This window comes from Salvia splendens, chromosome 3, assembly GCF_004379255.2.
Source record: "Salvia splendens isolate huo1 chromosome 3, SspV2, whole genome shotgun sequence".
In the NCBI taxonomy this organism is placed as follows: domain Eukaryota; kingdom Viridiplantae; phylum Streptophyta; class Magnoliopsida; order Lamiales; family Lamiaceae; genus Salvia; species Salvia splendens.
The window spans coordinates 12147969-12212304 of record NC_056034.1 but is presented as its reverse complement, the minus strand read 5'-3'; the positions used below and the strand labels follow the sequence as shown (position 1 = coordinate 12212304).

Here is a 64336-nt window from a genome sequence, read left to right as displayed (position 1 = left end):
TCGTTTCGAACAACCAGAGGATCGTCAACTTGTGGGGCAAGATAGCAGCAGTCTACCAGAGGTTTTGCCCGGAGGGGAGGCCACGCAATGGGGAGGATTGCCGGAAGGGGTGGGACCGAATCAGGGTTGCGGTCTCCCGATTTTCGGGCTTGTACACCAACGCCCTCTGCATGATGAGCAGTGGGCAAACGGAGGACGACTGCAGGAGGATAGCGGAGAAAGCCTTCCCCCTGAAGGGGGTGTACAAGAACTTCACCTACTGGAACTGCTATCTTGTGCTGAACGACTTCGAGAAGTTCCGAGTAGGTGTCGACTCTGGCTGGTCGAAGAAGCAACGGTTGAACTATTCCGGTGATTTCAGCGGCAGTAGCGGTGGTTCCCACGACCTCCCTGAGACGGCCCAGGAGGTCCCGACCCCTCGTTTGTTTGCTCGCCGTACTCGCCCGGTTGGGCACAGGCGGCCTCAACGGGAGGCGAGGGGGGTCGCCGGGGGTTCACAGGAGGTCCAGTCGGCATCCCCCCTTGGCCAATCCACAGCGGATCTCAAATTCTTCGCGCGTTAACAAACGCGCGCTCAGATGGTCAATACGATGGCCGAATGGCGGGCGGCGGTGGACCCCGTGGAGAAGAGTTTGCTTCAAACATTACTCCTGAGCATGCAGGAGGATTTGGAGGCGGCACGGAGGGAAGCCGACAGGAGTAGAGGCGGCGGCGATGGTGGCGACAGCGACGGAGGAGACGACGACGGTGACGAGGAGTGAATTATTGTACTTTTTTAAATATTATTGTAATTTTTTTAATTATTGTACTTTTTTAAAATTATTGTACTTTTTAAAATTTTAATAGTATTATTAATGTTTCCCGTATATGTCTCGTAAATTAAATTTCGTATATTGTGTGATTGTTAATTATTTCATTTTGTATATATTTGTTAATAGTGATGTGGATATTATGTGGATAGGCTATGGCTGAGCTATTTGCTTGTTTTGATGATGTGGCAGGAGGATTTTTAGTGCTGATGATGTGGCAGTGACTAGGCTATGGCTGGGCTATTGCTGGGCTATTCCTATTGTGGATGGCCTAAAAAACTCCAAACCAGACCCCTTACAAATAAACTTGGATTCCAGTCCAGAAAGCACAAATGATGTAAATATCCCTATAAATGCGTATTGCGTGACTGTACTTTTCCTCCCAAACTCAGCCCAAGATAATCCAAATTAGGGCCGGGGAAAAATATCGAAAAAATGATATATCGCTCGTAACGTATTGAAAAACATCGAAAAATTATCGGATTTTCGATATATCGTAATTTTTGATACGAAACGATATCGTATCGTAAGTTTTCGATACGATAACGATATGAATTTCCTTATATCGCGATATATCGTTTTATATCGAATATACGATATATATCGATATTTTTGATATATCGTTTTATATCGAAAATATCGATATATATCGTATACATCGAATATACGATATATATCGAATATACGATATATATCGATATTTTCGATATATCGTTTTATATCGAATATTCGAATATATCGTATATATCGAAACATATTTAAAATTATAATTTTCGATATACAGGTATTCGATACGATATCGATATTTCGATATATCGTACTGAGATTCGATATATCATTACGATATATCGAAATATCGAATTTCAGTACGATATATCGAAATATCGATACGATAACGATATTGATATTATCCCTATCGAAAGTTCGATATATCGAAACTTTCGATACGATAACGATATGAAATTCTTTCATATCGATATTTTCGATACGATATACGATACAACGTATTCGATACGATATCTCGTATCGACCCACCCCTAATCCAAATAAGTAACGTCAAAGGGCAAAACCGTTATTCCGGCCCAAACAACAGCACCGCCATCAACCAATCTCACTCCATAAAAAACCTCAACGTTAAGAAACACGTAAGCTGACCGACCACCTTAAACTATAAAACCATCGGCTCCTCCAAACTTACTGCTCAAATCCAATAAAAATTACTCACGCACTAAACCAGAGGCTGTGTTTTCCGTTGGCCCTCTTCTCTATATAGTATTTCTTTCTACAGTATATTTGTTTCCACCGTATTCCTTACCTCTCCTCCACCAAACAAACCTTTCTCACTTTTGATTTCTGTTTTAATCTCGTATAGTTTGAGTCTTGCGAAATGGGTTTCTCAGTTCTTGAATCTTTCTTGAGGTATTGATTCATTTTAGATATCGTTTTGGTTTTTTACTCCCTCTATTCTGCACCGTTTCTTCTTCAAATTTTGCTTCTGTAGATTTTTTTTAGGTGTCGCTTTCAGAATCTAGCTATGGCCGCCCTAATTCCTCCAGCTAGTCTTAATTTATTAGGTTGCTGACTTTTTGAAAAATTAGACTTTTTCTAATCGATTAGCAAATTCTAGTTTTCCTTCCTTCTTGGAATTGTCGATCAAGCAAAACTCTTGTCGCGATGTGCAGCGAAAAATTCGACGACAATTTGATCTCTGGATCAAATCACGTTTCAATCGAGAAGAAGAGCCAAAAACTGACGCTGTTTGAAGATCTCGTAGAAGGTTCAGAAGCCTTGGATTCGAATTCTTGCCCCTCCGACTGCGAGAGCGGCGTTTCCGGCGGCGAAAACGACCGAAATTCCGGCGGTGGCGGACAAGGGATTCATGGGATAATCGCGAAGAAGTTGGTGTCGAGCTTGAGCTCGAGCGGATTCGATGTCAGAGTTGAGGGGATTCGTCGGATTGATTTCTCGAGCTTTACGAGCAGAGCAAAGCTTCAATCTTTCTGCATATATTCGAAGGCGGTTGAGATGAAGTGCAACGGCGATGCCAATGTGAAATACGCTTGGTTTGGAGCTTCCAAGCCTGAGATTACTGCGATTCTCTCTCACGGTTTCAGCCTTCCAACCAGTAAAGGAACTCATGGATATGGAGTTCATCTCTCCCCCGTTGATCATCCTATTCATAGGTAACCATCATTTTACTATCATTGTTACTATTTGGCTTATCTTTGTTTGGATTAGTTGATGTTAATGTTAGTATACGTGTTGTTTGTGTGTGTTCAGTTTGGCATTGGATGGTGCTGATGAGAATGGCCTAATGCACATGTTGCTTTGCCGAGTTATAATGGGGAAAATGGAGGCTGTTTTGGGTGGCTCCGATCAATACAATCCGAGCTGCGAAGAGTTTGATTCCGGCTGCAATGATTTAGCCTCTCCCCGGAGATACATTGTCTGGAGTTCGCGTATGAATACTCACATCTTACCCGAATACGTTATCAGTTTTAAAGCATCGAATAACCGAGGTGAGGACTACTTTAGTGTTCCACATTGGTTGGTTAGGACAACTTGTGTGAAGTTTATAGACGAATTGGATCTTTTCATATTTTCTTGTAAGTAACAACTAATCTGATTGCAGAGAAACGGAGGAAGTTGCAGCCTCCGAGGGTTCCAAGGTCGGATTGGATGCCATTTCCTAGTCTCATTGCAGCGATGTCCAAGTTCTTGCCTCGTGATCCCATTGAATCGATTTCGACGCTTCATAGTGCCTACAGGGTATGGATTTTTCTTGATTTATGACTAGGGAAGTGTCTGAATTCTTCCTGGTTTTGAACTTGGTTTGATCTTTGATTTGCAGAAGCAGAAGGTGACACGCCACGAAATGATTCGACGTGTGAGGGATATAGCAGGGGACAAGTTGCTGATGGGCATCATAAAATCTTATAGGAGCAAGGTATGCAGATGAATTTAGCCTTACAAGAACTTAGTTTAATGTTGATGTCTGAGTTTGGTGATGTTTAGTTCTAGATTTTATTTCACTAAACTGGTGTTTGTTTATCAATGTTGCAGACAAAATCACATCTTTGAGCTAGTGAGCAGAGCAAGTTTGAGTGAAGTTGATGCTGATTAGAAGTATTATGTGTGAAGCTGACAGCATAACATATGATTGTACATACAATGAAGAAATTGAAGCGGTTGAAATTTTTACTTTGCATATTGCTACACTTTTAAGTGAGTTGTATATCACCAATTAAGCAATTTTCGCAATTATCTTATCCGTCTCATTTTCGGTGAAATACACATGCGTTGATGCGACAAATCGACAATTAATTTTACCTACTTCATTCATCATATGAATATGTAACGCCTTAAAGAAAGAAGAAAGTAACAAACATGGTTATAATTTAATAACTATATGTTTAAAATCAGTTGTCACATACATAAGTGATAATTGCAAAACTTATAAAATTCAAAATTTATAATTTTATTACCTTTCGTTATTTATTTACTAATTTAGAAGAGATGATTAAGTGATTTACAACTATATTTCAGTTTTTAAAAAGAAATGTGAAACAGACCCTAATTTATTGATCTTTTATTATTTAATTTAGTTTGTTTTAAAACCCCAATCATGCACTAAAAATCCAATTGGTTTTTTTTTTCAATTATAAATATAAATATGTGTATTTTGTTTCACTACAAACTTATATTTTTAATGATTTCGTCATACTATAAATTAGTACAAGTCTCTAGAGAAGAATGTGAGATAGTATAATAAGGTACAATTATTATTTAAAAAACAAATAAACTTAAAATTCACATAGCTCATACATTGAATTTATGGGCGCATGAAAGAGATTATGATTCCATGAGCATCAGTTGACCTTTGTCTAAACCATCATTTCTCAATCATTAAATTGATCAAAACCAGCAGACAACCCTTTTATGATCATTTAGGAAAGCATGAATTGTTCATAATTAGCGTTCATTTAATTAGGGTATAATTTACTACATTAATTTGTAGATGCAACGTTTAATCTTCTATTAACAACAAATTGAGTGATTGAGGATATTTCTTCTCCATTGTATCAAAAGTTAAGCTCTCCCCTATAAATTAGATTGATATGGTTCATGATTTCATAATTTTTGGATGAATATCTTGAATAGGAATAAATTAAAATAAATTCATAATAAATTATAATATATTAGTTAGATATATTATAGATTTTCTTCAAATTTGCAAAACTAATAAAAGGATTTGACTTACCTTCTAAAATAGAGAACATGATGGAGTATATGTATATATACTTTATTTCTTAAGTATTATCATTCAACGAAATAATAACAGTCGTTCCCATCTAATTATTTTATTATTAAATAGTGTTTAAACTTCTAATTAGTTATAAATATATGTATAAGCCTTTTTATTTTTAACATATGATGAAATAATAATAGTCATTGTCTAAAAATAAAACAAAGTCTTATACCCTTTGATTTAGAAAGAACCTCGTGTACATATAACTAGATGGTTATTTCAAATGGAGAACGGAAAAACCATAATAATTTTAGATTTTAAGTACTTGTTATCGAAAGGACAAAAACTATATGCAAAGTCACAGGAGAGGCGAAGCAAAAGAAATAGATAAGAACTATAACAGAAATTTCAATAACATAAAAAGACCGACTGGTCTACAAGGAAATTTTAACTGAAGCCCAACAACTGGAAATGAGAAATGAAACAAACCCTAAACATCGAAATAATTGAGACATGCATATGAATAATGTGTTTGTGTGACAAAATAAATATCAAGGTTTCATTTATATAATATTTTTCAAATAATGATTATGGTATGATTCGTGGTTGATACAATAATTTACTGTATTTGACAATTTTCAATTAGAATCAATCTCAAATTGATTGATAAATTATACCTTAATCTTCATCATCGTGATTGATACAATATATTAGTATAGTTGAAGAATTTCAATTAGTATCGATCTCAAATTGATTGATAAATTATAAATTAATCATCATCGTGATTATACAATATTTTTATCAATCTCAAATTATAATAAGCATTATCCCAAAATCATTATATAATGATGACGCCTCTATAAACGCTTGTATAAAGTTATAATTTGAGATTGATATTAATTGATATTTTCTCAACTACACTAAAATATTGTAAAGACGATAAGTACTAAGTTGTTGGATAGTAATAAGTCATGATTTCCAGGATACTAATTAAAGACGTACTCCACCAAATTATGGCGATTTTATTTCAAAGCATTCATATGAATCATGATCACATACTGTTTGGATGAATCATCGATGAGAATAATTAAAAACAAATTTTATTATAAAATTACAATATTTCCATAAGATATCATAGAATAACTTTTTTAAAAACTTAATAAAAGCATTCAAATTGACAAAATACTGAACTTTTTAAAGTCATCAGTGTCCAATTATTTTATACGGAGTATTTAAAAATTCTAAAATTTTGAAGTTATAACAATGGCTACATGTATATATACTTAGTGTTTTAGTGTTATCATAAAAAAAGTATAATTATAGGCATCCAACAATTTTGAATACTTTTAAAATTTCAAATTTTAAAAACGACTGCATGTATATATACTTAATATCATAGTGTTATCATTAAATGAAATAATCAAAGTCATTCACATCTAATTATTTAATTAATCATACTTTATAAAATTTAAATTTATGAAAACGACAACATGCATGTATAAGGTTTAGGGTTTAGGGTTTAGGGTTTAGTGTTATCATCAAATGAAATAATTAGAGTCATTCATATCTAATTATTTTATTATTATATTTTTTAAAGTTTCAATTTATGAAAACGACTACATGCATATATACTTGATTTCTTAATGTTATGTTCCAAAGAAATACCATTCACATCTAATTATTTTACTTTCAAATGGAGTAGTAATTTTTAAATTTGTAATTATAAAAAATGACTATATGCATATATACTTAACTTCTTCATGTTATCATCAAATCGTATTAGTTTCACATCTAATTATTTTATTATTAAAAACTTTTAAATTTGTCAATTAAAAAATAACTACATGCATATTAGTTAGTTCGTTTATTTAAAATTATTGTTTATACACACCACATGCAGGAATGAAAGGCAACAGATATCTCTTTTTATTTTATATTAAAATATTTTTTAAAAATATTCATAAATATTGTAAAATATAGTAAAACTGATGAATTAAAATAGATAGCAATTCTATTTACCATATCATCTATTATAGGATTTAGTTTTATATATATATATATTTATATATATATATATATATATATATATATATATATATATATATATTTTAAATAACATAGATATCTAACTAAAATGAAAACAAAAAAAGCAGATACTTAGAATTGATAAGTATTTTTAATTTATCAATCTAACTAAATTTTTATGAATATTTAATTTATCAATCTAACTAAATCGTACAATATTTAAATGAAAACAATATTTCAATATATGTGGAATGAAAACATGCGATCCAAACACATCTTCAACCATGATGCAGAAATTAAATAATACTCCAGAAGCAATAAAAGTTCAATTCCAAGATTCCAAATCCATAAACAAAAATAAACCTTTCACTCAAACAAAAAAAATCCCAAAAACAGTATAGTTATAAAAATTGCAGACGCGAAATAGATACTCCATTATGATGCACTATTTACGACGAGACCGATTCTTTTCGACATCACTTTTGAATCGCTTTTGCTCTGGTCTGCCTCTTGGTCGGTTAACCTTCGGATCACCAACAACAATTTCAAGGCTTATTCCTTCTTCAGCCAGAACAGAAGCAGATGCTGCAGGAGAAGGTGTTTTCCAATTTATAAGCGCTTTCTTTGTCTCCTTATTCCTCTTCTTCAAAAATTTCCTTTTTTCTTCAAAAGAACCACCCAATTCTACACATTCTTGATAATCTTGCTCCATTTCTTGAGTTTCTTTGTACTCGGCTGTCATGTGAGGATATCCACTTGTAAATACAATACTAGAATGCGGTTTATACACATCCTATCGCCATCTTCATAATATTTATCTTTCATTCACATGTTGAACATCTTTATAAACTAAAACCTTCAACACATGAACACATAAAATACCCTTAAATTCAAACTTGCGGCAATTGCAAGAGATGTACTCCCCAGACGGCCTATAATCCACAATGTAAGTATATTGCCTATGATATTCAATACACCCAATGAGCATTTCCAATACCTCAAACCTCTCAACACCACCTACATCATCTTCTCCAACACAAGCAACTTCTTTGACATTGCAATTGCATATCTTGTTAATTTCTTCTTGGAATATCTTGTATAAGTTTAACGTGTAGGCCCTTGAAAATTGGCCTTCCCATACGTACTTCGAAGTCAGTCTCGGTCTCCAACTCTTTGACTGAAAATCAGCTTCCAACTCCTTCCTAATTTTATCATTTATAGCAACTTCATATTGTTCCACAAACGTCTTCAAAGTGCTTTGAGAATTTACGTAATAATCAAAAAATGCATGCATTGACTCGCTTCGTTGAGTTGACACCATGCCTGCCCAAAAATAATGGTTCAAGTAAATAGGGGCCCAATTCTCCCGTTCCGCATAGAGATCCGTAAGCCACCTACTAGTCTGTAGACCATGCTGAGATAGGAATTCAGCCCACCTTTCTTCAAACTGCACAATGCTAAGGTTGTTATAGATCATGGAGTAAAATTCTGTTGAGCATCTTTTATACTCAGCAACACCTTTAAATTTTTGGGGAATTTTCTGGCATATGTGCCATAAGCATAAACGGTGGATGGTATTGGGCAAAACTTCTCTAACAGCAATCTTGATACTCTCGCATTGATCTGACAATATCGCAGTAGAATGAACCCCCCGCATTGCCTCTACCCAATTACTAAAAAACCACTTAAAGGAATCTGCATGCTCGTGTGACAACAACGCACATCCTAGTAGAATAGATTGGTTATGGTGATTTACACCGACAACCGTTGCTAGAGGCATCTGATATTGGTTGATCAAGTAGGTTGTATCAAAGCTCACAACATCATGAAAATCTTGATACGCAGCTATGCTACACGGATGGATCCACATCACATTGCGGAGCCTCAAATCTTCATCAAGATCCATCAAATGGAAAAATGTCGGATCCTTTTTTTGCAACGAGCTAAAGAGCTTATGGATGGCGTTTGCATCTCCATCTCCAAGCCTCAACCTTCTCCTCTCATTAATAAAGTTTCTACAATCTCTTGGAGTTGCTCCTAATTTGTCAGGACCTCCAGATTGAACTTCTACCAATCTAATATTTTCGCAAACCCGTATTCCCGCGATGTCATTTTCTTCCAATTGCCTCTTCATCCTCATAGACAAACTTCTATGACTTGCCATTAAAGCTGTCATATTTGGATCTAAATCATGATTGTGGCCCAATTCAACAGTAGTCACCTTCCATTCACCAGAATAACGCTTAATGGCATTGATATGTGCCCGACAACCTGTTTTTTTGGTATGTTTCTTACAATCCAATTTTCCAGCCCGATCACATGACATCACAATATACGTACTACTATTACTTCTACACATCACGACAAAACCTTGTTTTTTGGCAAATGAATTATACGCCTCATAGAGTCTCGTATCAGAATCGAACATCATTCCATATCTAGGACCGTCTCTAAGTAACTCATCAAATGTATCTTCATGTGAATCGTGCATGTTATCTAAATGCCACACAAATGATATACGAAAAAAAATGAATGAAGTTGTGGGGGATTAATAGGTGCACTCAATAATCAATAAAATGAGAATGAGTTTTTAAGAACAAACAAATACCTTCTCGTATAGTCTCGTCTTGCGAACCTTCTTCATCGTCGGATCCAAACATGTCGTACAAAATATCATTGATGTTGGAATTAGCCATGGATATTGCTCAATTTTTTTAAAGGATTTCAAGCACTTCAAAAAATAAGTGTAAAAGTTATAACTAATGTTATATTTTGAATATAACGGTACTATGTTAAATAATGGAAAGTTTTCAAAGAGAAATTTTACATATCATGCAACGTATCAATTCCATTATAGTTATTAGACATTTAATTAGTTGAAAATTCATAAATCAATTTACAAAATTTGCCTAAATCAATGGGGATTGAAATGTAAAGGTATCCCTTCCATTTATAAATAATAATTTTTGTTAGATAGAAATTTTATTAGTCTTCAATGTATGAAATATTCCAGTTTTAAATGATAAGTTTAGTTTAATAGAAATTTTTTTAGTCACGAAATTCTGTTTATGAAATTTGCCTAGATAAATGGAAATTCAAATTTGATGATATCACAATAGAACTAGTTATGATATTTAACTATATAATGCAACACTATCACAATAGTATTAGTCACGAAATTATGATATTTACCTAGTTTTGATATCACAATAGTATTAGTCACGTAAATATCACAATAGTGTTAGTCATCAAATTAGTCACGAATTCAAATTTGCCTAGTTATGAAATTAACTATATATTGCAACACTATCAAAATTGGCTATCAAATTTTGGATTACCTCAATTTATGATATTTACCAAAGTAAATTGGAGTACATTTATTTTGTAGTGATCATCCATGTTACTATAAATGCTCCATGTAATTTGATAGTAATTTGAATTTACATATATAACAAAAGGGTAGTTTAGTGAAGATATAATATCTAATATAAAAACCGGTTAAAAATTATAGGGGTATATTGTATATATAATCATTGTTAATATATCTTTATTCATAATTTAATAACTATATGTTTAAAATCAGTTGTCACATACATAAGTGATAATTGCAAAACTTATAAAATTCAAAATTTATAATTTTATTATCTTTCGTTATTTATTTACTAATTTAGAAGAGATGATTAAGTGAATTACGACTATATTTCAATTTTTAAAAAGAAATGTGAAACAGACCCTAATTTGTTGATCTTTTATTATTTAATTTAGTTTGTTTTAAAAACCCAATCATGCACTAAAAACCCAATTTGTTTTTTTTTTCAATTATAAATATAAATGTATGTATTTTGTTTCACTACAAACTTATATTTTTAATGATTTCGTCATACTATAAAATAGTACAAGTCTCTAGAGAAGAATGTGAGATAGTATAATAAGGCACAATTATTATTTAAAAAACAAATAAACTTAAAATTCACATAGCTCATACATTGAATTTATGTGCGCATGAAAGAGATTATGATTCCATGAGCATCAGTTGACCTTTGTCTAAACCATCATTTCTTCTTTTTTTGGTCTAAACCATCATTTCGCAATCATTAAATTGATCAAAACCAGCAGACAACCATGCTAAAAACACAATCGATTTAATGACACTCAATTTACTTCTGGATCAAGCTCACTTTAAATAAATCTTTTTTAATTATGTCATCAATATTATTTAAACGACTTTAGCGTGATATTTAACTGTTGCGTGAATTTAGGTTGACTATTATAACGGTATAAATTTGTGATAAAACTGAAAGTGAATATATATTAAAAGTTAATTAATGCAAGCTGCCTAGGGCCGGCTAAATATACCGAAATACCGCACTTATCGTACCGAAAATACCGAATTTGCGGTATATTGCAAGTTGCGGTATGGTATGATACCTTATCGATATATTTCGGTATGGTCAAGGTATAGATTTTCGTATATCGTGGTATGCCGTTGTATACCGCATATATAGTATTTACCAAAATTTTGGTATATATTGTTTTTATAAATTATATAAAAATTGTTAAAAAGTTAAAATCCCTAACCCTACTTTCACATTTTTGTTCCTATGCACCCAACCCCAAACACACTCACGCAACCTATGGCGGATACAGGAATTAAAAATTGTGGGGTCGAACCAGATAATAATATTATAATATATATATATATATATATATATATATATATATATATATATTAATAAAAATACATTACAAATGAAAGGGGGTGTTATATTGCTAACTCAATACTTAATTGTTAACTATAACTAAATAATAGCCATTAGATATTCAAATTAAGGGCCTAGATCATTAGCCCCGGAATGTTAATACGATCAACAAAAAACGTCAATAAGGGTATTAAGGTCAATTTACAACAAATTAGTTGTAACTAACTTTTGAAAAATATCTCATAACTTTAAAACGCATATAACTTTCTTGATTTAAATTATTTTTTCGCACAACATATATCAAATTTTAGATAATTTCATAAGGATTCTAACGAGATCTCACTTGCATATGTTCCGATATCAAAATTTTCGAAAAGTTTCAATTTTTTCGTACAACAACAAATGTCAACGTGATATATAAAATATGTCAATATAATACATGTAGAATGTCAATATAAGCAATGTGTTAACATTCTCAAAGGATTGTGTTGACATTCTCAAAGCATTGTGTTCATATTTTCTAAACACTATATTGACATTTTCATTCAAAACCCTAATTTGATAGTTTTTTATCTTTTTCGATTTAATTAATAAAAATGAAAATTACACGTGATAAATTATAGACCACAAGTGTTCTAGAATCCTATGGCCTTAAATTAGTTGCAGTTAGCAATTAAATGAAGAGTTAGCAATTGATCACTCCCCACAAATGAAATATATATATCTTATGTTCAACACAATAGTTAGCTCTTATGAATATACGATACAAAATATTCACATCAAAACTATCAATAGATTTTCGTAATCCGAGATCAACATTAATTAATTTTTCATCAGTTTCAATCTTGTGTGAATCATTATCAACTATCTCACAATCTTTTAGTCGTTGGGATTTTGTTCAACATTAGCTAGAACAACTAACAGAAACTCGAGGTCTTTTCAAGAAAATTTAGTTCATTAATCTAAAATGGAAGGTCATTAAAATCAATAATAAAAATTGAGATACTAATTATATTTATTAAAATTAGAAAAAATAATATAAATTTTATTACCAAATAAAAGTAAAAAATAATAAAATATGATTAAAGAAGTGGAAAAAAATAATTTGGTTTATTTTGTTATGTTTGATTTTTTAAAATAAAATCATACCAAAAAAAATTGGAACCAAATTTCAAATAATACTAATATTTTATTTGAAATCCGAAAAAATGTTATGACCAAATTATTATAAATGATGCTAAAAAAATCTATAGTCTCATAAGAATTTTTTTTTCTAATTTTATTAACTTTTAATAATATAAATATAAAATTGATATTCTCCTTTTTAGTGCACCGAATATATCTGATCTGTTTTTCATAAATAGTAGTAGTAATATTTAAATACTCTAATTTACTCTTTTTAACTTATCTCCCCTATTTTTTGGGGAAAACATTTTATACGGAAATTATTAGGGATAACTATTCACTAGTCCAGTAATTAATTGTACAGCCCAAGCCCAACTGATGTCTTCTTCTCCAATTATCCGTCTCTCATTCTCACAGATTCACAAGCAGTCGCAACCATGAGCCATGGCGGGGTGAATGGTTCCACCACCGAATCAAGGGCAGAATTCCAGAGGCGTGGGGTCGGGGACTGTTGGGAGGATTTTTCTGGCTGTTCTCGGCGGACGGCGGTGGAGTCGGCCGACCCCACTCGACCCCACCTCCCTCCGCCGCTACACGCAAAGATGCAAATCCAGTCCACTGTAATTTGATTGTTGAAGTTTGGTTGATTTGAATGTTTTGAATAAGATTTTATTGTGGTTTAGTTTTAATGTTTTGGACATTATTTAAATAGGTGATATTTTATTTTATATATTTGGTCATAATTAAAATATGATTTTTTGGTTATGAAACACAGGTATAAGTATAACGGTATGTCAAACCTTATTTTGGTATACCATACTCGGTATGTCATGCATCATTTCGGTATACCGTAAAAGTGCGATATACCGAAATACGATATGATATACTGCATAAACGGTATGGTGACTGTATCAGAAATTATAATACCGAATTTTCGGTATACTGAAAAATTCGGTAAGATATAGGTATGACATTGTCTCATACTGCAATTTGTGGTGCGGTATGCGGTATGACATTCTTGATGCGGTATACCATACCGCACCAACCCTAGAGCTACCCAACATCTCAAGGTTAATTAAAAGGGTATAGGTAAGATGAATTCGTTATGAAAATTGATAAAATCTTTTGGCCTATACATTATAAAGAAATTGCAAATGACACAAAATTCAAGTTTTTCTTTTTCTTTGAGTTCAAGATATGAAACATTGATTTTCGTTTTTTTTAAAAAACTATTTTTTAGTACTATTAAAAACCATTATAATAAAAAAATTGTTGATGTTACTAGATAATGATACTCATAATACGTGTTAGCCAATAGTTATCAAAATATAGTAGTAGATCTTATTGCCTATATATATATCAGATGGAAAAAATTAATTATTGCAAATTACCATAATACCTACAATAGAAATTAAACATCATCAAGAATTGCAGAAAATAGACCAAACAGCTTTCATCGACCAACTAGAAAATTAGAATAAGTAGAAATAAATATGAAATATGTCAGCGTGTTGATTTGATAGTCAAAGCATGCGTTACGTATAAACCAAGCAAATAAATCAATCTTCACAACTCTTTTTAAATTTAAAATCATGTTTAAAAGGTCAAAGGTCAACTGTATTGCTGAAACTTACCGATTTTTCCTACCATCACCGGACACGTGTAACACCAATGAATGAGCGCACTACACCTTAACACACTGAATCACACCTTTTATTTTCTTATTTAATTTTCCTTCCTTTTAATTTATCTCTATCCTTAATCAGCGATTATTCCAATTTCACCGCCAATTTAAAATTTTCACCCTCCTTTACTTTTTAAATGAGAAACACACACCCACACACACTCAACGTTTTCCGCCATTTTTTGTTGTGAAATTTTCTCCGAATCGGTGAAATGCAGGTGGCTATGGATAAATCGCTCTCCCCAAGCTTCAGCATCCATAGCGAAGTCGCCGAAATCGCAGCTCGGACTGTCGATGAATTCGATTCTGATGAATTTTCCGACGAGATGAAAAATTACGATTCTCAGCGAGGTGATGAGAGTGAGGATGAATTCGAGTTCTCGACGCCGTAGCGGGAATAGGAATTGCCGTCGCAGACCTCTGTCGACGACGTTTCCGAAAACGGTAAGGTTGATTGTTATGCTACAGAAGTAATAGAAATTGGTTGTCGCGCCACCGGTCTAAGGTTGATTGTTATGCTACAGAAGTGGTAATAGAATCTCTAGGACAAGATCGAGTGATATTCTACGGCAATCGATAAATTGTTCCAACTTGTCTTATTTCAGCTACATCGGCTTTTCGATTAACACGAGGTGGATGTGAGGCATACCTTGCTCATGTTATAGAGTGTGCTATTGTTCTTGATAATGTGAAAGATATTCCTGTTGTTAAAGATTTTCCTGATGTTTTTCCGGAAGATTTACCTGAATTGCCACCTGATTGAGAGACAGAGTTTACTATTGAGTTGCTACTTGGTACTGCATCTATTTCGATTCCTCCTTATCGGATGTCTCTATTGGAGTTGCAAGAGTTGAAGAAACAATTACAAGAATTATTAGATAAGGGATTTATACGACTCAGTGCTTCACCTTGGGGTGCACCAGTATTATTTGTGAAGAAGAAAGATGGTACATTGCGACTTTGTATAGACTATCGAAAGTTTAATCAAGTGACGGTGAAGAATAAATATCCATTGCCCAGAATAGAAGATTTGTTTGATCAACTTCTGGGTGCACAATTGTTTTCAAAGATAGATCTTCGATCAGGATACCATCAATTGAAGATAGCTGAAGCGGATATTTCAAAGACAGCTTTTCGGACACGATATGGCCATTATGAATTTTTGGTAATGCCTTTTGGACGGACAAATGCACTTGCAGCTTTCATGGCACTGATGAACAAAGTGTTTCAACCATTTCTGGATCAGTTTGTGATTGTTTTTATCGACGATATATTGGTTTACTCGCGAAGTAAGGAGGATCATGTTAATCACTTGCAATTAGTATTACAAGTTCTGCGAGATAAACAACTTTATGCAAAGTTGAGTAAATGCGAGTTTTGGCTAGATCATGTGTTATTCTTGGGACACGTGGTGTTAGGACGAGGAATAGAAGTGGATCCTCGAAAGATCGAAGCAGTCGTGAACTGGAAAGTGCCAACTACTGTCACAGAGGTTTGAAGTTTCCTAGGTATGGCTGGATATTACAGACGTTTTGTGGAAGGATTCTCGATTATTGCAGGACCAATGACAAAGTTGTTACGTAAGAATGCTCCTTTCACATGGAATACAGAAAGTCAGAAGAGTTTTGATGAGTTGAAGCATCGATTGACTACATCACCTATATTAACTATTCCCACAGGTACACGAGGATTTGTTGTTTATAGTGACGCTTCTCAACAAGGACTCGGTTGTGTTTTAATGCAAAATGGAAAGGTAATCGCTTATGCCTCACGACAACTACGAGTACATGAAATTTCTTATCCAGTTCATGATTTGGAGTTGGATGCGGTTGTCTTTGCTTTAAAGATTTGGCGTCATTATCTATATGGAGAAACGTTTCAAATTCTGACCAATCATAAGAGTCTGAAATATTTGATGAGCCAGAAGGAGTTGAATATGAGACAAAGATGGTTGATGGAGTTGCTTAAAGATTATGAGTGTACCATTGAATACCATCCTGGGAAGGCGAATGGTGTTGCAGATGCGTTGAGTCGAAAGTCGGGTAGTGTGATAGCATATATGCAGGTAATACCATTATCAGAGTTGGTTGCTCTTCGAAAATTGAATGCAAGATTACAGCTAGACACAAGTGAAGGTTTGATAGCTACTTTGGAAATTCGTCCAGTATTGAGACAACGAATTCAAGATGTTCAACCAAAGGATGAAAAATTTGTGAAGATCATTGATGGAGTACGACAAGGTAACGATACACCGTTTACTCTACAAGATGATACTTTGATGTTTGGTAGTAGACTATGCGTTCCAGATGTTGATAATCTTCGACGAGAGATTCTAGATGAGGCACATAATGCACCTTATGCAATTCACCCCGGAACGACAAAAATGTATCATACTATGAGGCAACATTATTGGTGGCCAAGGATGAAAAAGGAAGTGGCAGGGTTTGTTTCAAAGTGTTTGACGTGCCAACAGGTTAAAGCAGAACATCAAGCACCAGCAGGTTTGTTGAAACTTTTAACAATTCCAGTTTGGAAATGGGAACACATTACGATGGATTTCGTTACAGGGTTACCAAGAACACAAAAGGGAAATGATGCTATTTGGATTATTGTAGATAGGCTGACTAAATCAGCACACTTCTTGCCCATACGATGGGGTTGTTCGTTAGATTAGCTAGTTGAAATGTACATGAAGGAAGTGGTATGCTTACATGGTATTCCAGTATCTATTGTGTCTGATAGAGATCCACGATTTACTTCTCGATTTTGGGAAAGTTTTCAGACAGCTATGGGAACTCGCCTACATTTTAGTACTGCTTTTCATCCTCAAACAGATGGTCAATCAGAGAGCACTATACAGACATTGGAAGAAATGCTTCGTGTGTGTGTTATTGAATTTCAGGGCTCATGGGATAAATATATCCCGTTGATGGAGTTTGCGTATAATAATCAATTTCATAGCAGTATTGGAATGGCACCATATGAAGCATTATATGGCAGAAAATGCAGAACTCCAGTATATTGGGACAAAGAAGGTTTGGAGATTCTAGAAGGGCCAGAGATTATTCAAGAAACTATTTCCAAGATTGACATCATTAAAAGTAGGTTGAAGGCAACACAAGACAGACAGAAGAGTTATTATGACAAGCATCGAAAAGAGATGGAATATGAAGTGGAGGATAAAGTGTTTATGTGAGTTTCACCATGGAAAGGAATCATGCGATTCGGACAAAAAGGTAAGTTGAGTCCTCGTTACATTGGGCCTTATGATATTATCGAAAGAGTTGGACCATTGGCGTACATGTTAGCACTACCTCCAGAATTAGCACAAATTCATAATGTTTTCCATGTTAGTATGCTTCGACATTATCAATCTAATCCTTCACATGTTCTCAAAGATGCTGATATACAAATTTCTGAGAATTTGAGTTATATAGAAGAACCTGTCAATATAGTAGACTGCCATATCAAAGAACTGCGAAGAAACATTATCCCAATGGTTAAAGTTATTTGGAAAAATCATGGAGTCGAAGAGGCGACTTGGGAAACAGAGGAAAAGATGAGAAAGAATTATCCACATCTGTTTACCGGTTAGCAATTTTCATGAGTACGTAAACTTAGAAAGAAATGAATTTTGCAAACAAAATTCTTAAAGAGGGGAAGAATTGTGACATTCCTAACCCGAAACCTGCATTATTTTGCATATTATCATATTATATTATCATTGCATATTATATTTGTTGGGATTTACTCACACACAAGGCTTTCACACACTCAATAATATCACACACACACTCACTGTTGTATGAGATCACACAATGCAGAAACACACACACTCACACTTTGAGTATTGAAGATGATAATCTTGGAGAGAAAACTGGAAAACTCTTTATTGATTAAACTCTACTCTAAACTACATACACGGTGAGCTATTTAAAGCTCTACAATCAAGTAGCAACTGCTACTAACTAACTACAAGAAGAATCAAGAAAGCAAGAAGAATAACCGCTACATCTCAGCTAACTAACTGCTGCTCCAACGGCTAGTTCGGCTAGGTTGCTTCTTCCTTCTCGGTTCAAGACCGAACTCCTTCCTCGGTTCAAGACCGAACTCCTTCTCGGCTTACAACCGAACTCTTCCTTCTCGGCTCATTCCAGCTCAACGCCGAGCTTCCTTACCGAGCTTCCTTACCGCGCTCCCTTCTAGCTGAGCTTACCGACTTCTGCCTTCTTCTTCTCTTCTAGTTCCAGGCTAGTTCCAGCTCGGTAAGCCGAGCTTACCGAACTCCTTTCTAGCCGAGCTTCTTCCAACTGAAATGAGCACTCCATTATTACAATTCTCCACCTGAGGGCTCATCTCAGTTCTTGCACAGACATTGATCAATTTCTTGCAATGATCAAACTTGTCTCTACCTAGAGACTTTGTTAGCATGTCAGCCGGATTGTGCAAGGTGTTAATCTTAATCACCTTCACTCTCCCCTTTTCATCTGTATTCAGCTTGGATTTGTCCACCAAAATCCATGTTTTGTTCTTGAGTAAAGACTCTATTTCCTCATTCATGGCTTCAATCCATCTTTCTCTATCTTTGCTCTGCATAGCTTCTTTATATGTGAGTGGATCTGCACCATCAATACTTTCAGCTGCACACAGAGCATAATACACAACATCAGAGAACTTTGTTGGTGGCCTTGTTTCTCTTCTAACTCTGTCCCTTGCAAGCTGATAGTCTCTGATAGAGTCTGATATAGACTCACCAGCCTGGTTGCCCTGAGTTGGAGCCTCTTCTTTATCTGAATCAGACTCACTCCCTGAGTCAATAACTCCACCTGCTCCTAGGCCAACCCCCACAGGCTCCACCTTGAAGAAATCACCCTCATCTTCATTGGAGTCCAGCTTATCTTTCAGGAATGGCATCTGATCCTCCAAGAACACCACATCCCTACTCACCAAGACCTTCTGCTTACCGGGCTCAATACACCAGAGCCTATACCCCTTAACACCCCTCTGATACCCCAGCAAGATACATTTCAGAGCCCTAGCTTCAAGCTTACTTTGCCTAGCATGAGCATAGGCTGCACACCCAAACACCTTGTATTTTGAGTAGTCACTATGAGCTCCATACCACATGTAATCAGGAGTTTCAGATTTCAGGGCAGTAGATGGGCATTTATTGATGAGATAGGCTGTTGTATACACAGCCTCACCCCAGAATCTGCTGCTCAAACCAGAACCAAGAAGTAGGCACCTCACCCTCTCTAGGATTGTCCTATTCATCCTCTCCACAACACCATTTTTCTGAGGATTACCAGGAACAGTCCGGTGCCTCTTCATACCCTTCTCTTTACAAAACAGATCAAACTCAGCAGACAAGAACTCTAGGCCATTGTCTGTCCTTAAGCATTTAACACTTCTACCCTTCTCTAGCTCAACCTCCTTACACCATATCTTGAACTTTGTGAGTGTTTCAGATTTTTCTTTAAGAATATATACCCACAACTTCCTTGTATAGTCATCAATGATAGCTAGATAATACTTTCCTCCACCAATTGAACACACCGGTGAAGGCCCCCAAAGATCACTATGTATGTAGTCTAAAGGGGCTGTAGAAGAGTGAATACCTGTAGGATAGGGTGCCTTCTTAGCCTTTCCAAGTATACACTGCTCACAGGGGTCCATCTTGTTGAAATCTCCAGAGATCAGACCCTTCTTGATGAGTTCTTTCAAGCTTCCTTCAGCTGGGTGGCCCAATCTCTTGTGCCATAGCATTATGGAATCATCTGACACTGCATTGCTTTCTCCATCAACAGCCTTAGCCTTCAGATAATAGAGAATATGCTCTCTGTCAGCCTCCATCATCACTGCATCTCCAGATTTCACAAACAATTTTCCTTGACTCATCAATATGGTGAACCCTTTCTGCTCCAGCATTCCCAATGAGATGAGGTTCCTCTTCACTTCTGGAATATACCTCACCCCAGTTAGGATCTTTATAGAGCCATCTTGTAGGCTTAGCTTTACCTTCCCTATTCCTTTGATCTGACAAATGTGATTATTACCAAGAACAACCGTACCCGATGCTTCTTGAAGATCATGAAACCAGCTTCTATTGGGGCACATATGGAAGCTGCACCTCGAGTCCATTATCCACCTATGACTGACCCCACTATCACTGATATTCATGAGTTGAGCCGGGGGATCAGCACTCTCCACACAATCAGATTGATTGTGTCCCTCAGAGGCCATCTTTCTCTTCCATGCATGACAATCTTTCTTCAAATGTCCAGGTTTCTTGCACCAATAGCAAGCTCTAGTTTCCTTCTGAGCATCAGAACTTGAGGGTTTAGGGCCCTCAAACTTCTTCTTGAAGTTCTGCTTCTTGAACTTCTTCACATTCAAGGCCTCTGCAGCTTGAACATTGGAGCTTGCAGAGCCTCTGTTGGCTGTCTTCTGGAGTTCTTTGGCCATCAAGGCTGAATAGACTTCTGCATAGGTGATAGGTTTATCTCTTCCATAGATAATTGCATCACTTAGCTGGTCATACGAGCTAGGCAAGGCATTCAATGTGAGAATGGCCTTATCCTCATCTGAAATCTTGACATCAACAGATCCCAGGTCATCAATGATCTTGTTGAACTCCTCTAGCTGCTCAATGATGGACCTATCTCCAGAAAAACTATAGGCATACAGCCTCTTCTTGAGATACAGCCGGTTAGCCAAGGATTTGGCCAAGTAAACTTCATCTAACTTGTCCAAGATCTCCACCGCAGTCTTGGCTTCTTGAACTTCCCTCAAGACCTTATCTCCAAGGCACAGAATCACTGCAGAATGTGCCTTGAGCTGCATCTCCTCCATCTTTGCCTGAGCTTTTTCATCAAGCACTGGAGCCTTTCCTTTCTCCTCTGGTTTTGCAAGAACTGCCGCCAAGCCTTGTTGAATTAAAACCGCCTTCATCTTCATCTTCCACAGGCCATAATCATTCTTGCCTGTGAATTTTTCTGCATCAAGCCTTGCTGCCATCTCTGAAACCGTTTGATCCTCTGCAAATCAGCTTCAATATCCCTTTCCCACAGACGGCGCCACTTGTTGGGATTTACTCACACAAAAGCTTTCACACACTCAATAATATCACACACACACTCACTGTTGTATGAGATCACACAATGCAGAAACACACACACTCACACTTTGAGTATTGAAGATGATAATCTTGGAGAGAAAACTGGAAAACTCTTTATTGATTAAACTCTACTCTAAACTACATACACGGTGAGCTATTTAAAGCTCTACAATCAAGTAGCAACTGCTACTAACTAACTACAAGAAGAATCAAGAAAGCAAGAAGAATAACCGCTACATCTCAGCTAACTAACTGCTGCTCCAACGGCTAGTTCGGCTAGGTTGCTTCTTCCTTCTCGGTTCAAGACCGAACTCCTTCCTCGGTTCAAGACCGAACTCCTTCTCGGCTTACAACCGAACTCTTCCTTCTCGGCTCATTCCAGCTCAACGCCGAGCTTCCTTACCGAGCTTCCTTACCGAGCTTCCTTACCGCGCTCCCTTCTAGCTGAGCTTACCGACTTCTGCCTTCTTCTTCTCTTCTAGTTCCAGGCTAGTTTCAGCTCGGTAAGCCGAGCTTACCGAACTCCTTTCTAGCCGAGCTTCTTCCAACTGAAATGAGCACTCCATTATTACAATATTGTCATTTATATTACAGAGATATTAAGTGTGTCATAGATAATATATTTATTTTTATGATCGACTCGGTATAGTCGAATATATAGATAGTTTTGATTCACGAGAATTTTAAATATGAATGTGTACATACTATATAATTAAATTAGTGTATATATGCCATAATTATTTAAATTTGTGTGCATATGTACTAATGTCGATGAGTGCATGGTATTATGGAGTATTTTGTGCATTAATATATATATATATATATATATATATATATAGAGTCGTGATCATATGATAACCCCTAAATATCGTAATAACCCTATAACCAAATCTGGACCACACATATTTCTAATCATGCGGTTGAGATTCAAACTTAGATTTACTTCATAAAAAAAAAGCGCTGGGTAAAACTGTCATTTCTCTCATTTAATTTCTGAATTTTGCCAAATATCACGTAAAATGATAAAGTGATAAAATGATAGGTTTATTGCATAGAATGATAGTTTTGAGATTCAAATTTAGATTTACTTCATAAAAAAAGCGCGGGGGTAAAACTGTCATTTCCCTCATTTAATTTCTGAATTTTGCCAAATATCACGTAAAATGATAAAATGATAGGTTTATTGCATAGAATGATAGTTTTGTCGGATAGAATGATACTCTGAGTTGATAAAATGATACTTTTGACTGACTGATAAAATGATAAAATGATAGGTTTATTGCATAGAATGATAGTTTTGCCGGATAGAATGATACTCTGAGTTGATAAAATGATACTTTTGACTGACTGATAAAATGATAAAATGATAGGTTTATTGCATAGAATGATAGTTTTGCCGGATAGAATGATACTCTGAGTTGATAAAATTATACTTTTAGCTTATAAATGTAAGGGTACTGCATAAAATGATAGTTTTGCCGGATAGAATGATACTTTCAGCCGATAGAATGATAGTTTTGCCGGGTAGAATGATACTTTCAGCCGATAGAATGATAGGTATTTTTGGTGTATAAAATGACATTTTTGTTTAATAAAATGATACTTTTACCTGATAAAATGATAATCTAAGCGGATAAAATTACAGAAACCTTATAAAAATGATAGTTTTTCTGGATAGAATGATATTCTGAGTTGATAAAATGATACTTTTAGCTTATAAATGTTAGGTTTACTGCATAAAATGATAGTTTTGCCGGATAGAATGATACTTTCAGCCGATAGAATGATAGTTTTGCCGGGTAGAATGATACTTTCAGCCGATAGAATGATAGGTATTTTGGTGTATAAAATGACATTTTTGTTTAATAAAATGATACTTTTACCTGATAAAATGATAATCTAAGCGGATAAAATGACAGTAACCTTATAAAAATGATACTCTGAGTTGATAAAATGATACGTTTACTGCTTTGTAGGTTTGTGTATTATGTATTGTGCCGATTATATTAGATTTATTGCATAGAATGATAGTTTTGGTGGATAGAATGATACTCTGAGTTGATAAAATGATACTTTTGACTGACTGATAAAATGATAAAATGATATATGTTAGGTTTATTGCATAGAATGATAGTTTTGCCGGATAGAATGATACTCTGAGTTGATAAAATGATACTTTTGACTGACCGATAAAATGATAAAATGATAGGTTTATTGCATAGAATGATAGTTTTGCCGGATAGAATGATACTCTGAGTTGATAAAATGATACTTTTGACTGACTGATAAAATGATATATGTTAGGTTTATTGCATAGAATGATAGTTTTGGCGGATAGAATGATACTCTGAGTTGATAAAATGATACTTTTGACTGACTGATAAAATGATAAAATGAGCGAAATTCAGAAATTAAATGAGCGAAATTTGGATACGTAAATTTTATCATGAGCTAAATGACATATTTACCCCCGCATTTTTTTTATGAAGTAAATCTAAGTTTGAATCTAGACCACGTGATTTTAAAAATGTGTGGTCCAGATTTAGTTATAGGGTTATTACGGAAATTGGGGTTATTATTATAATGCACCCCTATATATATATATATATATATATATATATATATATATATATATATATAGATAGATAGATACGTTCTTATATATAGGAACAAAATTGAGTATGACTAATCTCCTAAGTACTAACTCTATTTATATATTTGTATTTTGACTATTGAATGATTTTTGTAAACTTATCTTCATTTCACAATTAGATATGTTGTAGGTGACACGTAGCACCTTGAGTACTTAGGACTGTCACTTGGAGTAATAACATTCCAATTTGTTTGTTTAAGTCGGCTAGTGCAACGTGAATATTTATATACAATTATACATCTTTATACACAAAATTTTTTAGAAAAAGAGATATTAGAAGAGGTTAGTAGAGGTCAGCGGAAGATTTCATCTATATATTTGATGTATATTTTTGGTTATATGTAGATGTTAGTTACATAAATTATTTTCTCTAATTAAATCTTGCGTTTTATAATTTATAGGATCGAGGGTTATAAATCATAACTTGGATTCAGGGTTCAATAAGCTTTCCTATTATAACTAGGTGTGTATAAATCACACTTTTAATTTTACATGTGCTATATAATTGATTTCTATGTCTTAAATTGGAGTGAATATTTGGATTAGATGGTGGAATATGATATGGATATATGATTTGTGCAAATGAAATATTTATATACCGTCTTGAAATTATTCAACTGAATATAATATGGATATGTAGTTGATAGAACTGATATGTTTTTATTTATGGTGTTTAAAGTATGTGAATCATATGATTAAAGAGGATCTGTGACTGTCTTGCCCTGGATCTGAAATTTTAGAGGGACCTACGGGTCAAATATAGAGGACCTACGGGTCAAATTACAGAGGGACCTTCGAGTCATAGAGGGACCTATGAGTCCAATTACAGAGAGACCTTCGGGTCATAGAGGAATCTCGGGCAGATACCAGACTTGATTTGTCACAGAATAATAAACTGACAGAGTGACATGCATATGTATATAGAGAAGTTTTACCGATATTGGTTGATTATTACTGTGTGTATTTATTAAAGAATATGTTTGATAATTATGATGTGAAATTAAAAGTATGGTTTATATATACTCAGTTGTGGCTCATTTAAACCACTAATATTTTTCAAGATTAAGATATCAGTAGCGTTTTGGCTGACGTGGGTCATAAGAACTCCACGTGTTATCAGGTTCGGCGGCTGATGCATTTTGGCAACCTTCTCCTCCTCCTCCTCCTCCTCATCATCATTTTTGCATGTAGATAAATGTATAGTATATAGAGTGGTGAGAGGGTCCCACTACTGTTCAAAATGTTTTGAAGTATGTACCTGATAAATGTTGGTTTGTGAACTTATATGGAGTATGTGTGTTTCATTTAGTTGCCATGTGAATTATTTGTTTTAATTTTTAAAAATTTTTAGTTTGTGTTATTATAAATATTTTTGTCAGAAGGGTTGGGGTGTGACAGTGATAGAATGTTGCTTCGCTATCCGAAATATGATGTCGTTTATCCAAGAGTCTAACGCAAATAAATAATTAATTTTTGTTCGTATCAAAAATTTAATTGGCTGCAAAATAAATTAACAGTTTGATTACAAGATCATAACATAACAAACAATAGTTTGATTCAAAAGAAGAACATAATAAATCAATACTCTCTCCGTCGTCGAAATATAGAAATTTTTAAAACGAGTTTTAATGCACAATTTAAACCAAGAGAGAGTGAAAGAAAAATAAATAAAGTAAAAAAGAGAGAGAGTAAGAGCATCCACAACCGTGCTCTTTCCAGCGGCACGGTTGTGGGCCCGGTCCCACTTTTTCTGTCTGCTCTCTGGCAAGAGCACAACACCCACAGATGTGCTCTTCCGTAAGGACGAGCACAATTCAATTTAAAATTCAATTAAACAAAAATATTTCCATAATATGAAAATTCATTAAAAAACCGAAATAACATTACAAATTACAAATAAATTTAAAAAGACATAATTAAAAGCCTAAAAATTTAAAATTACATAATTAAAATCCTAAAAATTAAAAATTACATGATTAAAATCCTAAAATTAAAAAAACCACTACGCGTTGCCGAATTTCGCCCACATGTGTTTGATTAGGTCTTCTTGTAGCTCAATGTGGGTTCGGGTATCTGCATTGTGTGCCTTGTCTCGATCCTATCGTATGCACACCTCGGCGTGGGGGAGACATCGCGGTTGAGCTTCCGGCTTCATCCTCGTCGTAAAAGCTAGCCGCCCTCGGTCCTTCGTCGGCTATAATCATGTTGTGTAAGATAATACACGTGAACATGATGTCGGCGATATTATTGACGTACCACAGCCGAGCCGGGGCCTTCACAATGTTGAATCGGGCTTGAAGGACCCCGAAGGCTCTTTCGACGTCTTTCCACTATGACTCTTGACTCTGCGCAAAAAGAACCCGTCTCGGGTCGTGCGGGTTGCTGAGCGTCTTCACGAAAGTCGACCACCTTGGGTAGATACCATCGGCGAGATAGTAACCCATGTGGTATGCATTTCTGTTGACGGTGACGTCGATCGCCGGTGCTACACCATTCATCACATCATTGAAGAGTGGTGAAGAATAGAGCACGTTCAAGTCGTTGTTGGATCCGGCAACGCCGAAATATGCATGCCAAATCCATAGGCGGTAGTCGGCGACCGCCTCAAGGATAAGTGTTGGGCCGCCGCCTTTGTGACCGCTTAAGTGTTGCCCCCTCCAAGCAGTCGGGCAATTTTTCCACCTCCAATGCATGCAGTCAATGCTGCCAAGCATGCCGGGAAAGCCATGGATTGCTTCGTCAAGATGAAGCAACCTTTGGCAATCATCGGTGGTGGGTACCCGAAGGAATTCATCACCGAAGGCTGAACGAACGCCATCGCAAAAAAATTTTAGACAAAAGATTCCAGTGGACTCACCGATATGCAAATACTCGTCGAAGAGGTCGGCCGTTTGCCCAGTAGCGAGTTATCGGATGGCACACGTACACTTCTGCAACGGCGTGATACTTTGCTGGCCGGTTGCATCTGGACCTGTTTGGAAGAATTCAACACGTGCGGACAATGTGTTGACAATTCGCATGAACAAGCGCTTTGACATGCGAAAACGGCGCCTGAAGTAATCTGCCGGAAACCGCGGCTGGTCGGCAAAATAGTCGGCAACGAGCCTTTCGTGGGCTCCCTCCCGGTCACGATGGATGTAGCGGCGAATTGATCTAGTTCGTTGAGGAGGAGGAGCGGGGGTATTCGCCGCGACATATGCGTCGTAAGCGGCACGATGTTGTTCGTAGTATTCTTGTTCTTCGCGCTCCGCTTCCGCCATAAGATGGGTGAAATCCATTTGAGGTTTTGAGTGAGAGATGAAGGTGTTGATAGTTTGTAAGAGAATTATAAATGAGGGATGAATGAGAGATGATTTGAAGTGATAAATGGATGATGAATGTGTGTATTTATAGATGATTTTGGGAGAAAAAAATAAAAAATAAATAAATAAAATTCAGAAAAACGGGCAAAAAAACGGCCATATTTTTGGGATTTGGAAAAAATATTTTTTTTTATCATTTTTAAAAATTAAATACCGAATTTTTAATAAAAAAAATTCAAAGGCAACGGCTATGCCGTTGCCCAATCGCGTGCCGCCACGTCGCCTGCTCGCTGGCACGGACGTGCTCTTCGCAGCGAGCAGGCACGGACGGACGGACGCCGTCCGTCCACTGCTGCGCATGCTCTAAAAGAAATATGGGTAAAATAGTGTTAGTGGATTGTGCGGTCCATATCCTTAAATAGGGGTGGGAATACGGGTATCCGTGGATACCCGAACCTAAAAAACCAGGTACCCAAACTCGAAAATCATCTAAAATGTCTACCCAAAATCCGACCTGATATATTTTCGAGTACTCCAATACCCGCTCCGGGTATCCATACCCGACGTATCGGGTACCCAAATACCCGACTCTTTAAATGTGTTAATAACTAATACAAAATTTTAATTTTATATATTAATATAAATATAGAAATATTTAAACTGACTAATATATTTAATGTTGCATTTATTTTGTAGTATAAAACTACAAAAAAATAGATCACTTTTATTTTAAATTATATGATTATATTTATGGGGATTGGTTATGCAATATGTAAGTAAAATAATAAGAGTTGCGCATTTTATTAAATAAATTAGCCATGTTCTTGAAGCCCAAAATGGCTAAACCTAATTTTTAAAAAATGCTTTAAATAATAATTGGATATTTGGGTAATACCCGATACCCATTCAGGTTACCCAATAACCGATTTATCTTAAATTTCAATACCCAATCTCATATCCAATCCCATAAAATTGGATATTGGGTATCCATTAACTGGTGGATATCGGGGCGGGTACGGGTAAACCCAATACCCAATATCCGTATTCCCACCCCTATCCTTAAATAGAAATATTCAAAAGTTTTGTATTTTTAAGGGAAGACCCTAGTAATTCATTAATGTGTAAACATATTATAAAGTTGTCAGTTTTAGTGAAAGTTAAGGAATTTTAAAATAAACTTTGAGCAAAAACAATTTTCTTAAATCAAATTTAATTAGAATGGATATACTTTATAATCAAATGTACAAATTTGGGACGATTAAATGCGCTACACCATTATAAATTTATATGCACATTGCACCATAAAAGAAAACACTGCAGTTTTTGTCTATAATTATGTCTTCCTTTGACAGTATATGATGTATAACGGTAACATGTTATAAAGGGCATGTAATTACTTTACAAGCGAGTATTTATTTTTATCGAAATCATAGCATGGGTAACTTCTAGATAGGTCGATATTCTATTTTCTAAATTTTCTTTTTTCATATAAATCCATTGTATAAGACTACTTTGTTCTTGGGGCATCCGATTTTGAAATAGATGTAAGCTGTAAATTAAATTTCTCGACGAGGGAAGAAAGCAAAAGGGATATTTATATCATAGCATATCCATATCATTTAGAATTTAAAATTTAAAATTCTGAAAAATCACAAAGTGCATACACTACTTCACATAAAAAAAAAGCAAAATAAGAAAGTTGGAAAGAAGCCTCAAATTGGATTTATTAAATCCTCCTTACATCGCTTAAGGAAATAAAGTTGGCAAGAAATTAAACTTGTGCCAAAGCTCAAAACGCCTTTAATCCATGATTATTATTGCTTGTTAAACCCTCTTCTTACACCATTTTCTAGAATCTCACTAATCCTGATTCCCAATCCAAACTTAAACATTTCACTCCTTCTGCAAATTCCTCACAAACCCAATATCCATCAAAGAAATGAACAGTTTGGGGCAGGGAAAGAGATTAGGCCCACTAAGAAATTGAATTGTGAAGATAATATTGGGTCCCAAAATCTTCAACAGAGAAAGGGAATGTCAGATTTTAGCTGGAATTCATGTGGACTGAATAAGTGATCACTTCATACACACACTGCCAAGTTAAGCAATGGACAAAGTAAGAACAACATGAAACAACCAGATGCAGTTGTATTGTACCAACCAAATTCATCATCACATAATGATTGAATTATTGATGTGGGCTCCTATCCACTTCACCATTTATTGCTCTCTAAATCTTTGATAATTGAATTTCAATTGGCTCTATTTATAGTTAAACTTTGCCTTTAAATCACTTCCAAGTTTCAACAAAAAGGACTACTAGTACTAAAGGTGAAAAGCAAATTAGGCATGTTATATGATAAACATGAACAAAACCATCCCATACATTAACAATATACAAATGAACAATTGTACACCCAAAAACATGATAAAACAAATAAATAGGTACAGTAGACAACAACCACTTTTCTCACAACTACTACAGCATGATTCAATAAAATAATCAAATTCCCAACCTGTAAAATGCCATTACCAGTGCAGAATAAGAATCTAGGCCACCAAACTCAATCAAGTATACCTTTTTTTTTGGTTTTCTTTGATGTTGTATGAAAAGAAGAAAAAAATGTGTTTGTACAGCTATCTTACTCACACCTTGATGCCACCATTGCTGTTCACAGCCTTCGTGTTTTGGCTCGTATCAAGGAGTGTTTCGAGTGACCGGTTTTTCCTGTTTCGGACCCTGCCTGCCTCCTTTAGTAGCTCAGCCAGCCTCTTCTTCTCATCTTCGACATCTGGATTTGCCGTCCCGAGCTTTTCCTCCCTCATTCCCACAATAAATTCAAGAATCTCTATTGCATCATCCAATCTGTGTGAAACCAGCAAGTTTTTAGACATATTTAAGATGAAAACTAAGCATAAGAAACTTATTTCCCCATAAAACTGTGTCATAATCAATTCAACCACAGACAATCACTATTGCTTGAAAAAGATAAACGCTTTAACAAAAAGAATAAAAAATATGCTTTAATAAAATTTAGATTCTTGAAAATATATGATTAGCAGTGAGCAGAGTATATTACCTTCCAACTGCATCATAGGTTCCAGCAAGGTTACTGTAAACTCCAAGTGTATCTGGATGGTATGGTCCATATTCTTGCTCTAGAATGCTCCTTGCTTCTTCAAACAATTGAACAGCTTCGTTTATTGCATAACGCTGCACACAAGCTAAGCCCATCTGGTTCAGTGCAATGCCAAAGAAAGCTGATTTCTTCTCTCCACTAGCACGAAGCTTTGTTGTTGCGCTTTTAAAGGAGGAGTAAGATTCAGAGTAGTTTCCCAACATATAGTACAAAACTCCCATCTGAGCTTCAATGCCAGCAATCGTGTTCTGCTGACCGGGAGCATCGTTATACATCTTCAGAGCCTTCTTTAGCAGTTTCAGCGCCTGCTCAGGCTCCTCCATTGACTCATAAATGGCGGAGATATCAGTCAGGCCACTAGCAATTTCCTCAGGAGCAATCCCAGGGACGGGCTTTTCATAGATCCGGAGGGCATTCTCACAGTAGGATCTCGAGTCCCTAAACTTCCCCGTCTTGTTATATAAGTCAGCTAGACGAACAAAAACAGACGCAACAGCTGGATGGTTCTCCCCTTTGGAAGTCTTGAGAGACGTAAGTGCTTTCTGATAAGCAAAAATTGCCTCGTCATATCTGTTTAGAGAGAGATAGGTATCCCCGATGCTACTATCAACAGAAGCCACTTCTGATTCCTGCCCATTAGCCACCATAGCCATGCTTGCCAAAACAAGATGCTCGAGAGCAGCTTCATGGTCTCCCTTTGATTCACAGATCATCCCCATCAGTCTCCTATCTGCTGCCTCCTCAACAGAAGCAGGCGCTCCGTTCTCTCTATGTATGTCTAGAGCCATTTGACAAAGCTTTTGAGCTTCGTCAAATTGCATTGCTTGGATGTGAGCTTCAGCTAAATACCTACAAGTCTCACCAACTCTAGGATCATTCTCTCCAAGCACTTCTTTCTGAACATCCAAACCAGTCGTGTAGCATGAAATTGAATTCTCGCGCTGGCCCAACATAGCATAAGTATCTCCCAACTGCATATAACCAGCAAATTTAGCAAGGGCATGATCTTGCCCTTCCTCAACCACGGGAATCTCAATCGAATGCTCCAATGCTGGAATAGCATCTCCATACTGGCCCAAGCTACACTGTATGGCAGCAGTTACGTGTAAACACATGACCACATCCAAACTTGGCTTCCCATCAGCACATTTCTCAAATGACTTAGCAGCCCGCTGAGCTAGATCAAGAGCCCTCCGAGCATTATCCCCAGACGACATCAAATCCCTAGCTTGCTTTAAAAGAAAAGGCCCAAGATCAGGATTTTCCAATCCTGCCTCAGATTGATCCTCGTTTCCATTTTGCAGCTTCACACTCCCAGCAGCTGAGTTCCTCTGTTTCTTCAACAAACCACCCGGAGACGTTTTCTTAGAACTCTTCTCACTACGCCTATCAATAGGCGGTTTTGCAGGACTTTGGCTCTTTGGACTTGAACTTGATATTCCAGAAATTCCAGATTCTAACTGCAAGTGAGAAGCTTTCTTTGCATCCACAGATTGAGAATTCTCCACTGAACTATCTTTCTTCGAACCAGAATCACCATTATCCGGCCTCTGCAACTCTTCATCCTCTTCAATTATCTCCACCTCCCTCATCTCTCCTCCCACAAGATGCCTCAACTCAGAATCAATCCGTGACTCATCGCCATCAGATCCAAAACTATGCCTTGATGGTGATTGATCAGAACTCTGCATCTCACACACATTCTCATAGAGCTGGTCGATTGAGGTCTCGGCCCCCTCTTCAGCCTTTTCCCCTCCATCACCATTTCGTGGAGCTTCTGGGGCCTGCCCAGCAGCTGGAGAGTTATTCACCGCTGAATTTTCCTTACAAGAATTAGAATCTCCATCCTCATTCACCATCCCATGATTCACATCTTCATGAATCCCATCCATCACAATTCCAGGCATTATAAGGACAAATTAATATATAAATAAATAAATAGAGAATGATCTCCTCAAACACAATCAGTCACCTCCTGCAAAATTCAAACAGTCTAAGAACCTAGTTCCGATGCAAGAATTCAAGATTCTCAATAGTCACAGAACACAATCATCATCAAATTGAAAAAAAAATAGATCGAAAAACATGAATTCACAACACGTGTAGAATAAACAAGTTAAGCAGCACACTTCCAACAGATCTTAGCAGATCAGCTCAAGCTCCAAAATCAGAAATGAAGAACCTATTATTGAGAAAAGCTGTAACAAGTTGCGAACAACCATATGTAGCACTCATTTAATGTAGAACTATAAAGCACATGGTAACAGATTATTGCTAAAAATAAAAATATAAACATATCCTATAAACTGAAATGAAAATATCAAGAAAAAGAGCAAAATGTTTCACCCAAAGCATGAAAGACGATAAAGGCCATACCTTTATCAAAAACCCATGTGAGAGGTGTCTAGAGAGAGAGGAGACGAAGAAGTGGAAAAAAATCTTGTCTTTTTGGTGGGTTTTTCAAGAGTGGGACTCAACTGTGTATATAGAAAATTTCGGCGATGAGAGAGGATGGACTGAGGCGGCATTAGGTGAAGAGAGGAAGGGTATAAATGGGAATTGGTGGAGAGAAAGTGGCAGAGGTGAAAGGTCAGACGAAAGTGGAAGGCGACTTCTCCCCGACCCATCGCAACTGCCGCTTTGTTGGATAACTAGTATTCACACCCATGCTATGCACGGGGCATATAATTTTTAAATAATGAATATAAATTTGGATGAAGGAGTAGAAAATAAGAATTACAAACAATATAAACACTGATAAAACATAAATGTGATTATAAATAAAATATTCATTATAACTGATGAATTTACTCATCAACTATAGATGAAATATTTCATATTCGGCAATCAATTTTATACAGATTTAATTTATGATATAAGTAAAGTAAAAAATCTAAAACAAACTATCTCGTTTGATAATAAAAAAGGACAAAGAGTTAATAAAATAGGAGGCCGAAAAAAAACTTAATTAAACAACGTGAACTTTTGTTTAACACGACAATGAAACTAATATTTGCACAATCAAGCAAATTAATACATAAAAGAATTCAACATCAATATTTTAAAATATTATAATTTACAAATAAATACATAAGTTCAATTTAATTTCCAACACACTAAAATAATACTATAATCCACAATACATGAATTAGGTTGATCAAGAACAACCTAACTCGTAGCTATTGAACTTTGAACGAACATACCAACATTTGATAGAAAAAAATAATAGTAAGATCAAACAAAAAAAATGATTCAAGACATAATTAAATTTACCATACAACAATTTCATTAAAATGAATATAACACTTAAAATGTATTTTTGTTTTTCTCAAGCTATTATTATCTAATATAAATACATTGTATATAAAAAGGGCCAAAAAATGGTTCTTCATTCCATAAGATATCAGTCCAAATAGAGTAAAAGAATGGCCCAGCTGTAAACTTAATACCAGCCCAAATAAGAAATTGCAGCCCACACTTGGCCCTATATTTAATCCAATATAATCAAGCTAAAAGATTGTGACAAATAAATTAACTAATCTTATCTTAACAATTTTAACAATTTTATAATATAACAGAATTAAAATATGTAATGAACTAATCTTAGTTTAGTTATGCATAATTATTATTCATGATCCAGCCTAATTTATTTTTCCTTCTCTGTAAACGCCGACCCCTCCTTCCAGAAACCCTAGCGGCGCATTCATACCACCGCTTAGATCATCCTCCACCGCCACCCGTGCAAAGCTCCTCCACCGCCACCAATGAGTCCCTCATCCGCCGATTATATCCTCCTACATTCGGCTGAGTTCTTATTATCCTCAACATCAATTTCAAACCCTTCCGAAATCGCAAACATTCCGCCGCTTAGATCCTCCTCCACCGCCACCAATGAATCGCTACTTTCCTGCCACCAATGACTGCCTCATCCGCCGATTACATCCTCCTACATTCGGCTGCGTTCTGCTACCTCTCGAAAACCCTAAACGGATTTGAGCCTACACATCGACATCTTTCTCCACAAATCTACACACCAACTTCGATTTTAAAAAAAATAAAGGTAAAATTTCTGTCTTGTTTCATTCATTTTAAAGGATTCGTAATTGATTTAGATTTCCAAACTGTTCTCATAGAACACTCAATTAATTTTCTAGGCGATAGCAGATCTGTTGTCATATGGGTTTGTAACCTAACAGAGGACGTCAACTGCGAAAGGCAACTAAATTCCTGTTCCCAACTTTAGAAAAATGATTTTTGTACATGCTTTTCACATATTGGTGAAAACCTACACAGAGCTGAGAACAAAATTCGCAAGGATTCATATTTCTAGTCAAAATAGAGAACTTATATTATTGCTAAAGAAGTACCTGAACTTGAATAAGTACACTTCTCAGATGGCAAACTCTTTAAGTACTACGGATTTTTTTAATTTCTTCATTGATTCAAAGCAGATAATTGAATCCAGAACAGATTATAGTATAATATGAAGCTAATCAGAAATAAACTTTAAGAAAACAGTGAGGGATAATGGATACTGGAAATGCTGCTATTTTATAGGTGTAGAACTCCACATAAACCAAGATGACCTTTCAGTTCATCCTTGCTTAATTCCAGAACCCTAAATCTTGCAAAATGGGCTTTAAAATGGAAATTAGGTATTAATATTGGGCTTGTAACAAAAAACCAAAGTGAACAATATCTATGTCATTCTTGAAATCTTACTCATAAGTGTTTTCAACAGGATTTGCGATGCATAACTGCCTCAAATCAAAACCTGTCTCCATTGGGTTGAGAATAAGAAAAACCAAACATCGCACTCCGTCTCGCCTCCTCCACCAACGGAAATTATATCCATAACAGAGTAAGGTAACAGCTATTACCCAAAAAACTAATTTTTTTTCCACAATGCATGTTTAGATTTAAATCTGATTAGCTCATTTGTAATTCTACTATTAGGGAACACATCTACAAAAATTGCTTTGAATTTGGCGACTACTAAGAACATGCATCCAAATAAGTGTTTACCTTAATATATTTGGGAAAATCTCACTATCCATTACTAACAACAAAATGGATACACACATTTTTCATAGAGATAAAGGCAAAAAAAAAAATTGTCTAGGAGGCAACAATGTAGATAATGACAACATAGCTGTTATAAAGGAATATGAATTCATTGTGTTTATTTTAGTAATTAGCCTTGTTTATTAAAACTGATCTTTGGTTTATAAATTTACTTTTAGGTGAGAAGAAATCAGGAATCATACCACACAATCATAGAATACAGGTTCCATATCATTCTTGTCTTTAGATTTTGTTTTATAAATCATTCAAACCAGACCTTGATGATAGAGTTGGAAACTTTGTGAAGAAGATGCATTAATAATATTGGCCTTATAAAGCTTGTAAAATATGTCATGCCAAAATAGGCTTTTCAAAAAATTGTTAAGAACTTAAAAGGGAATTCCATTAATTGTTGTAGTAAGTGTGTGTGATTAGTAAGTGTGTGTGATTGGCAGATTTGATTCACTCCCTTTTTTAAAGTTGGCTTCAAGAATTAAATCTGAAATTCTGCATGTAATATTGCAATTTTTTATTGTGTAGGATTAAGGTGAATCTGATTATAAAGATACAATGATAGGCCTATACTTAGATTGCTTGAGAACTCTTCCTGGATTAGTGATAACACCAATAACATTTGTCCAATAAGAAATCAGAAATCAACCTATGTAATGAGTATTAAAAACAAACATATTACAACATAGAATTTAAAATCTTACCAAAAAAGGCTGTTTGTGAAATTTCAGGGAATGGCTTGAAAGAAAACATCATTCTAGGAAAAGCCAAATCTTTGACCTCAAAAATCTCAGTGTAGCTATTCATTACCAGCCTAAATTGGTGGTTTGTTGCTTTATTTTTTAGAGTGTTACTCTGCACACAGAAATTCTTAATATAAAAGACACCACCTTCCCTAAGTGGAGAGGCCATCTTTTTCATAATGTTATTAGTGAAAGATGCTTGGATTCTTGTCCCCTGTAATAACAAAAAGCCATTAATAATTAGTTCCATTTCTGGTAGACAATAAAAGCCTAGTTGTTTGGTAGACAAAAGATCATACCTCATTATCATGCAAAACACACTCTAGGCTGTTATCATTTTTATCCTCTGGAACTCCTTCATATCTACGGACACATCTTACTTTAATGGTGGAAGTAGTGGTTGCCTTGGAAAGATTGGTTAAGCATGTTACAAAAGGAGACATTACTTCACAATCTGCTCAAATAGATGAAAATGAAATAATGTCAGAATCTGCAATGTCCTAACAGATTAAACACTTAGTCCACTTAACATTCACATCAGCCAATAACAATATAATCTTCATTTTTGCAGAAATAGTAAAACAAAAGGTTGGTAATCTGTGGAAGCAAGCAGATGCCAAGAAGATCTATCACCAAATGGTAAAACCCTAACTGATTTGTAAACACTAATTCCACTGATTGCTTAGCCATATCATTCACAACAAAGTAACTGATTTGTAAACTGAGTGCTTATCCATATCATTCACAACAAAGTAACTGATTTGTAAACTGAGTGCTTATCCATATCATTCACAAAAACCTATAACAATGAATCCCTTTCCTTGTGCAGAAATAATGCAAGAAAGGGAGAAATAGCAGTGAGAGCAAATGGATGCCAAGAGGATCTTTCAGCAAAATGGTAAGATACTTAGATATCTAACTTAATTCCTACTGATTTTAAATGAATGAAAGAAAGAGAGCAGTACCAAAAATCGAGCTTATGGAGCCTTATAATTGTGAGAAGAAGTTGATGTAAGTTTTTAAAAGAGAGTTGCTAACTGAGCTGTAAAAAGAGTGATTAGCCATATTTATAGAGGAAGAAGACCACCCTGCACTTGTCACATGTACACCAATACATATTCCAAAAAAACAGAATGATTATGAGAACCATTCACATTTCTCAGTTAAAATATATACCAGATAATATTTTAATAAGTATTAAATATGTATAAAAACTATAAAACAGTGTTATAGATGAATTAGCAATATTAGTTAATGCATTACTCGAAATAATTATATCTCCATAAATGAGTGGCAGTTGTGACTTGGAAAACGAATTACGCAGTAAAAGAAATTAATTGAATGGTCCATTTGCCTTGCCCAATAAATGACTGTGCTGATTGGTATTTCCTCTATTTAAACTAATCTATCTTTACAGGAGTGACAATGGGATTGATTACAACCCTAAAAAGCAGCCGCCTAACACTCTCTCCAAAAGAAAAAGAAAGAGACAAAAAAGCTTCAAACAGCCTGCTACCTACACAGAGGCTGCTAAAGTTCTGAAAATGGATCCTTCCATAAGAACCTCTTCAAGTCTATAAAGGTTAGGAGAAGGCCAAAACGATGCATATCAAAAGGTAACACATTTCATAAATAATATTAGTTGCACATCAATTCGAATAAGTGTCTTAATATCATTTCTATACCAGATTACCAATCATTAAGTCCACTTCTAACAACACTACAACATTACTTTCCAGAATATTTATATCACTACTCTTCTAACATCACTACAACATTATATTAGTTCATTTCTGCCATTTTGTTAATTATACTGTCTTCCATTATATTAGTTCATTTCTGCCATTTTGTTAATTATACTGTCTTCCATTATATTAGTTCATTTCTGCCATTTACAGACACCAATATTTACATCCCCATTTGTACAAATTACATATACATAAATAATGACCTATTATTTATCTTTTTCAGGGAAAAAATGCATTGGAAACAGGTTTAATACTCTAAAAATTGCTTAGCAAGGAATATATATGAAGAGATTAAGCTCTCTCTCTCTCTCTCTCTCTTTCTCTCTCTAGTTCTATCAATCTCAAGCTCTCTCTCAATCTCTCTCTCGTCTCTCCATCTCCTGTCCTATTTTCATAATCTAATTTGTGAGTTGATGCTCTTCCCTCTTAGTTAAATTATACTAAATATCATATTTTATAAATACAAATACTACATTGGTGAACAGATGGTGTACATGCACACACTAAATAAATGGATTTATGTGTGTTTAATAATCATAGATGTATTCAAAATGTGTCACACAACCATATGAAATTTGATTAGCTACTTACAAAGTGATACTCCTAAAATGAGTAAATAACTTTGGAAACATTGGATATTTCTTGGTTGCAGTGCACCATGCCCAATCAGCATTCCTTTAACAGGCTGTTGTAAACAAATGAGTAAATAGCTTTTTATTTGTATTAAACCTTAAGCAATGTTTTTAAAAATATAAACAAAAATATCAATTAGAATTGAAAACGGCCAACCTGCTCTCCAATGAGTGTTCTTATTGAGAAATGACAAAAAGGGTAACCACAATAGCTGTAAAAATTCCCGCCAAAAAGGGTAATTATGACTTTTCAACAAACTGTCCCTTTAGATATTGATAGATTAATCACACTGTAATTCTACTTTTAGCCATTTTTGTAGTAAGATTTAATTGCAAGATTTAATCTTAGACATAATAGCTACAAATTTACACGCAAAATTTAATCTTAGATATAATAGCTAGAAATTTACACTATGTTACACTCCAAAATGCACGCAAATTGACTAATCATTAGAGTTTTACTATATTGTTTATATTCTCTCTTAGTTTTGGGTAATAATAGTTGTGATTAATATAATGATTCAACAATTCTTGAATTATAAAGTGTGATATTAGCAAAAGTGAGGCATCATTTGTCTTTATGTGATCTCAATAACTTGGTATTAGTCTATTAGAGGTATCATACAATTGTTATAACTTTTATATCAACTACTATTATCGGTATATGTATTCTTTGTTTTTTCCAATAAAAGGATATTTAATATCAAATGTTATTACTAGTAAATAAGGATAGTATTGGTTAGCTATTAGCAAATTGACAATATTATACGTCGTTGTTGCATTAATTTAAAGTATGTCGTTTGGTGAAATTCATAAAGAATGTAAAACAAGTGATAATTGTGAAGGAAATTGAAAGATACTGAGATATTGTGATAAATAAGTGTAGTGTAAACTCTGATTTTACATATAACCAAAAACTAAGTTAACTATGGCTAGACCACTTACTAAATTGGGGTAACTACTAATAAAACATGGAGATGACATGCCATTTATCAAAAGGTTGGAATGATAAGATATGATCATTGTTGGGTTTTAAATTAATTAAATTTGTACTTTAGGTTGAACTGGTTTGGAATCCAATGATAATTATGATACTCTAGAGTATAATTAAATAATAGAGTTAAGAGATCATTTTAGATTTCGGCAATGTAGGGTCACGATACACTGTCTAGACAGTGATGCATCACGTAACATGCCTTCCAAAGAGGGCAAAGCAAGTTTTCAAAAAAAAAAAGGGAGGCCAAAGCACAAAAAAGCAAATAGTTATTACATAAATTAAATAAGTCCTATAGGATAAACCTCCTATTGGGTTGATCGGCGTCCGTAGATCGGCGATCGATAAATGTCTGTCGCGGGCAAGTGCCCGACTCGCCCGCCGAGCACGACGATTGTCTCACTTTAGAGAAGATTATGAACGTTAATATTGATTTTCTTGATTAATTTATCAAATGATTACAATAACTCCTATTTATAATGCTAATAACTAACTTAATGAATAAGAAAATAAATATATAGAAAAGATATGCAAATCCTAATTTATCTAACTAATAATGCTAGTATCAAAGTCACTCAATGGCTTCAATGGAATCCCAACAAAAATATCAACGTGTATTCACTTGGACAGAAGAATACATATATAAGCATGGAACTATTCTTCTGGTAATGAAAATGATTCTCTCTTTGATTTGTATTTGCAATAAAAAATTTTGTCAATTCTCCTCATTCCCATTAAAGTGCATATTTAGTTTGCCACATCCAAGATGTCCTATTACTAAAAATAGTAACATTTTTATCTCTACTTTATTCACTCCATCTTACTATATTCTCTTCACCTAACACACAAAATAAAAGTGCATAAAATCCCGTGCCGCCCAAGGAAGGGGTCATCTTTCTTAGGAATGGGACGGAGGGAGTACTCATTTGCTTGCTGCATAAGATATTAAGTACGTAATTTTCCAAATTTCATGATCTTTACATAGTCCCCTTTGGTGATCTGTGTTAACAATATCCAGAGCAGGCGAAATTGATGAAGGCAGACATAAAACATTCACAAGACGACGCTCCCATTCAGAAAGAAAAAAAATGTGATCCGAAACTTCAGTATTCCACAAATCTTTTTAAACGTCTACAAAACAACTTCTTGTATAAATGGTCATCTAATTTGCACAACAGTTGTGCTTCTACTGATTTCCACTTTGCAATAGAGAAGTTGTGAAAGTAAATCTCCCACATCATATTCTTGAAACATGGTAGTCAAAATGGTGTATAATAAGAGGATCTTCATAAACATTTATGGGTTATAGTAAAATCGTTACTACTACTTAGTAATCTTGCCAATGCCTCCATACTTACAATCAAGATACTTACATAAATATTTAGAAAAAAGATATAAAAACAAAACACGCCGTTGCCGGGGATCGAACCCGGGTCACCCGCGTGACAGGCGGGAATACTTACCACTATACTACAACGACTTTGATGTCATGGGATTCAAGCGACTAGAATAAATATACTAATCATTGGCTAATGGAACCAAATTCTAGTGGTGTAGTTCACGCGACCAAAATCATCTCAAAAAGTCAAAATACAAATTTCTAACACCGACTATCCTTGGGCCGAAGACCCATTAAAAATCTACCTAACAAACCAAAAATATAAGGAGTATTTCTCCTAATAAAGAAGATCAACGGCCCAAATTATCTACGGAGTATTTTTCATCATAAGATCCAAATCCTCCATCTTTCAAAGCAACCAAACTTACAAGCTATTATGTGAAATCCCATTCACCATCTGTTTATGGATTTGCTGCAACTTTAAATAAGTAATACTCCACTTCTTTGTTATGAGAAGGGGAAGAAGATTTAGAATATGTAGTTTATGAATTTGTTGCAACTTCAGTATAACTTTTTGGGTTAATTGCCTATAAGTTGTTATAGAATAATTGAAAGATTTGTTATTCAAATACTAAAAGATTGGGATAATCCATAAATTTGATCAAACTCCCTAATTTTATAGACAACAAACTATATACTAGTATATTTTTTCAAAAAGAAAACGTCGATGCCCGGGGATCGAACCCACCCGCGTGACATACGGGAATACAATGACTTCAAATGATGAACTTTATTGTTTCTATTAATTATTAGTACTACTATATGATACTGACTGAAATTTAAATTACTTTTTCCCATAGTGCCAAGGTTGACTATACTTGGGCACGAAATTATTCTAATTAATTCTTACTCTACTGCATAATATCCGGAAATCAATCATGTTTACTAAGTAAAATGTCTATCAACCAATCGTAGTAGGCTAGTAGCCATTATTTAATTAAGAGTGAACTACGTAAAATGTCTCTGACGTTTCCATTTGTTGCATTCTAGACCCTTGACAAAAAAAAATATCGCACAAGATTCTGACCTTTAACATAATCACATATCATATTTTTTGGGACAATTACTAAATGCACGTATGTAATCTTCAATCCGTTGATTAACCCATATACACAATACCTCTAATAATGCATAATATACTGAGATAATGACAATTAACAGCTACATAATGCACTACCTAAACCAAATAATGCACATACGTATATTCCAATAACAACAATTTGTTAGTAATGTCTACGTACTATACCCTAGCCCCTAATCTTATTAAACCCTTAGGGAAACAAGAAACGTGTGTCAAACATCATAACATGGTACATCTTATTCGTATGCATTGCAGTTCACATATTGTGCATTATATAGTTAATAACATCCATTACTCGTGACAATTTGGTGAATTATTCGTATCGTTTTATAATTTGTTATTAATGCGTACGTACTATACCCTAGCCCCTAAGCTTATTAAACCCTTAGGGGAAACAAGAAACGTGTGTCAAACATCATAACACAGCACATCTTGTTCGTATGCATTGCAGTTCACAAATTGTGCATTATATAGTCAATTATATGCATTACTCGTTACCATGTGAAGATTACATACATGTCTACGTACTATACCCTAGCCCCTAAGCTTATTAAACCCTTAGGGGAAACAAGAAACGTGTGTCAAACATCATAACACAGCACATCTTGTTCGTATGCATTGCAGTTCACATATTGTGCATTATATAGGCAATTATATGCATTACTCGTGACCATGTGGTGCATTATTCGCAGATACCAAAATGTGGCAGTTACTTTTCCGTCAAATGTCAATAATAACCCTGTAATGCATACAACCACCTTCTATAATGCAACACGGAACCAGTTTTATAGAATTAATCTGATCCGTTGATGCCTTAGATCTAACGCGTAATATTAAGAAGGAAAAATGATCTAAGATGTGAAAAGGAGAATAACGCTCCCCTTAGATTGGATATTAAAATAAAATTAAAGGATAAAAGGTGATGTCTACAAAAGTGAAGAGCTTTATTATTAAAATGAAACTTTGATTAGACAAAAGTGCAGAGCTAATGTCTGCAAAAGTACAGGTGTGTGCAGAGTATGCCTGCACACAGCGGTAATATGACTGAAATGCCCTTCAAGGCATTTGGGTATTTTGGTCCGAAAAATGACTACAAATATACGATATGTGATTATGTTTAAGGTCAAAGTCTTGTGGCGATATTTTTTTTATTAGAGGTCTGGAATGCAACAAATAGAAACGTCAGAAACATTTTACATAGTTCCCTCTTTAATTAAAACAACACCTTTTTTAGAAGCAATATTTTAAAAACCCAACTTTAAAAATCACACCAGTTTTATTTCCTAGGCATTAATAATTTATGTTTTGAAAGTTCATACTGTTTTATTTATATCTCCTAAAATTGAAAATAAATGGTAGCAAAAACAAAGAATATAAAATGATTTATAATGTCCCCCATCGTCATTCGTCTATTTATCTACTAAGGTCATCCACAACGTTGTTCCTATACCGTTCCTACACCGTTGCTTAAACCACTATTTGAGGGCCCCATTGTACTTTTTTACTCAATTCCTTAACTAAGGAACGGAACCTGCAACCCTCTGTTCCTTAACCGTTCCTTAACCGTTCCTTAAATTACTATTCATTCAATTTCATTTTTTTTATTTCCAACTAAATTCAATTAAAAAAACACACTTTATTAAAAAACAAACACACTTTATTAAAAAACAAACACACTTTATTAAAAAACACACAACATTAAAAAAATTACAACTTAAACTTAAAAAAATAAAAAGCACACAATTAAAATCCTAAAAAAATAAAAAGCACACAATTAAAATCCTAAAAAAATAAAAGTACACAATTTTAATAATTTCATCGGCCAAAATTTGCCCAAATGTGCTCAATTAGATCCTGTTGGAGTTGGGTGTGGGCACTAGAGTCGCGTGTCCTTGCACGAATAGATAACCGTTCTTGTATAGACGGATGCGCTCCACTTCGAGGCGGACTACTTGCGGTTGAGCTTCCGGGGGATTCGTCGTCGAACCAATTTCCCGCCCCGGGTCCTTCGTCTTGGACAATCATGTTGTGCAAGATTATGCACGTATACATGATGTCGACCATGTTTTCCATGAACCACGTACGAGCCGGGGCTTTGATGATGTTGAAGCGCGCTTGGAGAACCCCGAACGCCCTCTCCACATCCTTGCGAGCAGCCTCCTGCTTCTGCGCAAAAAGAGTCTGCTTTGGGTTCGCAGACCCACTGCACGTCTTCACGAAGGTAGGCCACTTCGGGTAGATGCCATCGGCGAGATAGTACCCTATTTTATAAAGCCGGTTGTTGGCGACGAAGTTGATGGCCGGCGCTTTACCATCCAAAACTTCGGTCAAGAGGTCGGACTGGTGGAGCACGTTTACGTCGTTGTTCGACCCGGGGACCCCGAAGTACGCGTGCCAGATCCAAAGGCGGTAGTCGGCAACGGCCTCAAGTATAACAGTTGGGTGGGTGCCTTTGTGGCCGCTCGTGTACGACCTCTTCCACGCCACCGGGCAATTCTTCCATTGCCAGTGCATGCAATCGACGCTGCCGAGCATCCCAGGAAATCCGTGCACTGTTTCGTGAAGGTCGAGCAGGAACTGACAATCGGTCGTGCTTGGCCTTCGGAGAAATTCATCGGTGAAGGCTGCCCGGACGCCTTTGCAGAATTTGAGCAAGCACATTCGCCCAGTGCTGTCTCCGATGTGGAGGTATTCGTCGAACATGTCGGTCGTTTGTCCAGTCGCAAGCTGGCGGATTGCTGCAGTACATTTCTGCAGCGTCGTGTGGCTGGGACGGCCGACCGCGTACCCTTCCTGGAAGAACTCTTCCCGGGCTGCCAAAGTATTCGCGATGTGGAGAAATAAAGGTTTCCCCTTGCGGAAACGGCGACGGAAGTACGTATCTCCCCAAACCGGGTTATCGCAGAAGTAGTCGCGTACTAACCTTGCAGCGGCTTCCTCCCGGTTACGACGGATGTACGTACGGGAGCGTCGTTGGGGCGGCGCGGCTTCTTCGGCCTCCCGTCGTCGATCTTCTTCAAGTGATTGTTGCAATATTTGACGCATTTGTTCAAAAGGATCCATTAGTTTGATTAAATTTGGGAGAAGGAAAGCAGAGTTGATTTGAGATGAAAATTGGGGTGGAAATAGAGAGGAATAGATGTGTTTTTGTGATTGAAATGAGTATGAAATATGAGTATTTATAGAGTAAATAAATAAATAAAAAAAAATACAAAACGGATATAAAAAAACGGTCACATTACCGTTGCAAAAAAAAAATTATTAAATTCGATTTTTTTTAAAAAAATTGAATTATTGCGTCACCGGGACGAAGCCCACTCGCGGGGCAGCGAGTGGGCTTCACGCGTCGAATGGGAGGCCGCCACGTCGCCTCGGCGCGTGGCGGAACGTTTCGTTCCGCGTTCCTCCGGAACGGAACGCGACACGGCATAGGAACGGCATGGGCACGGAATGGCGACGGAACGGAGCCTGCCGCCGCGGAACCGTTCCGCCGGAATGGCATAGGAACCGCAACGGCACAGCGTTGCGGGTGCCCTTAATTCGGCTCAGTCCTCAAACAGTGGGGTCACATCTCCATTACTCCATTCTCCTAATTCATTACAAGCCTAGTGGTCGGCGGCAATGGAGAAAATAGTGGTGGTGGTGGAGGAGGCGGAGGCGGCGATAACGGCCCTGAAATGGGCGCTCCACAACATCCTCCGCTGCGGCGATGTGGTCACGCTCCTCCACGTGTATCCGACGCAGAGATCAAAGAGCAAGAGAAAGCTTCCAATTAGCTCTCTCCTTCAGAGAAATCTGCAACGCCTTCCCCAACGTAATTAATTAATTAATTACCTTCTCTCTCTCCCTCCCTCTCTCTCGATTAATTGATTGTGCGAATCAATTGCAGACGAAGACGGAGATCGTTGTCACGGAGGGAGACGAGGAAGGGAGGAGAGTCGCCGCCGTGGTGAGGGAAATCGGCGCCTCCACGCTCGTGGTGGGGCTTCATTGATCGGAGCTTTCTATGCAGTTTTTTTTAGATGTCAAACAATTGATCATAAAATAACTTGGGCCTATTGTATGGTCAAAAAAAGAAAGGTGGGAAAAAGTTTGGTTAAATTAAATATAAGTGGTGGGAAATTAGCGTTACGTCATGTAAAGTTGGTCATTATACTATGGCACAAGTTTATTCAAAAGGGTGGGGCCCGCTGCTCTCGCATGTCGTTTACCGGTCAATAGTCTTTCCGTTCGTACATATGGTATCTTGTCTTTTACTCTGCCGTGTTAGTTTTGAAAATTATGTAGAAAATATTAATACTAATAAAATATGAATCTTAAATTTATATAGCTAGTAATAAAATGTGATAATATAATGGGTAAAGATTGGTCGTATATATATAATGTAGTGTGCAAGGACATGAAATTTAAAGTGAGGTGGACGTGTGAATGTCGATTTCAAGTAGTGTGATTGTTAATAATGATGATTGTGAAATATTTTAGCGTAGGACGGTTTAAGGTGTGGGATTTGCCACTTGGATGCTTCTTTTTCCTTGTAATATTTCGCTCAATTTTATTTAATCAACTTTTTATAGTAGTAGAGTATGAGTTTAGTTGCAATTAGAGTATTAGATTAACCAATCACTTTTCTTGTTTGTTCATTTACTTAAAAAAACAGAACATGAACCCACCAGTGTCGTGTTTCCTGCATTTGATTACTTATGTTAATAGTTAATCTTTTTTTTTTCGCTAAAAGCTAAGTAGTATACTACATAAGAAGGACAAAAAAACATTCGTCCACTAATTTGAGTGGGAGAGTGGAAGTTGACATAATCGGATACTCTTGAATCACACTTATTTTTGCTAAAAGTTGAAAACACCTTCTTTAAAAATCCTGTAACCACTCTCTTACGCTATTAAAATAAAACTATTTGTAATTTATCTAAAATATTTTATTAAAATATCAAAATATTCTATTATCTGTTATTATAAATATACTAGTATTATTTTTATACAGAGGATATAGAGTAGCATATACTTTTATTTTACTAAACAATGTAAGGTTTAGTTACAGTAAATATTACTCATATTCAACTATCATAACTTACATTATTCTTTCTATATTGAAATTTGAATCTTGTACGTGGTAATTAGTCATTTTAGAATATGCTTTGATGCTAATCCAATTTGGTTTCTATATGATCAAGCTATATATATATATATATATATATATATATATATATATATATAGTAGTCATCTATGGCAAATACCCCATAACCAAATAACTAGAGAACAAATAATAGTCACAAGATCAAAAAAATCAAGGGCTAGTATTAATTTTCGAATTTAATGAGATATTAGATCCCTCAATCACAAATTTACTCCATAATAACAAATCAGGGGTATTATGGTCATTAACTCCAAAAACAGGTTAGGTGCAAAAATTGAATTCATTTCAAACCGCGTCTTCTTCTCTCTTCTCCTTCTCTGTTCACCATCGTAAAATCGCCGATTAAACCGCATTCAAGCCGTCGCCGTCGCCCTCGCTATCCAGTCGTCAACATCATCTCCTTTGTCGAACAAATGGCTACAAATCAAAGGGATTTTTCGAAAAGTAAATTTCCTACTGATTAACAATCATTTTTAGGTTTGATTTTAGATCTGATTTAGGTTTGTATTTTTGTAACTTTTGAACGAACGAAGAAAAATACAACCGGAAGTTCCGGTTCTATTCACCAACGTTCGAACCATGAGTCATTCCTACTATTTCTTAATTTTAATATACAATATTTTCATGTATTGTGATTATGAAAACCGTAGTTTCTGTGGTTAGATTTATAGTTGTTTCACTGATGTTAAGTGATTATGAAAACCGTAGTTTCTGTGGTTAGATTTATAGTTGTTTCACTGATGTTAAGTGATTATGAAAATCAGAGTAAGAGTGATGTGTTTTGTGAACAAGAGTGAAGTAAAATCAGAATAAGAGTGGCGTGTTTTGTGAACAAGAGTGAAGTAAAATCAGAGTAAGAGTGATGTGTTTTGTAAACAAGAGTGAAGTAAAATCAAAGTAAGAGTGATGTGTTTTGTGAACAAGAGTGAAGTAAAATCAGAATAAGAGTGATGTGTTTTGTGAACAAGACTGAAATAAAATCAGAGTAAGAGTGATGTGTTTTGTAAACAAGAGTGAATTAAAATCAAAATAAGAGTGATGCGTTTTGTGAACAAGAGTGAAGTAAAATCAGAGTAAGAGTGATGTGTTTTGTGAACAAGAGTGAAGTAAAATCAGAGTAAGAGTGATGTGTTTTGTGAACAAGAGTGAAGTAAGTGTTGTGTTTTGTGAACAAGAGTGAAGTAAAATCAGAGTAGGAGTGATGTGTTTTGTAAACAAGAGTGAAGTAAAATCAGAGTAAGAGTGATGTGTTTTGTAAACAAGAGTGAAGTAAAATCAAAGTAAGAGTGATGTATTTTGTGAACAAGAGTGAAGTAAAATCAGAGTAAGAGTGATGTGTTTAGTGAACAAGAGTGAAGTAAAATCAGAGTAAGAGTGATGTGTTTTGTGAACAAGAGTGAAGTAAAATCAGAGTAAGAGTGATGTGTTTTGTGAACAAGAGTGAAGTAAAATCAGAATAAGAGTGATGTGTTTTGTAAACAAGAGTGAAGTAAAATCAGAGTAAGAGTAATGTGTTTTGTAAACAAGAGTGAAGTGAAATCAGAGTAATAGTGATGTGTTTTGTGAACAAGAGTGAAGTAAAATCACAGTAAGAGTGATGTGTTTTGTGAACAAGAGTGACCATATTGATTTTTTTTCTCATATCCATGAAGCTGCTGCAGTTGAAATAAGGTCTAAGATTCGTTAGGATAGACCGCAACAACTTGCTGCAGCTACAAGTGAAATAAGGTCAAAAGATCAACAAGATGTCCTTCGAACAACAACTTCTCCGGAAATAATGTCCAAAAACAAACATGATATGCAACAAAAACAGAATCCAGAGAGTGAGTTATTTAATTATATAGTATCTTAGTGACATATATTATGTATTGGGCAGAGTCATTAATGTATAATTTTGAGCTATATTAAGTGTGTATTCATGAATTTGACCACTTTTTTTGTATGTCTTCCAGCCTCAAAGCGTGGGAGGTCACAATCCAACGATAAACAAGAAATGCCTGCCAGAAAGAAACAGGATAAAAGAAAGAGTGTTAAAGATATTAGTTGTAAAATCAGAAGACCTAAATTGGTCATAAAGATAGGGGTGAAAGTTCTAGTTGAAGCCATTGAGAAGATGAACTCCAAGCAAATAGCTGCTCTGAAAGAGATGAGTTTTGGACAGCTTGTGCATTTGAAGATTCGAAGTATTCATCCTGAGATGGTATTTTCACTCCTTGAAAATTTTAATCATGACAACTGCTCCAGAATAAAACTTGTTGATGATCAACCATTACACATCACTGAGGAGGATGTGTATGCTACGTTGGGACTGCCAAGAGGAGAGTTGGTGATAAAAAAGGGAAAAGTGGCATGGAATGAATGATGTGATGATGACCATTGTAAAGGCTAAGAAGAACAAATTTGCAATAATCCCAACTGATTTACAAGAGCAGCTTGATAGTGATCTAGAAGGTGGTGAGTGGTTTAAGAAAATATTTCTTATTCTGTTGGACAATGTTCTGATCTCACCAACTGCCAACGGAAAATGTCTTGGCCGTATTTTGGATGATATTGGCAACATTTCCAATGTGAGGCAGTACAATTGGTGCAGCTACGTGTTGGATACACTAATCACAGCACATGATAGCTGGAACCTCAAGAACAAATCCACCACATTCACTGGACCAATCACTTTCCTATTGGTGAGTTTTCTATTTTAACAACTCCGTTATAGTGAAGTAAAAATATGCTTAGAGTGAAGTAAAATCATATTTAGAGTGATGTTTTATCAGAGTAAGAGTGATGTGTTTTGTGAACAAGAGTGAAGTAAAATCAGAATAAGAGTGATGTGTTTTGTGAACAAGAGTGAAGTAAAATCAGAATAAGAGTGATGTGTTTTGTGAACAAGAGTGAAGTAAAATCAGAATAAGAGTGATGTGTTTTGTGAACAAGAGTGAAGTAAAATCAGAGTAAGAGTGATGTGTTTTGTGAACAATAGTGAAGTAAAATCAGAATAAGAGTGATGTGTTTTGTGAACAAGAGTGAAGTAAAATCAGAATAAGAGTGATATGTTTTGTAAATAAGAGTAAAGTAAAATCAGAATAAGAGTGATGTGTTTTGTGAACAAGAGTGAAGTAAAATCAGAATAAGAGTGATGTGTTTTGTGAACAAGAGTGAAGTAAAATCAGAATAAGAGTGATGTGTTTTGTGAACAAGAGTGAAGTAAAATTAGAGTAAGAGTGATATGTTTTGTGAACAAGAGTGAAGTAAAATCATACTAAGAGTGAAGTGCTTGTAATGCATTTTATTTTTGATCAGTTTTTGCAGGCTTGCTATGTAGATAGGGTTGTCTACCGAACAAGATTGGTGGTTAGAAGATTCCCAACTGTCTGAAACTGGACAACATCCATTCTTAAGGAGATAGCACAGATGGAATTCGATAATGGAGGCATCATTGGCAGAGGAAGCATAGAAAGTATTATTGACACTGTCTCCATTGAATCTTTATATGTCAACAAGGATTCAATATATGTCCCTACCTCTGTCCCTTCCACCACAACTGGAAATACTATGCCAATAGCCAAAGTAGCTGAAGCTCCTTTAACTGATGAAGCCCTCCCTTCAACTAATGCACCTCCTTCGTCTGATGAAATCAAAAGTTCAATTAGGGAGGCTGCAAATGCTATTACTAAAATGATGAGGTATATAAAGGATGCTCCAACAAATACCAATGACACCAATTGCTTCAAAGTTGCAGCCATAAATGCACTAAAGATGGTTGGTGTGAAGGTTGATCAAGGAGACCAAGCTGTGTCTAAGCCAATGGACAACATGATACAAGCTATGGAAGAGGATCAAGAAGATGATCCAGAATGGATTGAGCTTATGGAAAAAATGATGGAAGCCCATGATGAAAAATGCAAATTAGTGAATGAAGGCACATCAATTTTGCCTGATATTAACTTGGGAAAGAAACCAGTAAGTTGAAGATTTGGAACAGAAACCATGTATATTTTAAACAATTTGTCTGTGGTCTATTGTATTTTAACACTTGACATTTGATTCAGAGGGAACTAAAAATAATTTGTATTATGTTGTGTACTAATTCATAATATTTTTTTTACCTTTTTGAGTTTTTATTCTTATGTTGTATCACATTTCACTATTTGCAGGAGACAAATGAATTTTATGCAGATGTAGCTAAAGCATCATCGCCAAACACACAGATGAAGGTTTAAAAAAATGCTTACAGTGATGTGTTCCATTGTTAAGTGAGGTTTCTGTGATATATGTGTATAGTGATGTGTTTTGTGAACAAGAGTGAAGTAAAATCAGAATAAGAGTGATGTGCTTTATGAACAAGAGTGGAGTTAGATCAGAATAAGAGTGATGTCTTTTGTGAACAATAGTGAAGTAAGATCAGAATAAGAGTGTGTGTTTTATGAACAAGAGTGAAGTAAAATCAGAGTAAGAGTGATGTGTTTTGTGAACAAGAGTGAAGTTAGATCAGAATAAGAGTGATGTCTTTTGTGAACAATAGTGAAGTACGATCAGAATAAGAGTGATGTGTTTTGTGAACAAGAGTGAAGTAAAACCAGAGTAAGAGTGATGTGTTTTGTGAACAAGAGTGAAGTAAGAAGTAAAATCAGAATAAGAGTGATGTGTTTTGTGAACAAGAGTGAAGTAAAATCAGAGAAAGAGTGATGTGTTTTGTGAACAAGAGTGAAGTAAAATCAGAATAAGAGTGATGTGTTTTGTAAACAAGAGTGAAGTAAAATCAGAATAAGAGTGATGTGTTTTGTGAACAAGAGTGAAGTAAAATCAGAATAAGAGTGATGTTTTTTGTGAACAAGAGTGAAGTAAAATCAGAATAAGAGTGATGTGTTTTGTGAACAAGAGTGAAGTAAAATCAGAATAAGAGTGATGTGTTTTGTTAACAACAATGAAGTAAAAATCGTGCTAATAGTGATGTGTTTTCATTTCTTATTATGAAAATAGGACGACATTGTGGATGCCCTAATTGCATCTGCAATAGAAGCGTGCATGGAGCTAGATTCTGATGATGATTATGTTCAATCAGAGTTGAAAGTATCTGGCAAAAATCCTTCAACAGAAATAGTAGTTTACAATCTGAACCTTGTAAGTGTACAACAATGACATATCTCATCAATTCACCAACACTTTTAACAAACATCAAGTGAACTATATGTCTTATATAGTGAAGTATATACACAATACAGTGAAGTTTTCATATCAATCTTGCCTTGACAGGCAACTGCTAGGATTAAACAAATGGAGATACGTTCAAAAGCAGAAAAGAGAATATCAGATGCATTGAAATCTCCATTCCATGAAAGAGTGGTTCAGGCCAAAACCAAGTTTACCTTAAAAGAGTCACAAGTCTTTTTGTGGATTATGACAACATATGAATTAAATGAGTATGATTTATATTATATTTCTGATTTAGAAGAAAAATATACAAAAGATGTGCTAACACACACACATGTTTGAACAGGGACACCATAGTGTATGATGATGATGTCATAATGGTAACAAAAAGAGAATTCTGTTCACTATTGCCACATATGCTAATAGAAGTGGGTGTGATTAGTGTGTGGGCTTCTTATTTGAATAATATGGAAGAATACAGGGCTCTATCTTCATCGAGGTGCCTCTTTTTCACAACATACCCAACGGTAAGAATATTATAAATTTTGAAAAATTAATTGCATGGTATATGTTAATTATAAAACATGATTACTTCACTATTAATCATATTCATTTCACTATATGATATTTACCAACTTTCCGGTTCTATTCACCAACGTTCGAACCGTGAGTCATTCCTACTATTTCTTAATTTTAATATACAATATTTTCGTGTATTGTGATTATGAAAACCGTAGTTTATGTGGTTAGATTTATAGATGTTTCACTGATGTTAAGTGATTATGAAAACCGTATGGCCTTTGTATTATGTTTACATGGTTAGATTTATAGTTGTTTTGCAAATAACAGTGAAGTAAAATCAGAATAAGAGTGATGTGTTTTGTAAACAAGAGTGAAGTAAAATCAGAGTAAGAGTGATGTGTTTTGTGAACAAGAGTTAAGTAAAATCAGAGTAAGAGTGATGTGTTTTGTGAACAAGAGTGAAGTAAAATCAGAGTAAAAGTGATGTGTTTTGTGAACAAGAGTGAAGTAAAATCAGAGTAGGAGTGAAGTAAAATCTGAATATTATTTGACTTGTCTCATCTTTCAACTGTATACAGTTGTTCACCGACCTGATGGGGTTGACCTCATGACCATAATTGATAGATTCTGTGACAATTTACAAACTGAGGTTGAACAAATTCCGTATTTCAAATGGGTCGACGTAGATTTGGTAAATACTGAACACAATTGATTATTTGTTATATTCACTAATTGTTTTTATTATGAAATTATTATTATTATCTATGTAGGTGTTCTTTCCAATTTGTGCTGCAGAACATTACTATACCATATGCTTCAGATTTAGTACTAACAGTATAGTGCTGATTGACAATTCAAAGAATGCTGACGATGAGACATAACAGTCAAATATGGTAGCATACCTGCAAATGTGGTAAGTATACACGATATATAGTGAAGTATTTTTGTGATTACAGTGAAGTATAGTACTCTTTATAGTGAACTACATCTGATATTCATGATGATATATTGCAGAAATCGTATTTTTGTCATTTGACAAGAATGGGGTATCACAACCAAAGCAAATCAATAAAGGATGTGAGCATAATAAAGCTCAAAATGCATTGGAGAACAACATCAAATGTAGAAGATTGTGGAGTTTTTTTGATGCGACATTTGGAATGTTATCATGGTGAGCGCGAACAAAATTGGAAGTGTGGATTAACTACAAGAAGCAGGGGAATACTCCAAAGACTAAGAGCAAAGTATTGTAGCGCATTATTATTGTCGGAAACAAACCATCAGGCATTGAATAACTTGTCACTAACATCAAAGCATTATGAAGAATATGGGAAAACCAATAAAATAGATGTGGAAAAAATGATTGTAAACTTCAAGCATTCATGAACTATTGTAGAAAACTTCATTTAAATTCAATAGCAAGTACTTATTTTACATTAATATCTTGTTTACTATTTAATTCACTGTTGTGTTTTGTAAACCACTAAATGATGTGTTTTGTAAACAAGAGTGAAGTAAAATCACAGTAAGAGTGATGTGTTTCGTGAACAAGAGTGAAGTAAAATCAGAGCAAGAGTGATGTGTTTTGTGAACAAGAGTGAAGTAAAATCAGAATAAGAGTGATGTGTTTTGTGAACAAGAGTGAAGTAAAATCAGAGTAAGAGTGATGTGTTTTATAAACAAGAGTGGAGTAAAATCACAGTGAGAGTGATGTGTTTTGTGAACAAGAGTGAAGTAAAACCACAGTAAAAGTGATGTATTTTGTGAACAAGACTGAAGTAAAATCAGAGTAAGAGTGATGTGTTTTGTGAACAAGAGTGAAGTAAAATCAGAGTAAGAGTGATGTGTTTTGTGAACAAGAGTGAAGTAAAATCAGAATAAGAGTGATGTGTTTTGTGGACAAGAGTGAAGTAAAATAAGAATAAGAGTGATGTATTTTGTGAACAAGTCTTTCAAATTTTTTGCATCCACACAAATAAGTGTCATCACCGATGGAGTAAGTCATTGTCCATGAGTTTGAATCCTTGTCCTTTATGTTATGTACTTCAATATCTCTATTGGTAGACACTCCTAGAGTTGCACAAGACAAAGAGAAACATGTATATACTATCTCTTCTTGAATTGCATTATAAGCACTACCACTATATATCGTTGATGCATGTTTCTCGATTTCCAACCCTGTTCGCAAAATAGGCACTTTTGTTGAATCATAGTATTCAAGCTTTGCACTATTACTTTTTTGAGTCTCCAGAGCATGGTTATAGTTCATATAAAATTGCATAAGGTTAACCCGAGACTTTGAGTACCTTTTAAAGAAGCTATTCTGTGATTCAGATAAAGAAGTTGTCTTTATCAACGAACTCATCGGAAAATCACGGAAAAAGGCTGGAACCCAAAATTTTCTGGATGCAAACATTGATGAAAACCAGTCATTATTGGCCAGCTCATATCTTTCCATTATAGCATGCCAAGTTTCCTCAAATGCATCAGGTTCTATCAACTCTGACCATACACATGCATTCAGTTCCTTCTTTAATTGTTCACTACCAAGCATGTTCTTTGGCAATTTGTCAGCAACTTTATTCATAACGTGCCACATACACCACCGATGTCTTGTATTGACAAGGACCTCCTCAACAGCAACTTTCATTCCTAAGTCTTGGTCGGTTACAATGAGTTTGGGAGCCACACCCATACACTTTACAAATTGGTTAAATAACCATGAAAAAGAGTTGGCATTTTCCTTGGACAAAAGGCCAGCAGCAAATGTCACAGGGCGACCATGATTATCCTTGCCCGTAAAAGGAGCAAATATCATACAGTACCTAAAATGAAAAACAATTCACTATAAGCATGCAGAGAGATACATCACTCTTATTCTGATTTTACTTCACTCTTGTTTACAAAACACATCACTCTTATTATGATTTTACTTCACTCTTGTTTACAAACAAAACACATCACTCTTACACTTCTATATTAAAATCAGTGAAATAACACAGAGACTACGGTTTTCATAACCACTATTATGTACCAAACACATCACTCTTATTCTGATTTTACTTCACTCTTGTTCACAAAACACATCACTCTTACTCTGATTTTACTTCAATCTTGTTCACAAAACACATCACTCTTACTCTGATTTTACTTCACTCTTGTTTACAAAACACATCACTCTTTTTCTGATTTTACTTCACTCTTGTTTACAAAACACATCACTCTTACTCTGATTTTACTTCACTCTTGTTCACAAAACACATCACTCTTATTCTGATTTTACTTCACTCTTGTTCACAAAACACATCACTCTTATTCTGATTTTACTTCACTCTTGTTCACAAAACACATTACTCTTATTCTGATTTTACTTCACTCTTGTTTACAAAACAAAACACATCTCTTACACTTCTCTATTAACATCATTGTAATGAACAATTAACTTCACTGAACAATTTAACAAAATAGTAATTAGTGTGCACATACCTATTTGTTGAGTATGTCGTATCAAACGAAATAATATCGCCATACAAATGGTAGTTTCTCTTGGCAGTAGGATCACACAAAACCAATCGTGTCATCCTATCCTTTGAGTTGACCTCATACTCAAATGTAAATGCACTACACAGCTCCTTCTTCCTTCGCATCTCATTCAATAACATTTGTGCATAAGCTCCTTCCACGTATGCTCTAAGGTCACGTCTATAGTTGCGCACTTCTAAAATAGTACACCCTACATAATCTAATCCACCTAGCACTTCTTTAAGTAAGCTAAAACTTAATGGTGGACCAATGTTTGCATTAGCACAATCGAGGATGAATTTTTGATGGACTAAATCCAAATTGCGGTTCAAATTCATAAAACGCTTATGGCGTTCCTCAACCATCTTGTGATTATGTTCAAATTCATAAAACTTTGTATAACATAACCAACTCCCATAAAATACTTCCAAGACACTTTAGCATTACAATAGCACTTAATAGAAGAACGCTTGCGTTTCACCTCAGATTGTTCACTCTTTCTTTGCTTTGTACCTTCTCGGCTACACACCACGTAAATCCAAGTAATGACATCTTATTCCTTTTTCGATCCCTTTTTACGGGTGTCAAACCCAACATATCGAGCATAATTGTTGTAGAAGTCCAATGCACGATCAAGGGTCATGAAACTTTGTCCAATTTTTTGTTTCAATTCATCGGGGCATTTTGGTACGTAAACCACTGTAAAAAAGCACATCACTCTTAGCATAATTTTACTTCACTGTTGTTAAAAAAACACATCACTCTTACTCTGATTTTACTTCAATCTTGTCCACAAAACACATCACTCTTACTCTGATTTTACTTCACTATTGTTTACAAAACACATCACTCTTTTTCTGATTTTACTTCACTCTTGTTTACAAAACACATCACTCTTACTCTGATTTTACTTCACTCTTGTTCACAAAACACATCACTCTTATTCTGATTTTACTTCACTCTTGTTCACAAAACACATCACTCTTATTCTGATTTTACTTCACTCTTGTTCACAAAACACATTACTCTTATTCTGATTTTACTTCACTCTTGTTTACAAAACAAAACACATCTCTTACACTTCTCTATTAACATCATTGTAATGAACAATTAACTTCACTGAACAATTTAACAAAATAGTAATTAGTGTGCACATACCTATTTGTTGAGTATGTCGTATCAAACGAAATAATATCGCCATACAAATGGTAGTTTCTCTTGGCAGTAGGATCACACAAAAACAATCGTGTCATCCTATCCTTTGAGTTGACCTCATACTCAAATGTAAATGCACTACACAACTCCTTCTTCCTTCGCATCTCATTCAATAACATTTGTGCATAAGCTCCTTCCACGTATGCTCTAAGGTCACGTCTATAGTTGCGCACTTCTAAAATAGTACACCCTACATAATCTAATCCACCTAGCACTTCTTTAAGTAAGCTAAAACTTAATGGTGGACCAATGTTTACATTAGCACAATCGAGGATGAATTTTTGATGGACTAAATCCAAATTGCGGTTCAAATTCATAAAACGCTTATGGCGTTCCTCAACCATCTTGTGATTATGTTCAAATTCATAAAACTTTGTATAACATAACCAATTCCCATAAAATACTTCCAAGACACTTTAGCATTACAATAGCACTTAATAGAAGAACGCTTGCGTTTCACCTCAGATTGTTCACTCTTTCTTTGCTTTGTACCTTCTCGGCTACACACCACGTAAATCCAAGTAATGACATCTTATTCCTTTTTCGATCCCTTTTTACGGGTGTCAAACCCAACATATCGAGCATAATTGTTGTAGAAGTCCAATGCACGATCAAGGGTCATGAAACTTTGTCCAATTTTTTGTTTCAATTCATCGGGGCATTTTGGTACGTAAACCACTGTAAAAAAACACATCACTCTTAGCATAATTTTACTTCACTGTTGTTAAAAAAACACATCACTCTTACTCTGATTTTACTTCAATCTTGTTCACAAAACACATCACTCTTACTCTGATTTTACTTCACTCTTGTTTACAAAACACATCACTCTTACTCTGATTTTACTTCACTCTTGTTCACAAAACACATCACTCTTACTCTGATTTTACTTCACTCTTGTTTACAAAACACCTCACTCTTTTTCTGATTTTACTTCACTCTTGTTTACAAAACACATCACTCTTACTCTGATTTTACTTCACTCTTGTTCACTAAATACATCACTCTTATTCTGATTTTACTTCAATCTTGTTCACAAAACACATCACTCTTACTCTGATTTTACTTCACTCTTGTTCACAAAACACATCACTCTTACTCTGATTTTACTTCACTCTTGTTTACAAAACACCTCACTCTTTTTCTGATTTTACTTCACTCTTGTTTACAAAACACATCACTCTTACTCTGATTTTACTTCACTCTTGTTCACTAAATACATCACTCTTATTCTGATTTTACTTCACTCTTGTTCACAACATCACTTACAAATAATAGCATCACTTAACCGTGGAAAACATCACTCTAATCATGATTTTACTTCACTATTGTTAACAAAATACATCACTATAGCAAAAAATCAAAGACACCTCACTTAAACATTGGAACACAGTGCACTCTTCAATTCACAAAACACAAACGCTTCAATAAAAGCCTATATACAAAACTTTAACATATAAAATACACCACTCTAATTATGATCGACCGTAATTGTTATAGAAGTGAACGAATAATGATTACCTTTAGAAGTCTCAGCTTCCTCGCCCGAAGATGATGAATCGGAATCGAAATAAACTTCGTTCGACCTCATAATTGAATCCATTGATTTGAATCACAATGATTGATTTGAATCGCGATGAACGGATTGAATAACGAATTGAATCGCATCGAATTGAATTCAATCGCGATTTAAATGAAGTGATCAGATTTGAAAGGAAATTTGGAATGAAATCGAAGAAGATTTGATCGCAGATTTGGAAGAAGAAAGGATCACAGATTTGGAAGATTTCACAATTTGATCGCATGTTTAAATTCAGAAAGTAATTTCCAAAAATACCCTCAGCATATTTTATATTATTAAAATAAATAATATTTGTTCCATTAAGATGTGTGACTGAGATTTGTTCTCTAGTTATACACTTAAAAATAGTTATATCTTGATCACTACTCTATATATATATATATATATATATTCATGTAGGTATCTAACAATCCAAAACGATAGCACAAGGCATTTGAACTGTAAGGTCCTTGCCATCAAAGAACCAACAAAAAGTCCGACATCCACAACGATCTCTATAGAAGGGTGTTCGACTACGATGCTTGTCACAGGTCGAAATATCCGTACTTAGGTAAGACTACTAGTCATTTTTTTGGGAATTTTACTTTTTTTATGTGTTGATAGCTTTTACATTTTCCTAATGAATTTGTAAGGAGCTAAAAACAGAATAGTTAGGCCACCCGCAACGCGTCACGCGGGTGGCCCGTATTCCGTCACGGAGGGACGGGACGGCGGCGTGACGCGTTGCTGCGCCCCGTCTCGTCCCCAACCCGTGACGGAACTACGGGACGGCGGCGTGACGCGTTGCGGCGCCCCGTCTCGTCCCCAGCCCGTTCCGCGTTCCATCACGGTGTGACGAGTGGTGAGACGTCTCGCCACGCGCCGAGGCGACGTGGCGCGCCCCGGCGCCATGCGTGACGCCCACTCGCCGGCTTGTGAGTGGGCATCGTCACGCTGACGCATTAAAAAATTTAAAAATAAATTTTTTCTTACTCTATAAATACTCCTAATTCATGCTCATTTCACACACAACTATACATCTATTCTTCCCAAATCATCTCCATTTCCTCTCCAATTTTCATCTAACATCTCATCACAAAATGTCCGGCGACGGAAACTCCGGCTGTGGCGGGTGGGATCTCAACGCGTTCGGCGACTGGGGGAGCATGTACAACACATTGGGTGGTTTCGGTTCGTCGACGCCGGGAACCCAGGGTTCATCGACGCCGGGGGGTACCAACCACCCAATTTTGACGTGATTGCATAAGCCCGTCCCTCCGCCCCGCGGTATTCGCAGGGATTATCCCAGATTTGGGAGGATTATTCCGTTGAACCCACTCCGGAAGATGGCCGAGGCGGGGGAGGAGGCTGAGGCGGTGGAAGCTCCAGGGCGGAGGCGGAGGCGGAGGCGGACGAGGAGGATGAGGAGGATCTAGGCCGGCATCCGTACGGCCCCAAAGAAACGCTGGCGGTGTACAATGCCTGGATCAGCGTCTCGTACGATCTCATCGTTGGGAATCAACAACCCTGGAAGTGTTTCTGGAAAAAGGTCACCGAGGCCTACCACCAGATTAAGCCGAAGGGGTCCCGCCCCTGCACATATAAGATGCTCCGCACTCACTTTGACCGAGTCGACAGAAAGGTCAAACGATTCTGCGCCATCCATAAGAATGATGCGGCTCATTACCAAAGCGGAGCCACGGGAGCCGACATTCTGAGGTCGGCTTTGCGAGTCTACTACGACGACACCAGCAAATAATTCAAATATGTCGATGTTTGGGAGGTCGTCAAGGACGAGGAAAGATGGGTCGGCGGTGTGCAGTACAGCATGGGCTCGACCTCGAAGCGCACGAAGCATACGCCGAGTGGCCAATAATCGTCTGGTGAGGGCGGTTCGGGCAGCGGGCCACAAGAGTTTGCCTCGCAGGAGGTTGAGACCCCGCCAGACGAAGCCGAGGGTTCCTCCCGTGGGCGTCGTTAGCCGCAAGGGAGAAATGCAGCGAAGGCGGCTAGAGGGAGGAGGGGCCGAGCCGAATCAAGCCAGGCGGGCTCGGGCTCGGGGGGACCCCCCAACTCCCTTATGGCCATGTACATGACAGCCACTATGGCGGACACTTCCCGCATGACGTCCACCCAATACCAAACCTGGCTTAACGGAATTACGTTTATGGCAGCACAACTTGGCATTCCGCCTCCTCACGGCTTCAGTGCACCTCCACCGCCTTCGGGGGATGATTCGCCGGCGGAGTAGTTTTTTTTTATTTTCTATAAAATTGTATTTTAAATTATTTCATTTTTTTAGGATTTTTATTATGTCTTTTTTTATTTTTTTGAATTTTAAGTTGTATTTTTATTTTATGTTGTAATTTTATTTTATTTTTAATGAAGTGTGTTTTTTTTAATTGAATATTCTAATATACTAGTACAAGACTTGTTTTCTATATTAATACTATTAAATGTATAATACTATAATATTTATTGACAAAACATTTAATTAAAATTTATTATTTACTACTAAATAAATAAATATATGTGTATAAACAGTATTTCGATTCAACCAATGGTTCGACCAGTGAACCGGTTGAACCAGTAACGACGTCGGTTCGCTTGCCGGTCCGGTTTTAAAACATTGGTGTTGAGCAATAAATATGCCATTTTTATAGTTATTGGACAGTGGCGCGAAACATGGTATGTTTGGACTTTATAAGATTAAAATTTAATCCATTATTGATTTTTACATATTGCAGTGTTCCTCAAATTCGTCCTCAGAAAATCCCATACCAAATTTGTCCAGATCCGAATGCTATAATTTGGAGATCAAGGCCAACAAAAAAGTAAAGACAGAGAGAGAGCATGATATGCAGAGAGCTCGAGATCTTCATTGTCTAGCTACATATATACAAATGAACATTGTAAAACAAGATATTTCCAGCTATTATTTCTCCTTGGTAGAAATTTAATAAAAACTGAGGTGTGAGGAGTGTGCTCTCTTTTATTGATCATATCCAATCCTACACTCGGTAATTCCAAAAAAAAGGTAGAATCGAATTCCTATTTACCTCACAGATTATGTACAGTACAGCTTCTGCAGGGTGTATAGAATACAGACAGTTGTATCAAGTAGCATCCCGGTCGCAGAGGTTGTAACCGGACACAAGGGAGCTGATGGCGAAGGCGAGGAAAGCCAGGAACGACATGGAAATTGACGCACTAGCCATCAAGGTGAACTCGTCCGCACCCCAGTTGGAAATCCAGTCGTCCACCCTGGTGGCTGCCGAGGATGATGCTGACATCAGAAGGTATGCAAGAATCTGATCCACAAGATTTTTTCAATTTTACATTGAGATTAAGAAACTATTACTACATATCAGTATATAAAGGAAATTAGACTACATATCACTTGCCTGATCCATTGCAAATTCGAAATGGTAACGAAGATGGTGGGCAAACACATGCTTCTCCTTCCCCAGATAGTAAGCCAGATCCAAAGCTTGGAAACCAGAATACACAAATCCGATAACATTTACAGCTACGCAGAATCTGTTCACAACATTCATCAGGTTGGCTAACAACACATTATTTAAAGCAAGATGCAACAATTAGTTCAACTCTATGCTACAAAAGCAGATGCAGTCAATCTGGTTCAACCAAGACTATTAACGCATTTAGAAGTTCGAAACAGATAGATATCCAGTTTATGTGAGTAAAACTAAGGGAGTATTCTCGCTTTATTACAACTCCTCCTGCTCCGAGCAAGCTACAGAGTCTATGATTATATAGCCAGCGCAAATGAACTTTTAGCTGATAGATGAACTCAAAGACCAACTTTATGAGGCTCAAACAAATAGTAATCTAAATCTAAGCTTTTGGAAACATCAAAATACCACCAAAACACATTCTCCTCATCTGTTAGTATCAAATTTAAGAAGCATAAACTTCAGTGGAGCACCAGCATTACCAAGAACATGACATACAGGTTGCATTAGTCAAACATTGAAGAAACGGACTACAACACCTCTTGTTTCCATGATTCTACAGTTTTCGACCCGTGCCAATTCGCAAAATTTATGCTATGACTAGAGATAACGGCGTAAAGATGGCAAAAACTTGTGTACATCCAAATGTACTCAGCAATCAACATACACCCAAAATCCCCAATTTGGGTTCATCTATCCTCAATTAGGGTTTATCATTCACAATCAAGGTTTACAAACTCCTAACTAGGGTTTATTAATCACAATTAAGATTTAATTAGGGTGGACTGTGCCAGATTCAATTCATCTTAAAAATGCAAGAATCAAGATGAATAAAATTGATGGGAATGGTGTGCAGAATCATACCGGTATTCGATATATCGACCAAAGGAATCGCCACTCCACCCCTCCGTTTTGTCAGCAGCCATAACCGAAAACGAAATCAAACAAGAAATCACTTCAAACACTCGAAACGCCAGCGCCACCCTCCTCACCGCCGTGTTCCTCCCCGACCTCTTCAAGATCGACTCCACCGCCGCCCTCGACCGCCGCTCTCCCCCCACCACATCCCTCCCACCCCCGTACCCCTCCTCCAGCGCCCCATCGCCGCCCACCGGCCCCACCTTCTTCACTCCCGGCGGCGCCTCCTCCCTCACTAACTTATTAAGCCCCACAACCGCCGGAATCTCAAGATTCTCCCCTTCCCTTCCGCTCCCTTGCGGCGAGCTCACCGGAATATCGAGATTCTCCGATGCGGGCTTTTCCGA

The 64336-nt window shown here is 35.9% G+C and overlaps 4 protein-coding genes, 2 long non-coding RNA genes, 1 other non-coding gene and 1 pseudogene across 8 annotated transcripts in view; 4 read left to right on the top strand and 4 right to left on the bottom strand.

Moving 5' to 3' along the window:
- Nucleotides 1-1969: 1969 nt before the first annotated feature.
- On the top strand, nt 1970-4099 carry LOC121793633 (probable inactive poly [ADP-ribose] polymerase SRO5). Its single transcript, XM_042191666.1, has 6 exons — nt 1970-2228; nt 2492-2992; nt 3090-3328; nt 3442-3578; nt 3661-3756; nt 3873-4099. The coding sequence occupies exons 1-6, from the start codon at nt 2197-2199 to the stop codon at nt 3888-3890; spliced, it is 1023 nt and encodes a 340-aa protein (XP_042047600.1). The 5' UTR covers nt 1970-2196; the 3' UTR covers nt 3891-4099.
- A 3429-nt stretch (nt 4100-7528) lies between these two features.
- LOC121796576 (protein FAR-RED IMPAIRED RESPONSE 1-like) lies at nt 7529-9779 on the bottom strand. Its single transcript, XM_042195398.1, has 4 exons — nt 9692-9779; nt 9454-9579; nt 7966-9354; nt 7529-7818 (listed from the first exon to the last, which is right to left on the bottom strand). Exons 1-4 carry the CDS (start codon nt 9777-9779, stop codon nt 7529-7531), a joined length of 1893 nt encoding a protein of 630 aa, XP_042051332.1.
- A 20251-nt stretch (nt 9780-30030) lies between these two features.
- On the bottom strand, nt 30031-33388 carry LOC121794984 (protein KINESIN LIGHT CHAIN-RELATED 3-like). 2 transcript variants are annotated; one of them, XM_042193406.1, is made up of 3 exons: nt 33181-33388; nt 30745-32779; nt 30031-30530 (listed from the first exon to the last, which is right to left on the bottom strand). In XM_042193406.1, exons 2-3 carry the CDS (start codon nt 32709-32711, stop codon nt 30311-30313), a joined length of 2187 nt encoding a protein of 728 aa, XP_042049340.1. In that variant the 5' UTR covers nt 32712-32779; nt 33181-33388; the 3' UTR covers nt 30031-30310. The 2 variants fall into 2 exon arrangements, with proteins under 2 accessions (XP_042049340.1, XP_042049341.1); XM_042193407.1 differs by lacking the exon at nt 33181-33388 and having other exon boundaries at nt 30745-33137.
- Nucleotides 33389-35543: 2155 nt separating this feature from the next.
- Nucleotides 35544-36445, top strand: LOC121794221. The gene is made up of 3 exons (XR_006049251.1): nt 35544-35670; nt 36048-36091; nt 36409-36445. It is a non-coding gene; the product is annotated as an uncharacterized LOC121794221 (long non-coding RNA).
- A 1029-nt stretch (nt 36446-37474) lies between these two features.
- LOC121795363 lies at nt 37475-38853 on the top strand. Its single transcript, XR_006049457.1, has 3 exons — nt 37475-37521; nt 38041-38239; nt 38595-38853. It is a non-coding gene; the product is annotated as an uncharacterized LOC121795363 (long non-coding RNA).
- Nucleotides 38854-41405: 2552 nt separating this feature from the next.
- Nucleotides 41406-41477, bottom strand: TRNAD-GUC. The gene has a single exon. It is a non-coding gene; the product is annotated as a tRNA-Asp (tRNA).
- A 4432-nt stretch (nt 41478-45909) lies between these two features.
- Nucleotides 45910-60166, top strand: LOC121796575 (annotated as a pseudogene).
- A 2283-nt stretch (nt 60167-62449) lies between these two features.
- Nucleotides 62450-64336, bottom strand: part of LOC121794981 (CASP-like protein 4A3) — a 2341-nt gene continuing 454 nt past the window's right edge. The window contains exons 1-3 of the mRNA XM_042193404.1: nt 63936-64336; nt 63000-63135; nt 62450-62906 (exon numbers count right to left, since the gene is read on the bottom strand). The exon at nt 63936-64336 is cut by the window's right edge and continues 454 nt beyond it. Of these exons, the coding sequence (XP_042049338.1) occupies nt 62712-62906; nt 63000-63135; nt 63936-64336 (732 nt within the window). The 3' untranslated portion in view covers nt 62450-62711. The remainder of the gene's footprint in view (nt 62907-62999; nt 63136-63935) is intronic.

Excerpts from the sequence above, each read along its gene's own strand:
- LOC121793633 (XM_042191666.1), top strand. The coding sequence starts at position 2,197 with ATGGGTTTCTCAGTTCTTGAATCTTTCTTGAG. Across the intron at positions 2,229-2,491 it reads GTTCTTGAATCTTTCTTGAG|CGAAAAATTCGACGACAATT; the intron begins GTATTGATTCAT and ends CGCGATGTGCAG. Across the intron at positions 3,329-3,441 it reads TAAAGCATCGAATAACCGAG|AGAAACGGAGGAAGTTGCAG; the intron begins GTGAGGACTACT and ends ATCTGATTGCAG.
- LOC121796576 (XM_042195398.1), bottom strand. The coding sequence starts at position 9,779 with ATGGCTAATTCCAACATCAATGATATTTTGTACGACATGTTTGGATCC. Across the intron at positions 9,580-9,691 it reads AGACGAGACTATACGAGAAG|ATAACATGCACGATTCACAT; the intron begins GTATTTGTTTGT and ends TGTGGCATTTAG. Across the intron at positions 9,355-9,453 it reads TTCATTTGCCAAAAAACAAG|GTTGTCGGGCACATATCAAT; the intron begins GTTTTGTCGTGA and ends CCAAAAAAACAG.
- LOC121794984 (XM_042193406.1), bottom strand. The coding sequence starts at position 32,711 with ATGCCTGGAATTGTGATGGATGGGATTCATGAAGATGTGAATCATGGG. Across the intron at positions 30,531-30,744 it reads ACCTATGATGCAGTTGGAAG|ATTGGATGATGCAATAGAGA; the intron begins GTAATATACTCT and ends GGTTTCACACAG.